General features: G+C 46.2%; 3 protein-coding genes across 3 annotated transcripts; 2 read left to right on the top strand and 1 right to left on the bottom strand.

The window, feature by feature from the left end:
• Positions 1-34,696: 34,696 nt before the first annotated feature.
• LOC118472265 (uncharacterized) lies at positions 34,697-35,470 on the top strand. Its single transcript, XM_035960215.1, has one exon. It carries the CDS (start codon positions 34,736-34,738, stop codon positions 35,198-35,200), a length of 465 nt encoding a protein of 154 aa, XP_035816108.1. The 5' UTR covers positions 34,697-34,735; the 3' UTR covers positions 35,201-35,470.
• Positions 35,471-51,088: 15,618 nt separating this feature from the next.
• Positions 51,089-69,140, top strand: LOC118472264 (uncharacterized). The gene is made up of 6 exons (XM_035960214.1): positions 51,089-51,560; positions 67,859-67,996; positions 68,083-68,217; positions 68,320-68,484; positions 68,571-68,719; positions 68,858-69,140. The coding sequence occupies exons 1-6, from the start codon at positions 51,449-51,451 to the stop codon at positions 69,137-69,139; spliced, it is 981 nt and encodes a 326-aa protein (XP_035816107.1). The 5' UTR covers positions 51,089-51,448; the 3' UTR covers position 69,140.
• Positions 64,510-66,385, bottom strand: LOC118472263 (uncharacterized). Its single transcript, XM_035960213.1, has one exon. The coding sequence runs from the start codon at positions 66,166-66,168 to the stop codon at positions 65,140-65,142; it is 1,029 nt and encodes a 342-aa protein (XP_035816106.1). The 5' UTR covers positions 66,169-66,385; the 3' UTR covers positions 64,510-65,139.
• Positions 69,141-72,089: the final 2,949 nt, after the last annotated feature.

Genomic DNA, 72,089 nt, shown 5'->3' with positions numbered 1-72,089 from the left:
CAAATATCTAGGGATCCAAAATCAAAGCAATTTCTAACGGCAATAATGTCCAACAGTTTGATGACTTACTCACACAAGGATGCGCATATACATTGTATAGAGTGGCATTCTGTCTAAACCGGGAGGAACTTCAATTTCGCAATATTGGTCATGGGCTAGAGTTGGGATTGATAACACATACTATTGTGGATCCATTCACGAATCCAATCCAATTTCCTCCATTTCCAAAGTATCTTATGCCATTTCATGAGGTTTACCAACAACCGCATAAGACGTTAGGTAATAACCCTTCTTTCCATATAGTTTATATATATATCACTAACGCCTGAAGTCTAAATGATTCAAAGGTAACTAATCATATGTGAATTGTTCAGATGTTATTGGCATAGTTCTTCATTTGGAACCATTAAAGCATATCAGTGGAAGACCGTATAGAGAAGCTGTACTAATGGATTCTAGGTGGCACTAATTTTCATATATACATTCTTTTTTAAAAGCATTATGCATTTGTTAGGTCTTATTCAGACGATTAAGGTTTTTAATAGGTGGGATCTAATCATCGTGGGGGTATGGACTGACCTCTTGCAAAGAAATGCTCTACGATGGTCGTTAGCTAGAGTTGACAAGAACATAATTATTGGAACTTTGCTATGTTGTAACCATAATCACAGTAATTTCTTCTGTGCCTAACATCTTTCAATATATTCTTAATTCTTACTCTTATTAATAATTATATACTATTATAACAATAGGGTGCTTGGAAACCTCGGACCACAGCACTATTCATTTCAACCCGGATCATCACACTATATACCGCTTGAAGAGTGAGTGGTTCTTATAATATATTTATAGATTTATAGATTATAGATATAGATACAATTAGAATGACAATAATTTAAAATAATCATGTTCTTACAAATCATGTTCTAAATTGCAGCAATTTGTTGTTCGTTGATTGACAATCCAAGGAGTCGTTTCATCGACAAATTTCTAGAGAACAGACGGGCACATTTGGCGACTGTGACATCGAATTGAGACATGTGTTCTAGCTTGTTATAGTAGAATACTTTGTTAGTCATGTATCAGATGAAACTTATTAATAATGATTTTTGTTCTGTTTTTATTGGTCGTGTGTTTGATCTCAATGTTAACCGCTTTGTATAGAACTATGTGACCTCTCTATTATCTAATAAATAAGTTCATCATCATTAGTTTGTTTGTCAGTGTTCTTATTAGTAACTACTTCCTTTACAGTGGGGCGTTTTCTGGTTTCCTGTTATATGAGCCTCTTATCCTTGCGCCATGTTTCTTTTTTCTTGTACGTGCATGAGAAATGTGTATCATTATATTAAAATGAGGTATTGGAACACGTCCAAACACAGCAAACATGCTCTATCTTATTGTAACGCCCCGAATTTTGCAGTTGAATTTTTTTCTTTTCTTTACTCGCCAAAATTCGGGCGTTACCTTTCTTTTTCTTTTTCCCTCGCTAAACCTTGACCTTTTCCAAAGTTCTAGCGGGATTCGGTTTGGAATTCCCGTATGTATAAAAACCCTAAATACTTTATGTTGTTTGATGCACCATGCCGAACCTTGCATTTCTTTTGATTGCTTTGAAAGTGCAAATGCATTCATGTAGAAAGATCGGATTTCGAAAATGTTTTCTTTCTCTTTTCTTTCTCTTTTCTCTCTCTCTTTCTCTCTCCTTTTTTTCTCTCTCTCCCGCGCCGTGGGCCGACCCCGGCCGGCCCAGCCGCCCCCTGGCGCCCCCCTCTTGGGCCTAGTAGGCCCAGCCGCCCCCCCCCCTCTTTCCCTTATCCCCTAACCCTCTCCCTCTCCCCCCTCATTTTCTCCCTCCCCACCCAAGCCGCCGCCCCCTACCCGCCCCCTGCCCTAGCCGCCGCCCCTGCCTAGGCCGCCGCCCCTCCCCGTCGCCGTTCGGCCGCCCCGCTCGGCCGCCCCGTCCCCGTCGCCGGTGAGCTTCCCCCTCCCCCTCTCCTCCCTCCCCCATCCCCTCCCCCCCTTTCCCCATGGCCGGTTCGGCCGCCTCCCTGCCCGCCGGTTCGGCCGCCCCCCTGCCCCGCCGGTTCGGCCGCCCCGCCCCCCGGCTCGGCCGCCCCCTGCGCCGCCCCCCGCCCCCCCGGTTCGGCCGCCCCTGCGCCCAGCGGCTCGGCCGCCCCGCCCCCTGCTCGGCCGCCCCCCTGCGCCGCCCGCGCCCGCGCCCCGCCTAGGGCCGGTTCAACCGCCCTAGGGCCGGTTCAACCGCCCCCCCCCTCTGTTTTTTTTTATTTTTTTTTATTTTATTTTATTTACTTTCTGTGATCATAATTACTGTATTTTAAGTAGGCTAATCACTGTTCATGCTATGGGAAAATAGGAAGTTTAATTTAAAATTCCGTTATGTTGTTGACGCACGTAGTTGATTGTTTACCCTGTGCAATGTTGATCAACTAAAAGTGATTAGGTTTCCATTAGTGTATATGTAGCAGAATTCTTTTGTTAAAAACCAATTGTGTCATTAGTGCATAAGATTTAACCCCCCCCTGCGAGACCTTTCCCGTTTCTTTCTAACCATAACAAATGCGTTATCGAATGTCATACTTGATGCATATTCGCTTTATTTGTTATCTTGTATGGTGTACTGTTCTTTTGTATTAAATATGTGGATGTATGTATGTATGTTTGCGCTCGCATAGAGAACGATCCGGTCGAAGAGCCCGAGGAATTCGCAGGAGAAGCCCCTGAGCAGCAGTCGTTTGGTGGAGGCAAGTGTCCTTTGACCTATCTATGTCCTATTCATTCTTTAATTCACCTCCCGCATTACACATTTATACCTAAGGATTGACTAGCTTTTGTTATCCATGTCCTTGTTTACCTATTTGGGTCGGATTATTACTACTTAGTCTGATGCTATTGCTCAACTCTAATCAATGAACATGATGTGATTATCTATGATACGCTGTTTTCCCGCTCTTCTTTATGATTATACTTGTGGTTTTCAAGGGGACTCGAGCGGTTTCTCGAGTGCCTCTCCGTAAGGACCTGTTCTATGGATGACCGCCCGGGAAAACAGTGCAACCATGAGGGTGGAATGGGGTGCCCTTAGCTGAATAATTAGAGGATCCGGGGTGTAGTTCACTTAGCCGTCGTGCCGTCAATGGGGCTCGGTGTATGCGGCTCGCTCTGCCAAGTTTGGGTTCGCCCCTTGGGGAGGAGTGCGGTGCATTTAGGAAACCTAACGGGTGGCTACAGCCCCGGGGAATCTTTGTAAAGGCTTCGTAGTGATGCCCTGCTGGATCACCTTGGTAGTGATCAATGGAGAGTCATGATCTCCGGGCAGAATGGGAATCACGGCTTGTGGGTAAAGTGCACAACCTCTGCAGAGTGTTATGAAACTGATATATCAGCCGTGCTCGCGGTTATGAGCGGCCAAGGGAGCTCCAATGATTAGTGGTACTTGATCAGAGATATTGTGGTACAGGTGGTTATGAGACTGTTGAATCCGGTTATGATTATGATGCTGGTAAGTGGTATTCTTTCCGTTTGGAAAGGATACATTGGGTTAATAACTTGGGTTAATGCTAAAACTTGGCTTTCTACTAGTAAGTAATAACCTGACCAACTAAAAGCAACTGCTTGACTTATCCCCACATAAAGCTAGTCCACTACAGCCAAACAGGATACTTGCTGAGTATGTTGATGTGTACTCACCCTTGCTCTACACACCAAACCCCCCCCCCCCCCCAGGTTGTCAGCATTGCAACCACTGCTCAGGCGAAGATGAAGCTGTGGAAGGAGACTTCCAGGAGTTCCAAGATTACGACGAGTTCTAGGTGTGGGTTAGCGGCAACCCCCAGTCGGCTGCCTGTGAAGGCCGCGTTATCTACGTTTCTTTTCCGCACTTTGATTTATTGTAAGAACTATATGGACGTCTCAGACGTATGATGTAATCGACTATTTCCCTTATTAATACTATTTTGAGCACTGTGTGATGATGTCCATATTATGTAACTGCTGTGTACGTGAATAACTGATCCTGGCACGTACATGGTTCGCATTCGGTTTGCCTTTTTAAAACCGGGTGTGACATAAGTGGTATCAAAGCCGTGCTGACTGTAGGACCGCTAACCTAGAGTAGAATGGTCGTTCTAAGGATTATAGACCTCTGTCTCTTCCTTGACTTTGATATCTCTTCAAAAGTTGGTCCTACTGACCAAACCTATGTTCTACTATATATTATACCTTGCTGAAAACCATGTTTTATTCTAATCCTTCATCTATTTATGATTCATTACTTGCTGGTCATATTAATTCTGTTCTCACCCTTTTGCTTGCGATGTCTTTTGTAGATGGCTCGACTTAGACACACTGCACGAAAGTCAGTCATCCCCTTCTTACCCTCCCGCCTTGCTGAGCGTCCGCTTCGCCGTCCCGTGGCCGGACAGTCCAGCCACTTGGAGAGACTACACCACCGCCTGCGTGAGGAGCAGGAACGTCGACGACAGGAGCAGCAGAGCTCTTCCCTCTCGCTCCACCAGGAGATAGAGTCTGTGAGGAGCTGCTCCCCTGTGCTTTCTCTGGAGCCGCCCCCTGCACCACCACTGGGCGCCCCAGCTTCTGGAGTAGCTGCTGGAGGAGACCCAGACAACGGAGGAGGCGACGACAGCTCGAGCCACGACACCGACTTCTCTGCTAATCCTGAGCCGGAAGGATGGGTTGCTCGACCCATCACTCGCGACGCTGCTCGCGGGTGTCACTTCCATGATGCGCTCGACACCCTGCTACGTCGGGCATTTGACCGGCATACTTGGTCCGTCGAGTATCGCTGTGTGGTCTACCAGCATAGTCGCGGGGTCTACCCGGACCGCTGGGAGGCGACTTGCTTGGTGCGCTGCCCGGAGGACAGTCTCCAGGGTGCAGAGGCCTGTTCAGAGCACTATTCTATCTCTGAGCGGGACTCAGCTGAGGCAGCCATGCAAGATGCTGCACGGCGTGCGCTTTCGCACTACTGCTCGGTTTTCGGTGGGGCAGCTGACGGTCTTGACCTGAAGTATTACCCCCGCCGTTCATCTGGCAGCACAGGAGGCGTGATTGTCTCACCTGTCGGTGAGGGCAATCCTAGGTTGAGCAGCACAGTCAACCTAGCCGCCGTGCTAAACACGGAGCTGGACCATGCATTAGACGAGCTGAGTAGGGCTCGTGCTGAGATCGCCCTGCTGCGGGCTGAGCGCGCGGAACGTCGTTTTCTGGATGGTGGTTCCCCCGCTCCCGTTGGGACTCAGCACCCGTACCGCTCACCTCAGCGTGGACACCAGTCTTATGGCAATCCCGCCTGCAAGACCAAGATCAACCTAGAACCATAGATCGTTAGAGTTGGATCTTGTAATTAATACGAAATAAATATATACATAGAAGCTTCAGTCTTAGCGTTAGTCTCGGTCTTAGTTAGTTTTAGTTAGACAGGGTAGTTTGCTATATCCTGTGCATCTATGTTTGTCATGATGAACTATGTTTGGTTTGGATCTTTGTAATGATTGTCACCAGAGTGTGGGTATCCCCTGCATTTTGGTTTACATACTATGTCAATAAAGTTAGTTATATAGTTGGGAAACCCATTATTCTCCTTTCCTCTTTATCTGAGAAGCTGTGTGGTCTGTGTTGGAGATCAGTGAAGATGCTCATCTGTTCAGTGCTGTTGGAGAATTCTATACTCTTTTCTTATGCTGCAAGCTTTGCCAGATCAGTTCTGATGTGTGGTTGCGTTCTGCAGATGTCAGAGAACAGGCGTAGAGGAGGAAGGCGTGCTCAGCAGGAGCGAGCCGCTCCGCAGGATGAGGTGCCCCAGCAGCAGCACCTGCCGCCCCCGCCCCCGATGTCCATCGAGCAGATGTTTCTGATGCAGACTCAGGCAGTTCAAGCCATCGGTCAGACTCTGGCCGCCATTCAGCAGCAGCAGCAGCAGCAACAGCAGCAGGCTCCACCCCAGCCTCAGATGCCTCAGATGCCTAGAGATAAGCGTGCTGAATTCATGAGAGGTCATCCACCAACGTTCGCTCATTCTTCTGACCCCATGGATGCTGAAGATTGGCTGCGCACTGTGGAGCGGGAGTTGCATACCGCTCAGTGCGATGACAGGGAGAAAGTTCTGTATGGTCCCCGTCTGTTGAGAGGAGCAGCCCAGTCATGGTGGGAGTCTTACCTCGCCACCCATGCCAACCCCGACACCATCACCTGGGAAGAATTCAGAAGTAGCTTTCGTCAGTACCATGTTCCTGCAGGTCTGATGACAGTGAAGAAGGAGGAGTTCCTGGCCCTTAAGCAAGGGCCATTGTCTGTCAGTGAGTACCGGGACAAGTTTCTGCAATTGTCTCGCTATGCTCCTGAAGATGTCAACACCGACGCCAAGCGACAGTACCGTTTCCTGAGAGGCTTGGTTGACCCTCTGCAGTATCAGCTGATGAATCACACCTTCCCGACATTCCAGCACCTGATTGACAGAGCAATCATGACAGAAAGGAAGCGCAAGGAGATGGAAGATCGTAAGCGCAAGATCAGTGGACCGCAGTCTGGAAGCAGCAGTCGCCCTCGCTTTTCAGGCAATCAACCTCAGCAGTTCAGGCAGAACCAGCGTCCACCTCAGCAGCATCAGCAGCGTCAGCAGTATCAGCAGTTTCAAAGGCAGTATCCTCAGAATCAGTACCAGAACCGTCAGAGCAATCAGTCAGGAGGTCAGTTTCAAAGGCAGAATCAGCAAACACCTCGTCTTCCTGCCCCAGCAAATCAGCAGAACAGTCAGGCAGCACCAGCTCAGGTTGGAAACAGGGCATGTTTCCACTGTGGAGAGCAAGGCCATTGGGTGATGCAATGTCCGAAGAAGGCAGCCCAGCAGCAGTCAGGCCCCAATGCCCCAGCAAAGCAGAATGTGCCTCAGCCTGGAGCAGGCAATCGCTCTCAGCAGCGCTATAATCATGGAAGATTGAATCACTTGGAAGCTGAAGCAGTTCAGGAGACCCCCGGCATGACAGTAGGTATGTTCCCAGTCGATTCCCATATTGCAGAAGTGTTATTTGATACTGGAGCAACACATTCTTTCATTACTGCATCATGGGTAGAAGCACATAATCTTCCAACTACTACCATGTTAACCCCCATTCAAATTGACTCAGCCGGTGGTAGAATTCGAGCCGATAGCATTTGTTTGAATATAAGTGTGAAAATAAGGGGGATAGCGTTTCCCGCCAACCTTATAGTAATGGGTACTCAGGGAATAGATGTCATCCTAGGGATGAATTGGCTAGATAAGTATCAGGCAGTTATCAGTTGTGATAAAAGGACAATCAAGTTAGTGTCCCCACTAGGAGAGGAAGTGGTGACCGAGTTAGTCCCGCCTGAGCCAAAGAAAGGAAGTTGTTATCAGATGACTGTCGATAGCAGTGAAGCAGACCCGATTGAGAGTATCAAGGTTGTGTCCGAATTCCCAGATGTGTTTCCAAAGGATTTACCGGGTATGCCACCAGAGCGGAAAGTTGAATTTGCCATAGAGCTTCTTCCTGGAACCGCCCCTATCTTCAAGAGAGCTTACAGAATATCTGGACCAGAGTTGGATGAGCTTAAGAAGCAGATTGATGAGCTGTCAGAAAAAGGTTACATCCGGCCAAGCACCTCGCCTTGGGCCGCCCCTGTCCTATTTGTGGAGAAGAAAGATGGCACCAAGAGGATGTGTATCGATTATCGAGCTTTGAATGAGGTCACGATCAAGAACAAGTATCCCTTGCCCAGAATAGAAGATCTGTTCGACCAGTTGAGAGGAGCCAGTGTGTTCTCCAAGATCGATCTGAGGTCAGGTTATCATCAGCTCAGGATCCGACCTTCGGACATTCCGAAGACGGCATTCATTACCAAGTATGGTTTATATGAGTTCACAGTGATGTCTTTTGGTTTGACCAATGCGCCAGCGTTCTTTATGAACTTGATGAACAGTGTATTCATGGATTATCTTGATAAGTTCGTGGTGGTATTCATTGATGACATTCTGATTTATTCTCAAAGCGAAGAAGAGCATGCAGATCATTTGAGGATGGTGTTGCAGAGATTGCGAGAGCACCAGTTGTATGCAAAGTTGAGCAAGTGTGAGTTTTGGATCAGTGAAGTCCTGTTCTTGGGTCACATAATCAACAAAGAAGGATTGGCTGTGGATCCGAAGAAAGTGGCAGACATTCTGAACTGGAAAGCGCCAACAGATGCTAGAGGAATCAAGAGCTTCATTGGAATGGCCGGATATTATCGGCGATTCATTGAAGGGTTTTCGAAGATTGCGAAGCCAATGACAGCGTTGCTAGGCAACAAGGTTGAGTTCAAGTGGACCCAGAAATGCCAAGAGGCCTTTGAAGCGCTGAAAGAGAAGTTGACAACAGCGCCTGTCCTAGTCTTGCCTGATGTGCACAAGCCCTTCTCGGTGTATTGTGATGCTTGTTACACAGGTTTGGGATGTGTGTTGATGCAAGAGGGAAGAGTTGTGGCTTACTCGTCCCGACAGCTGAAGGTTCATGAGAAGAATTACCCAATCCATGATCTAGAGTTGGCAGCAGTGGTTCACGCACTGAAGACATGGAGGCACTATTTGTATGGACAGAAATGCGATGTTTACACAGACCACAAGAGTCTGAAGTACATATTCACTCAGTCAGAATTGAACATGAGGCAACGAAGATGGTTAGAATTGATCAAAGACTATGAGTTGGAGATTCATTACCATCCAGGCAAAGCAAACGTAGTGGCAGATGCTTTGAGCAGAAAGAGTCAAGTCAATCTGATGGTTGCTCGTCCGATGCCTTATGAGTTGGCCAAGGAGTTTGACAGGTTGAGTCTCGGATTTCTGAACAATTCTCGAGGAGTCACAGTTGAATTGGAACCTACCTTGGAGCGCGAAATCAAAGACGCGCAGAAGAATGATGAGAAGATCAGTGAGATTCGGCGATTGATTCTAGAAGGCAAAGGCAAAGATTTTCGAGAAGATGCAGAAGGTGTGGTATGGTTCAAAGACCGCTTGTGTGTTCCCAATGTCCAGTCTATTCGGGAGTTGATTCTTAAGGAAGCTCATGAGACAGCTTATTCGATTCACCCTGGCAGTGAGAAGATGTATCAGGATCTGAAGAAGAAATTCTGGTGGTACGGAATGAAAAGAGAAATCGCAGAGCATGTGGCTATGTGCGATAGTTGTCGAAGAATTAAGGCAGAACACCAGAGACCAGCTGGATTGTTGCAACCGTTGCAGATCCCTCAGTGGAAATGGGATGAAATTGGTATGGATTTCATAGTCGGATTGCCTCGCACTCGAGCCGGCTACGATTCCATTTGGGTAGTAGTGGACCGCTTGACCAAGTCAGCCCACTTCATACCTGTCAAGACCAGCTACAACAGTGCAGTATTGGCAGAATTGTATATGTCTCGGATCGTTTGTCTTCATGGTGTGCCAAAGAAGATAGTGTCAGACAGAGGAACGCAGTTCACCTCTCATTTCTGGCAGCAGTTGCATGAAGCCTTGGGCACGCATCTGAATTTCAGTTCAGCTTATCACCCGCAGACAGATGGTCAGACTGAAAGAACCAATCAAATTCTTGAAGATATGTTGAGAGCCTGTGCGTTGCAAGATCAGTCCGGATGGGACAAGCGATTGCCTTATGCAGAGTTTTCCTATAACAACAGTTACCAGGCCAGTTTGAAGATGTCACCGTTTCAAGCGCTGTATGGAAGGAGTTGCAGAACTCCGTTGCAATGGGATCAGCCTGGGGAAAAGCAAGTGTTTGGGCCAGACATTTTGCTCGAAGCCGAAGAGAACGTCAAGATGGTTCGAGAGAATCTGAAGATAGCGCAATCAAGGCAGCGAAGCTATGCAGACACAAGAAGAAGAGAGCTGAGTTTCGAAGTCGGAGACTTTGTTTATCTGAAAGTGTCACCGATCAGAGGAGTCAGAAGATTCGGAGTGAAAGGCAAGCTGGCACCCCGCTACATTGGTCCGTATCAGGTTCTTGCAAGACGTGGAGAAGTGGCCTATCAGCTCAGCCTGCCAGAGAATTTGTCTGCTGTGCATGATGTCTTTCATGTGTCTCAATTGAAGAAGTGTTTGCGTGTGCCAGAAGAGCAGTTGCCAGTGGAAGGTCTGGAAGTCCAGGAGGACTTGACCTACGTTGAGAAGCCAGCTCAGATCCTTGAGGTTGCAGATAGAGTCACCCGAAGGAAGACCGTCAGAATGTGCAAAGTCAGATGGAGTCACCACTCTGAGGAAGAAGCAACCTGGGAGCGTGAAGATGATCTGATGGCCAAGTACCCGGAGCTCTTTGCTAGCCAGCCCTGAATCTCGAGGGCGAGATTCTTTTAAGGGGGATAGGTTTGTAACGCCCCGAATTTTGCAGTTGAATTTTTTTCTTTTCTTTACTCGCCAAAATTCGGGCGTTACCTTTCTTTTTCTTTTTCCCTCGCTAAACCTTGACCTTTTCCAAAGTTCTAGCGGGATTCGGTTTGGAATTCCCGTATGTATAAAAACCCTAAATACTTTATGTTGTTTGATGCACCATGCCGAACCTTGCATTTCTTTTGATTGCTTTGAAAGTGCAAATGCATTCATGTAGAAAGATCGGATTTCGAAAATGTTTTCTTTCTCTTTTCTTTCTCTTTTCTCTCTCTCTTTCTCTCTCCTTTTTTTCTCTCTCTCCCGCGCCGTGGGCCGACCCCGGCCGGCCCAGCCGCCCCCTGGCGCCCCCCTCTTGGGCCTAGTAGGCCCAGCCGCCCCCCCCCTCTTTCCCTTATCCCCTAACCCTCTCCCTCTCCCCCCTCATTTTCTCCCTCCCCACCCAAGCCGCCGCCCCCTACCCGCCCCCTGCCCTAGCCGCCGCCCCTGCCTAGGCCGCCGCCCCTCCCCGTCGCCGTTCGGCCGCCCCGCTCGGCCGCCCCGTCCCCGTCGCCGGTGAGCTTCCCCCTCCCCCTCTCCTCCCTCCCCCATCCCCTCCCCCCTTTCCCCATGGCCGGTTCGGCCGCCTCCCTGCCCGCCGGTTCGGCCGCCCCCCTGCCCCGCCGGTTCGGCCGCCCCGCCCCCCGGCTCGGCCGCCCCCTGCGCCGCCCCCCGCCCCCCCGGTTCGGCCGCCCCTGCGCCCAGCGGCTCGGCCGCCCCGCCCCCTGCTCGGCCGCCCCCCTGCGCCGCCCGCGCCCGCGCCCCGCCTAGGGCCGGTTCAACCGCCCTAGGGCCGGTTCAACCGCCCCCCCCCTCTGTTTTTTTTTATTTTTTTTTATTTTATTTTATTTACTTTCTGTGATCATAATTACTGTATTTTAAGTAGGCTAATCACTGTTCATGCTATGGGAAAATAGGAAGTTTAATTTAAAATTCCGTTATGTTGTTGACGCACGTAGTTGATTGTTTACCCTGTGCAATGTTGATCAACTAAAAGTGATTAGGTTTCCATTAGTGTATATGTAGCAGAATTCTTTTGTTAAAAACCAATTGTGTCATTAGTGCATAAGATTTAACCCCCCCCTGCGAGACCTTTCCCGTTTCTTTCTAACCATAACAAATGCGTTATCGAATGTCATACTTGATGCATATTCGCTTTATTTGTTATCTTGTATGGTGTACTGTTCTTTTGTATTAAATATGTGGATGTATGTATGTATGTTTGCGCTCGCATAGAGAACGATCCGGTCGAAGAGCCCGAGGAATTCGCAGGAGAAGCCCCTGAGCAGCAGTCGTTTGGTGGAGGCAAGTGTCCTTTGACCTATCTATGTCCTATTCATTCTTTAATTCACCTCCCGCATTACACATTTATACCTAAGGATTGACTAGCTTTTGTTATCCATGTCCTTGTTTACCTATTTGGGTCGGATTATTACTACTTAGTCTGATGCTATTGCTCAACTCTAATCAATGAACATGATGTGATTATCTATGATACGCTGTTTTCCCGCTCTTCTTTATGATTATACTTGTGGTTTTCAAGGGGACTCGAGCGGTTTCTCGAGTGCCTCTCCGTAAGGACCTGTTCTATGGATGACCGCCCGGGAAAACAGTGCAACCATGAGGGTGGAATGGGGTGCCCTTAGCTGAATAATTAGAGGATCCGGGGTGTAGTTCACTTAGCCGTCGTGCCGTCAATGGGGCTCGGTGTATGCGGCTCGCTCTGCCAAGTTTGGGTTCGCCCCTTGGGGAGGAGTGCGGTGCATTTAGGAAACCTAACGGGTGGCTACAGCCCCGGGGAATCTTTGTAAAGGCTTCGTAGTGATGCCCTGCTGGATCACCTTGGTAGTGATCAATGGAGAGTCATGATCTCCGGGCAGAATGGGAATCACGGCTTGTGGGTAAAGTGCACAACCTCTGCAGAGTGTTATGAAACTGATATATCAGCCGTGCTCGCGGTTATGAGCGGCCAAGGGAGCTCCAATGATTAGTGGTACTTGATCAGAGATATTGTGGTACAGGTGGTTATGAGACTGTTGAATCCGGTTATGATTATGATGCTGGTAAGTGGTATTCTTTCCGTTTGGAAAGGATACATTGGGTTAATAACTTGGGTTAATGCTAAAACTTGGCTTTCTACTAGTAAGTAATAACCTGACCAACTAAAAGCAACTGCTTGACTTATCCCCACATAAAGCTAGTCCACTACAGCCAAACAGGATACTTGCTGAGTATGTTGATGTGTACTCACCCTTGCTCTACACACCAAACCCCCCCCCCCCAGGTTGTCAGCATTGCAACCACTGCTCAGGCGAAGATGAAGCTGTGGAAGGAGACTTCCAGGAGTTCCAAGATTACGACGAGTTCTAGGTGTGGGTTAGCGGCAACCCCCAGTCGGCTGCCTGTGAAGGCCGCGTTATCTACGTTTCTTTTCCGCACTTTGATTTATTGTAAGAACTATATGGACGTCTCAGACGTATGATGTAATCGACTATTTCCCTTATTAATACTATTTTGAGCACTGTGTGATGATGTCCATATTATGTAACTGCTGTGTACGTGAATAACTGATCCTGGCACGTACATGGTTCGCATTCGGTTTGCCTTTTTAAAACCGGGTGTGACACTTATGGTCCCCAAAAATCGGAATACACGAATGAATCCATCACGACTCGAAGACGTTCACATCCATGGTTAATCTCACCGACCAAATATCCTTAAGCCCACCAGTACCCACCGAGTACCATATTCTGGCCTCCTTCGTACTTGTTATAGTAGATATACTTGAGCGCGCCCTTGCATCAGGTTTCACTTTGTGAATGCCTTCTTTCTTCATAGCTTACTTACGTTTTAGTAGCGTCGTAACTAAGAGCCTTGGGTTCAGGTTGCAATTGGGTGCCACATTGGAAACGTTACGAGCAACATTTTTAGACTTTTTTTGTTGCTATGAAGTAAAGGTCACTGATTTGTTACAAAATTACTCCGGCACCAATATGACGCCACAGTTAGTGGTGGAGCACCCATTATGGCGTAATATGGCGGCCGCCATACCTAAATTCGATGTGTAGTGTGGTGATTATTGTGTAACATGTGTGTGCAACAGGTTCCATATTTGAATCTTCCGTATCACAATACTTCTTCCTCCATTTTTTGTTCTCCACGGCCATAGCTCATTTTTACCTTGCTTTCCGCCACTGGCCACAGTCCTCGATATAGTAGTCGTCGATGAGTGACGCCAACACGAGTGCCTCTTGCTAATGGTGTGTTTTCGGGGTTTCCAAGTAAAAAACATGGATTCATGCTTGGCATTGATTTATGAAAACAATATTACGAAGAATAATGTCACGCATGCAAAAAAGGGAATTTAAGTATAAAACATCATTCAAACAAAATAAAATTGCAAACAAAGGTCTACTACTACACATTGTTCAAGGGTAGCAGGTGGGCTTGGGAGAGATGTAGTAGATGTGTTTCCTATCCAGAATTGCAATAATCTAAGTATGAATATGACTAATCTTTTTCTACACAGGTTTGTTGGTAGACTAAAAGACGTAGGTGGATCCGTTCAACAATAACGATGTTCGACCTCCATTAAGAGAATTGTCTAGCAACACCCTTGAAGGTATATCTACTAATAAAATGCAATATTTGATCTCTCACCAAGGTTTTAAAAAGGAAAATATTAAATGGTTTAGGAGGACATGTTGATGCAAGGCAACGTAAGCGGGAAAGAGAAAGAGGACGATATGCAGCGATGAGTGATGAAAAAAAAGAATGAACTGAAGAAGCATCGTGAGTCACGCAAAAACGAAAACATTGAGTACTCAAAAGGTATGTTACCTATTTCCATGAATCATTCATCAATAAGGGTAACACATATGTGTTGTCGGGTTACTTTATTGATGCAAATGTTAACTAAAACGATGTTCATATTGTGTAGATGAATGTCCAAAGGTACCTGTCAGCGATGGAAGCATAATTGATTTAACTAAATCATGTGATAACACTCAAGGTGAATATGTTTGTTTACCATGTACTGACAATGGAGATTATTGATGGGTAATATATGATGGTTCAGGAGGTCGAACTGATGCGAGATAATGTAAGAGAGAAAGAGAAAGAGCACGATATGCGGCGATGAGTGTTGAAAAAAAACGAATTGAAGAACCGTTGTCAGTCACGCAAAAAAGAGAATGTTGTTCACCGTGAGTATTCAAAAGGTAAATTAAGGCTGCTTGTGCATCACTCATCTTTAAAATAATGCTTTTCTTATGTGTTATCGGGTTACTTTGTGTAGATGATTGTCCAGATGTGGCTATAGGCGACGGAAGCATCATTGATTGTACTATACCGTGTGGTATCACTTTAGGTAATTACTTTTCTTTGTTATGTTAATGAACAACAACGATTAATAATGGAAAATGATATAACTGGTTAGGTTGATGTGATGATGCGAGACAACGTAAGAGGGAAAGAGAAAGAGCACGATATGCCACGATGAGTGCTGAAAAGAAAAATGAATTGAAGAGGCGTCGTCAGTCAAGCAAAAATGAAAATGTTGTGCACCATGAGCGTTCAAAAGGTATGTTAACTATGCTCGTGTGTCACTCATCTTTAAAGTAATGCTTTTCTTATGTGCTCTTGGGTTAGTTTGTAGATTGCAGCATACCTGCACACAAAGAGAATAATAATCATCAAAGCATTGACACTCTAGGTTATTATGTTTCTGTGTTATGTTATTGAAAGACGAAAATTATAACAAATGTGCCCCAATAGTGAGTTGAGCTCTCATCATTAAACCTATAATATATACACCTAAGAGCTTTGTTACTTTCAACTTTAAGGCGCATCAGCTCAGACGGGTCATCAACATGATTCCAATCCAAGTTCAGAAGTTTTAGATGCAAGGGAACGTAAGAGAATTCGAGAACAGATTCGATTTGCAACTCTAACAAGGGAACAAAGGGCATTGTGTAATACTAAACCATGTCAAAATAGTGCAAGGGAAAACTATAGTAGAAGACAACAAGAAATGCTAGCTCAAGACTCGATCGCCATTGAGAATCCGAAGTTTACGCCGGAGCTTGTGTGGAGTTTAGCAGATTCTCAACCTCCTACTGGGTCTCTATCTAGCTCCAAGGATATGGTTATCTCTGAGTTGAGTGCAACACCTTTTGTTTATGCTTCATTGCAGACTAAGTATGTTGACATGGACAAAATGACACAGTCTCGTAGAAGACAACGATATAAGCATCATGTGTCGTCTGGCGAAAGACAGAGCCTGATATCTCGTCAAAACCAGAAATTTCAATCTGCCATTAGAAGAAACTTTGCTACTGCAACTAGGGATCACGAAATGGAAGGCGGTGAGCACAATGAAATTGATCACGCGATTGCTTCAGAGATCGAAAACAACAGTAATTACTAATTCATCCTTAATTGATATGATACTTAACTTATAGTGGCCAATTGATTTAACACAACTTTCCGTCAATAGAAAGTACAAGCCCATGTCCAGTCACTGGTCCACATAGTGCAAAATGACTGAAGGAGCAGACGTTGGGATGCAACAACAGATAACCCCGAATGTCACCACCAATGGTAATTACAAGCTCCTTCCACAATTAGTTCCCTAATTATTCTTAGTGGTTAAAACCATGTGAATCAATAGATGCCGATGAAGGTGTGCTCTTTGTAGAGAATCATGACGAGGATGTACTTTTTGAAGAAGATGATGACGAAGAAGATGGATACCTATTCGCTGGGCAAGGTACTTACATAATGTTTGTAATAGTATATATATAGGATATAGGATTTGAAAGTTTCTAAAGTTATTCGTCTTACCCATTGTTCCTCGAAAACAAATTTAGATTGTGAATCTATTGAGGATATCGAGATTGATGAAACTCAAGATGCATTTACTGTTACCCCAGACGTACCTGACCCATACGATAAGGTGTATAGTAACATACCTGAAGAAACACATTCGTTGGACATTGTTGCTGACCGCGTTTACTGCAAAGCAAAGAAGTTTCAGTATGAACCACCTAGATTTTGTTGTCGTAATGGACAGATTGATCTAGCCCCATTCGAGACACCACCCCAACTTAGGAGGCTGTGGGAGTGCTCAGATGCTGATGCGAGACACTTCCGTGATAACATTCGATTTTTTAACGGCCATTTCTCTTTCACTTCTCTGTACTGTTGCCTTGATAGTATGACTACAAACATGAATTGTGGTATTTACACGTTCCGTGCACATGGCATGATGTACCACAATGTAAGGTCGTTCGGTAGGGAAGCTGGGGCAGAACATAAACACCTTGAACTTTACTTCTACGATGATGATCCTAGCCTCGAGCATAGATATCGTAAATGTCGTCAAGATCAACTTGAGAAAGACAAGGTAGTTATTAAACAGTTGGTTGAAATACTTAAGGGAAACCCATACTCTGAGCACCTTAGGAGTATGGGACACGTTGATAACATTGAAGACTACCATATCGCCTTGAACCTTGACCAAATGCTGAACCATAATTTATATAATGCACCCATCACTTCAGAGGTTGCTGCAGTTTGGATTGAGGGGAGTGAACGACGAGGTCAATTCAGTAATAGTGTTATGTTGCATGGGAAGGATAGGTCAAGCCATAGTATCCATTCCTATCATGGATGTTATGATGCACTATCATATCCAATGTTCTTTCCTAAAGGTGAACTTGGATGGCATGCAAATATTCCTAAGTCCAATGTTTCCATGGACGAAGTAGACGCGTACCGTGAGCAACATAGGATAAGGGATGCAAACGATGACGATACAGGTTAGTTGCTTCTTTGTGATTTTTATATAATCCTTTGTTAAATATGTTTTAGCAACACTAATTAATAAACCTTCTGGCTGCAGAACGACCCAGCCATCTATGTGTGTCTGTACGTGATTATTACTGCTATAGATTCCAAATTCGACCAGGTATATTCAATCCAGTACTTCATGGGAAGCGGCTTTTCCAACAGTTCGCGGTTGACACCTACATCAAGATTGAGAGCTCTCGTTTGGATTTCATACATAAAAACCAAGACAGATTAAGGGCGGATCTATACAAGGGTTTGGTAGATAGCTTGCATGAAGGCGAGAACAGAGTAGACAAAATTGGAAAGCGAACCGTGCTGTCTACATCATTTATCGGTGGTCCTCGTGACATGAGACGCCGGTATATGGATGCTATGGTCCTTGTGCGGAAGTTTGGGAAGCCAGACATATTCCTCACTATGACGTGCAACCCCAATTGGGATGAAATAACCAGAGAGCTTCTCCCTATGTAGTCACCACAGGATCGTTCGGACCTTGTTGTTTGCATATTCCGTGCAAAACTAGAGGAACTGAAGAAGAGATTGACTAAGCACCATATTCTTCGAAAAATCCGGGCTTATGTCTACGTCGTGGAGTTCCAGAAGCGAGGTTTGCCTCATGTCCATTTCCTACTCATCATGCAGAGAAAGTACAAGCTAACTTGCCCCGATCAGTATGATCTCCTTATCTCCGCTGAGATCCCTGACAAGAAGAAGTACCCTGAACTATACAAGATGGTTATCAAGCATATGATGCATGGACCATGCGGGTTGCTAAATCCTAAATGCCCATGCACTAAGGGTCCTGCTTCATGCAAAAACCATTATCCTAGAGCTTTTAGCAATGCAACGTCTCAAGGAAAGGATTCATATCCTATTTATAGGCGTCGTGATGATGGGCGTAAGGAAACGGTTCGAGGTTGTGAATTGGACAACAGATGGGTCGTCCCTTACAACCCTTACCTCCTCCGGCTCTTCAACTGTCACATCAATGTTGAGGCATGCGGGAGCATCAAGGCTATCAAATACTTGTTCAAATACATATACAAAGGCCACGATCGTGCGTCTGTGGCTGTGACAGATGCAAACAAGGTTGATGGTGACGTTGATGAGATCAAGCAGTATAGAGATGCTAGGTGGGTGACCCCTCCAGAAGCCCTTTGGAGGATATTCAGCTTTGATCTAAGTCAAAACTTTCCACCAGTGATGCAACTGTAGCTCCATCTTGAAAACATGCATATGGTGTCATTTCACGAGCGTGCTAAAGTAAATCATATTGTCCAACGTCCAGGTGTCGATAGGTCAATGCTTACGACATATTTTGAGGCAAATAGGCTACACGAGGAGGCTCGGAGCATCCTTTACTGTGATTTTCCTGAGTGGTACACTTTGCAGCAAGGCAAAGTGTGGCAAAGGAGGAAACGAAACACGGGTGGACAGGTTGGTAGAATAGTCTCTGCTCATCCAGCTGAGGGGGAGCGCTTTTATCTTCGACTTCTCTTAAACCATGTGATGGGTGCTACCTCCTATGCGGATCTAAGGATAGTAGATGGTGACACACTACCATCTTTTCGTGAGGCAGCACAAAGGAGTGGACTGCTTGAAGCAGACGACACAATAGATGAGTGTCTCAACGAAGCCGCTATTTACCAAATGCCGTCAGCACTACGAAGGTTGTTTGCAACAATACTGGTATACTGCAAGCCGAACGATGTGGCAGAATTATGGCAGAGACACCTTGATTCAATGTCAGAGGACTATCACCGTAGTACTCAAAGCAAAACCCATGTGCAACAGATGGTCTTGATTGACATTAGAAACATTTTGCAGTCAATGGGTAAAGACATAAAGACATTCCCTCTCCCTACTATCATCGACAAATATGACGATTCACATGGTACTGATAGAGAGATTTACGAGGAGGAAAGTATCGAGCCGACAGCAGAAGACGTTGCTATGAAAGAAACCCTAAATGAGGAGCAGAGGTCTGCCTATGATAAGATCCTATCTGCCGTTGACACCAATAACGGTGGAGTGTTCTTTGTGGATGGGCCTGGTGGGACTGGCAAGACCTATCTGTATAAGGCACTGTTTGCGGCACTACGCAGTCAGGACAAGATTGCAGTTGCCACAGCTACATCTGGTGTTGCGGCTTCCATATTGCCTGGGGGGAGGACTGCCCATTCGCGCTTCAAGATACCACTTACTATTAATGATAGTGTTGTATGTAGCTTCACGAAACAAAGCAGGACAGCAAAGTTGCTACAAAAAGCATCGCTCATTATCTGGGACGAGGCATCGATGACTAAGAGACAAGCAATTGAGGCGCTAGACAATAGCATGCGCAATATAATGGGACGACCTAGGCTGCCCTTTGGTGGGAGGACTGTTGTGTTCGGGGGTGATTTCAGACAAGTACTCCCTGTTGTACGCAAGTGGTCAAGGGCTCAGATAGTTGCTGCCTCTCTACGGAGTTCTTACCTCTGGGAATCCATGTGCCACCTAAAGCTTGTTCAAAACATGAGGGCACAGAGCGACCCATGGTTTGCAGAATATTTGTTGCACGCCGGTGGTGGAACTGAGGAAGCGAACAACGATGGTGATGTTCATCTTCCAAATGAGGTATGTGTGCCATATACTGGTAATGACCGCGACCTTGATAGACTGATAGATGACATTTACCCCAATCTAAATGAAAACATGTCTAACACAAGCTACATCACTTCAAGAGCAATATTGTCTACACGGAATGACTGGGTGGATATGATAAATATGAGGATGATCGATCGTTTCCAAGGGAAGCAGATGATGTACCATAGTTTTGACACTGCGGTGGATGATCCTAATAACTATTACCCATCAGAGTTTCTAAACACGCTGACTCCTAATGGACTACCCCCGCACATTCTGAAGCTCAAAGTTGGATGCCCAATCATGTTGCTTAGGAATATAGACCCTGCTAATGGACTTTGCAATGGCACGAGGTTGGTGGTTCGTGGTTTCCAAAAAACAGTATTGATGCTGAAATTGTCCTTGGCCAACATGCTGGAATGCGAATTTTCTTGCCTCGTATACCCCTGTGCCCCTCTGATGATGAGATGTTCCCTTTCCAGTTTAAAAGGAAGCAGTTTCCGATAAGACTAAGTTTTGCCATGACGGTTAACAAGGCCCAGGGCTAGACGATTCCTAATGTTGGTGTGTACTTGCTGGAACCAGTGTTCTCTCATGGCTAGCTTTATGTTGCTCTATCAAGGGCCACCGCTCGATCGAAAGTGAAGATACTTGCTATTCCAGTCACTAATGAGAAGAAGAAGAAGAAGGGGGTTGAAAGGAACTCAGTGATAAATGGCGCAACATACACAAAGAATATCGTTTATAAGGAGGTCCTTACGCTGTAGCTGACATTGATGAATGCATGTCAATTAACAACTTGTAATGCACTTAATTAGTTTGGTTTTTAGGTGAATATGTATTTTTGCCTTTTATTTATCTATTTTGGCTCCTTTTTAGCTTCCTATTGTTTAGTGGTCATTTGGTTGATACAACAAATAAAGCAGATGAGCATTGAATAGATGTTATTGGTCTCTTTTCATTATGTTTCATGTATTGTTTAGTAAATAGTCTTGGGTCTTTGGACCCAACTAAACTAGATATAGATAACTGCATCTCACTTAAATAGAAGAACACTGTTCAGTATGCAAATCTCGTTTATAAGGAGGTCCTTATGTAATACTCAAAGTTGTATACAAGGAATAATAGAGAGATCTCCTCAACTTTATGTGCCTCATTTGCCTCATAAAAAGAGCATACACAAAATTTAGAGGTTAATTCAAACAAATGATAAAAAATGCATCATGTTGGAGTTTTATATGTTTGTGCATTAAATAAAATAATGATGTTAATAATAATATAATAATTACTAGAAGTGGAATTAAAACCCTAAATTTGAAAATAGGGTTTTGAAAATAAGAAGAGGAATGATACAAAAATATAAATAATATAAATATCCTTAAACTTATTACTTTTAACTGCACAAATATAGTGTAAATGAGGAGCCATAAAGTTTGAATTTAAACTTGAATTCAAATTGGATTTGAAAATAGAGAAAGAGGGAATCAGAAAAAGAAAAAGAAAACCTTACCTGGGCCGACTGCCTCCCTTCTGGCCCAAGGTGCATTTTCCCTCTGCGCGGCCCAAGACCAACCGCTGCACGCGCGCTCGACCGGCTGCTTCGCGGGGCCACTGGCCAGCCTCTCCCTCGCGCCAGTCACCTACATGCGGGGCCACGACGTCAGCTTCGTCCCCGTAACGACTCTACCGAGAACGCCGGCACTCGCATCGGCTCAGCGTGGCGTGGGGGATTGACTGGGACCCGTTTGAACCGCCCTACAAGTACCATGACTCGTCGCTAGTATTCCCTTGACTCGCCCTGTACTCGCTCGTCCGCCCTAGCCGCGTAGCGCAAACCAAAGTCGCTGCCGTGAGGGAGAGTGAGTGTCACGTCGATCCTTCCTCGGCTCCTCGGTGAAGCAGCTCCGTTGTTGCTTGCATGGCCGTCGTCGGGGGACGTTGAAGTCAATTGGAGTACCGCGGGCCGCTACCATCGCCTCGGGTACGACCAATTGCTCGTCGGCACCTAGCTCCGCCGCGGAATCCGCCGCCTCGTGAACCGGCCGCGCCACGACCCGGGTGCAGGTAAGAAACCACCCCGATATTACCCTTATTCCCTAGAACGCGTAGAACCAAGAATCATAGCTCACGGGTTTGATTAGCCAAGGTAATGCGTCGCTGGAGTGGCCGTGCTACCTTCGGGCCGCCGATGGTGAGGTCATGGCGTTTCAGTGCCCTAACTCCGAGTAATGTCGACCCGGACAAACTCAGTAGAGAGCTAGCTACGTATAGGGTCAATTTTCCATTAATTTAGCGTGCAGGATCGCCGATGACCTGGCTCCGGCCATGTCCGCCGTCGTAGCCGGCGGCGTTGCCGCCGTGCTCTGGGTGGGGAGAAGGGGGTAGATTATGGAGCGTCGATCTCATAACGGACGATCGGGATCAATACTCTGTGTACCGATTCGCGCCGCGTAATCTGTGGCGTCGATCCGGTATTGGACAGTTAGGATCTAGTCGCGTGTACGTTGAACCTGGACCCTTGATCACGGATCCGAAGGCCCCGTTTGCGTACCGATTCGGGATAAAACCGATCTAATCCGCACCGTCAGCTTGTGATCCAACGGCCGAGATCTGACTGTACCCCTTCGCGGGTCAACATTGCTAAAGAGCCCCTACGCTTATCAGAAAACAACCCGCCATCCACTCATACTGTGCTCTGTGTCTTAGAAAACTTACACTGAGAACCCTGTGCTTACCAGAAATTGACGCCCAGTTCAGAGCCCGTTTAAAATGTGCAAATGAATTAGTAAATGTATTTTTAATACAAGAATAATTGCTAGAACTTGGAAAATTCATATCTAATTCACTTTAAATCCAAATTGACCCATTTCAATTTCTAAAATTTTATAATAATATTGTCTATCATTTAGTGTCTCTGTTTTGACATAAAAAGGTAAGAAAATTAATTTATCATTTAATCCTAGTTCAAGCACATTAAATCTTAGGAAATTCATAACTTGAAATCTATAGCTCCAAATTTAATGATTCCAGTTCCAAGGATCTCATTTTAATGTGTAGATTTTTACTGTATATTTTATTTACATGTTTGATGTGATGTTAATTTATGCTATACTATGTATATATTGTGTTGATGCGAGTAGACGAGCAAGCCACTGTGGATTCTGAGGTTCAGCAAGTAGAAGTAGCTGAGCAGGAGCTCATCAAAGGCAAGTTGTGCCCTTGATCACTTACTTTTTCCCAGCCATGTTCTTATTAATTATAATGATCTGCATAGGTTAATTTTGATGGGACCCAATAGGTTACCCCAGTTTTGGCTATCTTTATACCTTGTTTTGCCACTGAATATTTTTGGGTAGTACTTGCTATCGCTTATTGTGGTTTTGGGTATGTGGATACACTATTAATTACTACACTTTTATTATCTTTTTATTATTAATGTTCATGTTAAGATCATTATGTTAATGGGAACATGGAGCGACCACCCGGGAAAACAGTGCTACCACAAGGGTATAATGGGACGCCCTTGGCCGATTAACTAGGAAAGCTAGTGGATGTCTTCCTTACCCGAAAGGGGCAAGGGCAGTAGGGGAGTGGTCAGTGTAGGGAGGTCCTTGGGTTGATTTTGCTACGATGGCGGTCAGGCGAGGGATTCCTGCACTGGAGCTTCCTATAAACTGTAGCGGGATTTCTGAAGCTAGTGGAACTTTGTAAAGGCCTCGTAGTGTTACCCAGCCTCGCCTCCTCGGTAGAGGTGTATGGGATTGGCCATCTCTTGGCAGATGGGTAACGTGACTTGTGGGTAAAGATGCGCAACCTCTGCAGAGTGTAAAACTGGTATACTAGCCGTGCTCACAGTCATGAGCAGCTCGGACCCTCACATGATTAATTATGGAACTTAAATTTAATTTGACATTTGCATCGCATTTGGGATTATTTTACTATTACTTTTCTTTATTATTATTAAGGTTTGGTATTTACTTACATTTAGTAATTGCTAATAAAATTTTGACCAACTTATAAAAGCAATGCTCAGCCTCAGCCCTTACTTTGTTGATCAGCCTTACACTTCATATGAACTCTCACCTTTGGTGAGTTCATGCCACATTATTCCCTACGACTTGTTGAGCTATGAACGTATGTGAGCTCACTCTTGCTGTCTCCCACCCCCACAGGAGAAGAACAGGTGGTCGAAGAGGAGCCGCCTAACACTGAGGCATTCGACTTGATCTAGGTGGCGTTTCCCAGTCAGCTTTCTGGCGCCAAGGATAGATTTTAGATCCTGCGATATTTATCTCTTATTTTGTAAGACTTCCGCTATGTAATAAAGTACTCTGATTATATTGTGACATTTATCTCTATACACTCTGTTATTATATATGTTGTCTTCTTTGGCGCATGTATGAGATGCACCCGGCTTTGTTCCTTAAAACCGGGTGTGACAAAAGTGGTATCAGAGGAAATGTTGACTGTAGGACGAAACCTAGATAGAAATGGATAAAACCCTTACCTATTTACCTTATTCTGATTCATTCTATACTTACCTTACTCTGATTCTCTCTATACTTATCTTGATCCTGACTCACCTTCTACTGTTCTACTCTGATGATTCTTACCTTTTCTACTCCAAGACAAGACGGATTTCACACCTTGGAATCCCTACCCCTATGACATTTTTAAGAGATAGGAGGCCTAAAACCCAACCAAAACTATTTTCTATATTTAAAAATGTTGTTTGATTGTTCTGATGATAAATGTCTGATTTGCTTCTTTGATTGATTGAAATATTATATATGGACATCTTAGTATGTTCCACCATAAGGTAATAAATTAGCTATGGTAGGTAAAACATTAATCTGCTTAGCTAATAAATCCCCCAAAGTAACATGATTCGTAATTACCGCCTTGTCTACTACTCTCTCTTACCATATGTATCTAACTCAGATGGTCAATACCAGGAGGGGTGGTGGAATTGATTTGCCTCCTAATCGACACACTCGGTGGATATATAGACAACCTCAGCCACAGCCAGCAGAGATGAATCCTCCTAATCCTCCACCAGGCGGAGTTTACCCACTGATTGCAGCTCAGATGAGAATGATGCAGCAAATGGCGGACACTATGGCAGATATGCGTGCTCAGATGCAGCAGGAACGCCAGGAGATGCGTTAGGAAAGAGAAGAGATACGCCAAGAGTTGCGCCAGGAGAGAGAAGAGATACGCCAGGAGAGAAGGGCGCAACAGCAGCTGCAACAACAATTTCAACAGCAACAGCAACAGCAGCAAGTACCATTGCCTCCTCCACCACCACCAGTTCCACCTCGTGATAAGCACCGGGAATTTATGAGCCATAAGCCATCGACCTTCGCCAGTTCGCCAGATCCACTTGATGCAGATGATTGGTTGAAGTCAATTGAGAAGATGCTCAACATCGCCCAATGCTCAGACTGGGAGAAAGTTCTTTATGCCTCGGGTCGTCTGACAGGTCCTGCTGTTGACTGGTGGGATTCTTATACTGCTGCCCATGATGCTGCTGATACTATTACTTGGGCAGAGTTCAGTACGCAGTTCAAGAACTACCATATTCCAGCTGGATTGATAAAGATCAAGAAGAAGGAGTTTCTATCATTGAAGCAAGGCAACATGTCGGTCAGCGAGTATAGAGACAAATTTATTCAGCTGTCGATATATGCTCCGGAGGAAGTTGTTGAGGATGAAAGAAAGCAGGAGCACTTTATTGAAGGACTTAATGGATCCCTACAGTATGCGCTGGTTGCACACACATTTCCATCATTTCAGAGGCTACTGGATAAGGCTCTTGCTATTGAACACAAGCGTGTTCAACTGGGTGATTTGAAGAGGAAGGCTATCTCACAGGGACACGGTAGCAGCAGTGTTCGTCCCCGCTACGTTTCGCCACAGAGTACACCGACTCGACCAGGAGGACCACGCCCAGTTCAGTATGCTCCACAGGGATCTCCACGGACACCTCCTACTCGTCAGGCTACTCCCACTGGCACCCCGACGAGGTCTACAGGACAGAAGACTGGCCCTACATGCTTCAAGTGCAGTCAGATTGGGCACTATGCTAATGCTTGTCCTATGGGGAATTCTGGTACACCAGCTAAGAACAAGCAACAGGCTCCTGGCAAGGGATATTCTATAGCCAGGGTGAATCAAGTCAGTGTTGATGATACTCCTGATGGTGCTGACATCGTACTCGGTATGTTTTACATTAATGCCATTCCTGCAACCATACTATTTGATTCTGGTGCTACACATTCATTCATGTCTGCTCGATATGCCAACACTAATGAGATACCCCTGCTAAATATGAGAAAACCAATGATAGTAATCACACCTAAAGGGCCTATTGAGGCAAATCAAATGACACGTAGATTGACATTATCAATTATGGGAAGAAAATTTGGAGCTACTGCTATAATATTAGAGGCCAGCAGTATAGATCTGATTCTTGGTATGTCATGGTTAAGGAAGGCAAAGGCCATTATAGCATGTGGTAGAGGAACTATAGAACTCACTAGTCCTAAAGGAGAAACATTTCAAGTTAATATTGTAGTAACCACCTCATCCAAGCGTGCAATGTTCTTTATACCTGAGGAGTTTGTTGGTGACAACATCCGGGTGGTTAGAGATTTTCCGGATGTCTTTCCAGAGGAGTTACCAGGGATGCCATCAGATAGGGAAGTTGAGTTTGTGATTGATCTTTTACCTGGAACTGCCCCTATATCTGAGCGACCATACAGGATGGTTGTAGAAGAACTGAAGGAGCTTAAGAAGTAGTTAACTGAGTTACAGGAGGCGGGGTATATTCGTCCGAGTTCCTCACCTTGGGGAGCACCGGTGTTATTTGTACAGAAGAAGGATGGATCACAGCGGATGTGTGTGGACTATAGATCACTTAATGATGTTACTGTGAAGAACAAGTATCCATTACCCCGTATTGAGGATTTGTTTGATCAGATGAGAGGAGCCAGGGTATTCTCGAAGATTGATCTCCGATCGGGATACCATCAGATGAAGATTAGACCATTAGATATTCCTAAGATGGCTTTCTCAACCCGATATGGATTATATGAGTTTACTGTTATGTCATTTGGATTAACCAATGCACCAGCTTATTTCATGAATTTGATGAATAAGGTGTTTATGGAGTATTTGGACAGATTCGTCGTGGTGTTCATCGACGATATTCTTATTTATTCTAAGAGTGAAAGCGATCATGAAGAACATCTAAGGTTGGTGTTACAGAAGTTACGAGATAATCAACTCTATGTCAAGTTTAGCAAGTGCGAGGTTTGGATTGACAAGGTGCCATTCCTTGGACATATTATTTCCAATGGAGGAATAGCAGTGGATCCTGCTAAAGTGAAGGAGATAATGGAGTGGAGAGTGCCCACTACAGTTACTGAGATTCGGAGTTTCTTGGGACTCGCATGATATTATCGGAGATTTATTGAAGGGTTCTCTAAGATTGCCAAGCCTATGACCTCGCTTTTGGAGAAAGGAAGAGAATTCAAGTGGGATGAGAAATGCCAAGAAAGCTTTGATCAATAGAAGAAGAGATTGATGTCGCCACCAGTGTTGATTATGCCAGACCTACAGAAGGGGTTTGACATTTATTGTGATGCATGTGGCCAAGGATTGGGAATTTGGGATGTGTGCTCATGCAAGAAGGACATGTCATCGCCTATGCGTCTCGTCAGCTACGGAAACATGAATTGAACTACCCCACTCATGACTTAGAGCTGGCAGCAGTTGTGCATGCACTTAAGATTTGGAGACACTACATTATGGGAACTAAGCGCCAAGTATACACGGATCATAAGAACTTGAAGTACATATTCACTCAGAAGGATCTCAACCTTAGGCAACACCGTTGGTTGGAGCTTATTAAGGATTATGATTTGGAGATTCACTATCACCCAGGCAAGGCAAATTTTGTTGCAGATGCCTTGAGTCGGAAGGATCATGTTCACTCCGCTTTCGTTGTCCAGCTACCTGATGAATTAGCAAAAGATTTTGAGAGGCTCAACCTGGGAATTGTTACACATACAGAAGGAGTTACCATTGAATTGGAACCTACCTTGGAGCAAGAAATTCGTAAAGGTTAGGTTGGTGATGCTAAGATTCAGGAGATCAAAGATCTGATAACAGAGGGTAGAGGCCCGGAATTCACAGAGGATGAGCAAGGCATGATATGGTTCAAGAATCGGATTTGTGTTCCTGATATCGATAGTCTTTGGGAAACCATATTGAAGGAGGCACATGATTCAGTTTATTCTATCCACCCTGGGAGCACTAAGATGTATCAGGATTTGAAGCAAAAATATTGGTGGTATGGATTGAAGAGAGATGTGGCTGCACATGTGGCTATGTGCGATGTGTGCCAAAGAGTTAAGGCTGAACACCAGAGGCCAGCCGGACTACTGCATCCACTGAAGATACCTGAGTGGAAATGGGAAGAGATTGGCATGGACTTCATTGTTGGATTACCCCGCACGTCTGCTGGATATGATTCTATATGGGTGATTGTGGACAGGCTAACAAAAGTAGCCCACTTTATTCCAGTAAAGACCACATATTCAGGAGCCAAATTGGCAGAGTTGTACATGGCACGGATTGTCTGCTTACATGGTGTGCCAAAGAAGATTGTGTCAGACCGGGGATCACAGTTTACTTCGCGGTATTGGAAGAAGTTGCACGAGTCCTTGGATACCAGATTGAATTTTAGTTCGGCTTACCATCCACAGACTGATGGGCAGACTGAGAGGACCAACCAAGTGCTAGAGGATATGTTAAGAGCTTGTGCTCTTAAACATGGTGGAGGTTGGGATAAGAGTTTACCTTATGCGCAGTTCTCTTATAATAATAGCTATCAGGCCAGTTTGAAGATGTCACCGTTTGAGGCTTTGTATGGCAGAAAGTGCAGGACTCCACTATATTGGGATCAAACTGGTGAAAGGCAGTTGTTGGGCCTGAGATTATACAAGAAGCAGAAGAACAAGTCCAGCAAATAAGGGAAAATTTGAGAACTGCACAGTCAAGGCAGAAAAGCTATGCTGATACCCGAAGAAGACAGCTAGAGTTTAAAGAAGGTGATTATGTCTATTTGAAGGTGTCACCACTCCAGGGTATGAGGAGATTTAAAGTTAAAGGAAAGTTGTCCCCTCGCTTCATTGGACCTTTCTTGATCTTAAAGCGAGTGGGAGAAGTTGCATATCAACTGGAGTTACCCGATCATCTTTCAGATGTACATGATGTGTTTCATGTGTCTCAGCTAAAGAAGTGTCTCCGTGTTCCTGAGGAACAGTTACCAATGGATGAGCTCAGTGTTTGGAGTGATTTGACTTACATGGAGTATCCTGTCAAGATTTTTGATACATTGACTCGAGTTACGAGAAATAAGGTGATAAAGATGTGCAAAGTGCAGTGGAGTCATCATAGAGAAGATAAAAACTACTTGGGAAAGAGAAGAAGAGCTTCGCATAGATTTTCCCCACCTTTTCCTTACATCTTCTTAAATCTCGAGGACGAGATTATTTTTAAGGGGGGTAGGATTTGTAATACTCAAAGTTGTATACAAGGAATAATAGAGAGATCTCCTCAACTTTATGTGCCTCATTTGCCTCATAAAAAGAGCATACACAAAATTTAGAGGTTAATTCAAACAAATGATAAAAAAATGCATCATGTTGGAGTTTTATATGTTTGTGCATTAAATAAAATAATGATGTTAATAATAATAATAATAATATAATAATTACTAGAAGTGGAATTAAAACCCTACATTTGAAAATAGGGTTTTGAAAATAAGAAGAGGAATGATACAAAAATATAAATAATATAAATATCCTTAAACTTATTACTTTTAACTGCACAAATATAGTGTGAATGAGGAGCCATAAAGTTTGAATTTAAACTTGAATTCAAATTGGATTTGAAAATAGAGAAAGAGGGAATCAGAAAAAGAAAAAGAAAAAGAAAACCTTACCTAGGCCGACTGCCTCCCTTCTGGCCCAAGGTGCATTTTCCCTCTGCGCGGCCCAAGACCAACCGCTGCACGCGCGCTCGACCGGCTGCTTCGCGGGGCCACTGGCCATCCTCTCCCTCGCGCCAGTCACCTACATGCGGGGCCACAGCGTCAGCTTCGTCCCGTAACGACTCTGCCGAGAACGCCGGCACTCGCATCGGCTCAGCGTGGCGTGGGGGATTGACTGGGACCCGTTTGAACCGCCCTACAAGTACCATGACTCGTCGCTAGTATTCCCTTGACTTGCCATGTACTCGCTCGTCTGCCCTAGCCGCGTAGCGCAAACCAAAGTCGCCGTCGTGAGGGAGAGTGAGTGTCACGTCGATCCTTCCTCGGCTCCTCAGTGAAGCAGCTCCGTTGTTGCTTGCATGGCCGTCGTCGGGGGACGTTGAAGTCAATTGGAGTACCGCGGGCCGCTACCATCGCCTCGGGTACGACCAATTGCTCGTCGACACCCAGCTCCGCCGCGGAATCCGCCGCCTCGTGAACCGGTCGCGCCACGACCCGGGTGCAGGTAAGAAACCACCCCGATATTACCCTTATTCCCTAGAACACGTAGAACCAAGAATCATAGCTCACGGGTTTGATTAGCCAAGGTAATGCGTCGCCGGAGTGGTCGTGCTACCTTCGGGCCGTCGATGGTGAGGTCATAGCGTTTCAGTGCCCTAACTCCGAGTAATGTCGACCCAGACGAACTCAGTAGAGAGCTAGCTACGTATAGGGTCAATTTTCCGTTAATTTAGCGTGTAGGATCGTCGACGACCTGGCTCCGGCCATGTCCGCCGTCGTAGCCGGCGGCGTTGCCGCCGTGCTCTGGGTGGGGAGAAGGGGGTAGATTATGGAGCGTCGATCTCATAACGGACGATTGGGATCAATACTCTGTGTACCGATTCGCGCCGCGTAATCTGTGGCGTCGATCCGGTATTGGATAGTTAGGATCTAGTCGCGTGTACGTTGAACCTGGACCCTTGATCATGGATCCAAGGGCCCCGTTTGCGTACCGGTTCGGGATAAAACCGATCTAATCCGCACCGTCAGCTTGTGATCCAATAGCCGAGATCTGACTGTACCCCTTCGCGGGTCAACATTGCTAAAGAGCCCCTGCGCTTATCAGAAAACAACCCGCCATCCACTCATACTGTGCTCTGTGTCTTAGAAAACTTACACTGAGAACCCTGTGCTTACCAGAAATTGACGCCCAGTTCAGAGCCCGTTTAAAATGTGCAAATGAATTAGTAAATGTATTTTTAATACAAGAATAATTGCTAGAACTTGGAAAATTCATATCTAATTCACTTTAAATCCAAATTGACCCATTTCAATTTCTAAAATTTTATAATAATATTGTCTATCATTTAGTGTCTCTGTTTTGACATAAAACGGTAAGAAAATTAATTTATCATTTAATCCTAGTTCAAGCACATTAAATCTTAGGAAATTCATAACTTGAAATCTATAGCTCCAAATTTAATGATTCCGGTTCCAAGGATCTCATTTTAATGTGTAGACTTTTACTGTATATTTTATTTACATGTTTGATGTGATGTTAATTTATGATATACTATGTATATATTGTGTTGATGCGAGTAGACGAGCAAGCCATTGTGGATTCTGAGGTTCAGCAAGTAGAAGTAGCTGAGCAGGAGCTCATCGAAGGCAAGTTGTGCCCTTGATCACTTACTTTTTCCCAGCCATGTTCTTATTAATTATAATGATCTGCATAGGTTAATTTTGATGGGACCCAATATGTTACCCCAGTTTTTGCTATCTTTATACCTTGCTTTGCCACTGAATATTTTTGGATAGTACTTGCTATCGCTTATTGTGGTTTTGGGTATGTGGATACACTATTAATTACTACACTTTTATTATCTTTTTATTATTAATGTTCATGTTAAGATCATTATGCTAATGGGAACATGGAGCGACCACCCGGGAAAACAGTGCTACCACAAGGGTATAATGGGACGTCCTTGGCCGATTAACTAGGAAAGCTAGTGGATGTCTTCCTTACCCGAAAGGGGCAAGGGCAGTAGGGGAGTGGTCAGTGTAGGGAGGTCCTTGGGTTGATTTTGCTACGATGGCGGTCAGGCGAGGGATTCCTGCACTGGAGCTTCCTATAAACTGTAGCGGGATTTCTGAAGCTAGTGGAACTTTGTAAAGGCCTCGTAGTGTTACCCAGCCTCGCCTCCTCGGTAGAGGTGTATGGGATTGGCCATCTCTTGGCAGATGGGTAACGTGACTTGTGGGTAAAGATGCGCAACCTCTGCAGAGTGTAAAACTGGTATACTAGCCGTGCTCACGGTCATGAGCAGCTCGAACCCTCACATGATTAATTATGGAACTTAAATTTAATTTGACATTTGCATCGCATTTGGGATTATTTTACTATTACTTTTCTTTATTATTATTAAGGTTTGGTATTTACTTACATTTAGTAATTGCTAATAAAAATTTGACCAACTTATAAAAGCAATGCTCAGCCTCAGCCCTTACTTTGTTGATGAGCCTTACACTTCATATGAACCCCCACCTTTGGTGAGTTCATGCCACATTATTCCCTACGACTTGTTGAGCTATGAACGTATGTGAGCTCACTCTTGCTGTCTCACACCCCCCACAGGAGAAGAACAGGTGGTCGAAGAGGAGCCGCCTAACACTGAGGCATTCGACTTGATCTAGGTGGCGTTTCCCAGTCAGCTTTCTGGCGCCAAGGATAGATTTTAGATCCTGTGATATTTATCTCTTATTTTGTAAGACTTCCGCTATGTAATAAAGTACTCTGATTATATTGTGACATTTATCTCTATACACTCTGTTATTATATATGTTGTCTTCTTTGGCGCATGTATGAGATGCACCCGGCTTTGTTCCTTAAAACCGGGTGTGACACCTTACCCCCGCACGTTTTGAAGATGTGGAGGGACTTCACGACTCTAGGTTAGTTTTTTACTACTGCTAATTAAGATACTAAAATTGTAATGCTGCTTATGATATACACTAAAGATGCTTAATTCGGTAGGATATCTCTCATTTTTGTAATAATGGAGGGACATCACGACTCCAGGTTAGTTTTTTACTACTGCTAATTAAGATACTAAAATTGTAATGTTGCTTATGATATACACTAGAGATGCTTAATTCGGTAGGATATCTCTCATTTTTGTAATAATGCTAGATTTATTTTTGTAATATGTGTGCCGGTCCCACCGCAAGGGGGTAAGCCAACTTCCAGCTTTTTTTAGGGTCATCATGTTGATATTGCGACTGTTAGTACTTGTACTTTATGCATTTAAGTCGGTTCATTCATGGTAATCCAGGTGGGCTCAAGATACCTTGATCACTCGATAATTGAAAGAAAATACGCTGAAGTTGCTCAGCGCTGCCCAAAGTTGTTGCGAGGATCCCCTTCAGCATGGGAGAGGTTAGAAAATATGTGGATACACAGATATCACCTTTTGTTGAATGATCTAGCATAACACCGATGAGTTGTGAGATTTTGATGGATCTCACCCTACGTGTTAATTGATTCATTTTTTAATCAAAACTTTTATGCGACACATGGGTCTTCCACTTTGCTCATCTCCGCCAACTTCCTATTTTGGTCCCTTATATTCCTACAGAAAATCCTCAGCTGAGTGATACTGCATATGAGGTGTGGTGCTAACTTGTAAGTTCCATTACTAATTTTAACACCTATCTGTTGTAATACTATTCTGATTTTCTTGTGTAGGTTGCCCTTGTTGCTCTAACTATCAATCCTTCTTTCCATGAACTTCTCTTGACTACTATAAAAAATTGGCCACCGACATTATACTCAGCCTCACCGGTCATATCTGCCGTTGAGCCACAGCTAAACTCCTCATCGATGGTTGATTCATTGAAAGAGGTGGGGAGGGACATTATTTAATGATTGTAAAACATATATTTACACTTCATATTCTTTCCCTATTTGGTTGATATCTGCCTTATGTGCCATGTAGTCATTAGCTGAATTATATGTGATCAATGGTCAATACGAAAAGGCACTTTCTCTTTATGCTAAAATAAGTACATCCTAAAGCTGTATTTGTAGGCACATATCAAAATATACATTTTTATTGTCAAATTATTTCTAATTAAACCCATTTGGTTCAGCTCCTGAAGCCAGAAGTATTCGAGTTTATTGAGAAATACAACTTGCATGATGCTATTCATGATAAGGTATCAAAATGGAGGAGTCCAATCTAGCTGCTAATACAAAGTTACATTCTACAGTGGTACGTTTTAGAAAAAGCATTCCATATCCTTGACTTAAACACTTTTTTTAATATTCTTCAGATTATCAATCTTATGATAGTGGACAATAAAAGAACAGTTCACCTACTGATCCAACATTGTGATATCATTCTCCCATATGAAGTTGTGGAGCAGCTGTTGCATACCAGTAAAAAATGTGATTTGGTCGTGATATCATTCTGAATATAAAAATGTGAGTTGGGAAGCGTCTTCACGCGACTGCTCGTGATCTTCTGACATCGTCGACCCAGCTGATCCTGGCGCGCGCCAACAATCAGTAAGTCTAATCAGTACGCATCATCTGATTTGGCTTTTATTTCAGTTCTTCTGATTTGGTCATGATTTATATTCGGAATTTAATTTGGAATTTGTCTAATTATTCAACATGTAATCTCTGGCACCAAGGAGCTTTTGAGAGATATACTTATTTTTTCATCAATAATGTAATAACCTTCTATCCGAAGACTACATTAGAGCACATGGCTGCGGTTGAGCTTCGTGACTTTGCATGCAAAACTGTGAAGCGGAGTGCAAGCTTGTTCTTGAAAAGCCATCGAGAGACCAGAACAGCTGGTGCCCCTGTAATAAAGAAGAATGCTCGATCCCTGCATTTTTCAAGAACAAGCTTGCACTCTGGGGATGCAAGGGCAAGCAAGGTTTCTTCAAGGGATGCTGCTGCCAAGGAAGGGGATGGCAAAAGACCTTGCAGTGATGAGCTGGCTAATCAAAAGACTACAAAGACATATGAGCCAGCCAAGAAGAGGGGTGTGGGTCAGCCTCCAAAGAGTGAGCAGAGGATTGTTGGGGCACAGGAAAATAGCCCCATCAAAGGCAGGAAAAGTAGCGCTGGGGCACAGGTAGATAGCCCCAGCAAAGGCAGGAAGAGGAGTGCAGAAGCACATGATGATAGCTCTAGCAAAGGGGGCAAGAGGAGCCAGCGGTGAAGCTACCATCAGCTCAATGCCGGTGAAACTGTGTACAGCTTAACCATATATCATAGGTTGTTCCCTTCCGGTTTGTTTACTTGACAAAAAAAGTTATTGTCCCAGTTTTCAAACTGATGTAACAGGAAGGGTTAGTTGTTTCTGATGTTGTTTTGTAAGGAGTAAGGACAATTAGAAGGGAACCCTCATTTTTATATTGAGATTATCCGAGTTAAGCTATACATATCTGACCATGTAATGCTTATAGTAGTTTAAGTTGTTATACCATGTAATTTTGGATTTGAAATGGAAAGGAAATAAATAGGAAAATAGAAAAAGAAAAGAAAAGAAAATAATTATATTAAGAAGAAAGGGACCAAAGGTTACAGAAAACCCGAAAGAAACAGCCAGGTTTTAGGCAACTAAGAAGCCTAAAAACCTAGCCTAAAACTACCTATTTACACCACTAGAAACAGAGGGATACACGACCTTAACCCACACATAGCATTCATCTGCTCCGACCCAGGAGCCATAGCAAGCAGGTAGGATATCCCTTTTGCTCCAACCATACTCCACCTCTGTAATTCCTCATCCACCACTGCCGAAACAACATTTAAATTTGGGGACACTCCATCAAACACACTTATTTCGGTGAGTCCAAATTGACCAAGCACAGAGGATGATGACAGAGTTCAACTCTTTTCTAATCTGACCCTCCACTCGGCTATTTACTGTTTCCCACCAGTCATCAAAGGAAAGCCTGCCCACTTGGGGCTTGTTTGGTTATTTTCAATCCATATGGATTGGAGGGGATTGATATGGATTGGAGGGAATTTTGACTTACTGGAGATTGAAACCCCCTCAATCTCCCTCAATCCATATGGATTGGGGTAGAACCGAACAAGCCCTTGAGGGGCCAATGCTTGCAGGCCAAATTTACTAAATGTGTTACAACTGCCTAGCAAATGATCAATTGTTTTAGGTTCAATAGCTGATACGAATCTTGGGGATGGACGCTCTCCCTGTCCTCGCGGCGGCTAGCACCGCACTTGCCGCCGCTGCCGCTCCCCCCGCCGACTCGCCGGAAAACCAACCCCAACCCCTCCATCAACCCATTGATCAGGCCTCCATCCTCCAGATCCACCCTGCCTCGGTGGGGATTCCAGCATTCGACGCGGACGCCCGCATTCCTAGATCTGAGTCCGGAACTTCTTCTTCGACGCGGTCCTGCCTCAAGCCTGCCGCCGGTTCGTCGACAGCTAAGGCCGCCTGCACCAGGAGAGTTAGGTTCGCCGAATCAGCTCTGTCCGCCGACCAATCTCATCGTTCCTGCTTTGACGCGTCTGCTGCTCCAACAAAAATCACTCCGCACGGCCGGGATGGGACTGCTACCCACCGACTTCAATACCCAGGCCTGCGTCCCATCACTCCTCAACGCAGCAAATCCGCTGAATCCGGCACTGAAGATTTGCCCGGCTGGACAACGGTCCATCGGCGACTCCGCAGGAGATTCAATTCGCCTGCGACTTCATTGAAGCCAACAACCGAGCATTCAAGGTTCCGCCATCTGGACAACAAAAATCTTAAGGTAAGTCTGAGAGGTAAATGCTTCCGATGTCTGGCCAGAGGGCACTACGCCATTGATTGCAGGGATCCGTTGAAATGCTTCAACTGCGGCGGCCCTGGACACAGAGCCTGGCAATGTCCCAAGAAGATTAGTGCTGCTGCTTCTACCCCCTCTGCCTTCCCACCACCTCCCTGCTTCGACAACGTCAACTTCCCTCCTCTGCGCCAAGTCAACATGGTGAAGCCTGGCAACCCCATGGAGCGCCCGCAGGAGACTTTCGTTGTTGCCGCGTCCTCTCGGGACATGGACAGCGAGCTGGCGCGGTTGAGCACCCACGTGGCATGGGCCTGGCTCGGCGGCGTTCGACCGGCAACAAGCACTAACACAGTTAGAAGAGCTTTCTGCTCTAGGTTCAGGATGCGCGAAGAAGACATCAAGGTGGTGAGACACTATCCAGAGGACTTCCTCGTCACCTTTGAACACCAGCATCACCGGGACACGGCTGTGGCGCAACGCGACTTCACCTACAACAACATCGACATCCGCGTCAGGCCGTGGCAGCTCCCCGTCCACGGTGACCACAGCGTCTTCGGCTCCCACGTGCGCCTGTGCCTGGAAGGCATCCCTCTGCACGCATGGAACGATGGCATCGCCAAGCGTGCGGTGGCTAAGTCCTGTGTGCTGGACTACGTTGAAGCCCAGTCGCTGCGAATGGAGGATGCTACGACGCTCAATCTGTGGGCGTGGGCGCGAAACCCGTCTGACATACCTAAGGTAACGTGGCTGACCATTGTTGACAGGAACAACACTGCCCACGACGCGACACCGGCGGGGCGTAGCGGCTTAACCTTCAGGGTCATCGTCCATCTTGATATGGTGGAAGACCCCCCTACCAGGGATGGCCATGGGCATCCACGTGCGTATGATTGGCGGCTTGGTGTTGTTGACGGCGAGTGCGAACCACGTGACCGTCACGACCCTCCACCACCTCGCAGCAACCGTCGCAGGGATGAGGATGGTGATAGTGACCGTCGTGGTCGCCGCCCAGGACGCGACGACAGTTGGAGCTCCCGGCTCTTTCGTAGCATCTCGCGGGCTCCCAGGGACCGCGAGCGGGAGCGCTCGGGGTCGCGCCATGGCCTGCGCCATGACTCATCCGGGCGGCGTCACCACCTCGACGGCGATCAGCAGCTTCGTCACCACCTTCACGGCGATCAGCAGCCTCGTCATGCCGGAGGCGCGTCGTTGGTTACGCCACATGTTGGTCGTGACCCGGCGATTGGTCGTGACCCGGCGAGACGTGGACGCAGCCGTGTGCGCCGTTCCACCCGTGTTGCTGTCCGGCGTGGCCGTTCAGCGACCCCCCCCACGGCATCCTGCTCGCCCCAGATTTCCACCAAGCGCCTGCAGTCCCGGCATCCGCAGCTCACGCGGTGGTGGCAACGACGGTTCTCCGCGCCCTGCTGTGAAGGCTGCAGCTCTCCCTAAAGGTCGTTATCGCGTTGGCTGCGTGTACCGAAGGCGACCGCGCTTGGTGCCTAAGGGCCAAGTCGATTCGGTCCCAGGGGCTGCTGCTGGCGACAGCAACCTTGCTGTCTGGGATGGCAGCAGGATGAACTTCGCAGACAACGTAAGTCTCATCCCAGTGCAGCGAGCATTCACAACTATTCTCGATTCCATTCCAACATGCCCTGCTATGCAGCTACTGCCTTTGGTGCAGTCTGTGGAGGACCATGTGCTGTTAGGCTCTCCCTGCAGCACGGTTGCTGCGGGCTACAACGCCGAAGCTGTGACGGACTCCAATGTCGACGCTTCCTCTCGGATGATAGCTGCGGTACATGAACCTTCAACAGATGTTGCAGCGGTGTCAACCACCGCGCAAAGCCATCTACTCAACACCATATTCACCAAGCCCTCGCCTGCCATACTTGAGCGACCAGTGCTACATCCTTCGGAGGGGGTAACAACACCAGCGACCACTCTGTCTACTATTCCTGCAGCACCTGCTAGAAGAATCAAGCAGCAACACGGCTTCAACCTTTCGACGGTACGTCATAGCGCCAGACTTGCCAACGGCCCTCGAACGAATGTCATGCAACGGGCCCAGCGCGTCCTCTGCCGCAAGCTTGGTCTCTTGGCAAAAGATGACGCTGCTGATTTTAATACTGCTTTGCAGGAATTTCAGGATTGGTTCAAGAAGCCACTGACTGTGGAGATGGGGACGGCCCTAGATGCTCTGTTCAATCTTGATATGCCAGACACAGTTCGCCTCGACAAGGCCTTGATGGGAATTGCTGGAGATGCTATAGCTGAGATCCAAGAGGAGGTGGACGCCATGCATGCAGAGGCCAGAGCAGTTGCTGCGGCTTGATTGATGGCTGTTTTAGCTCCATGTTAGATGATGTGGGTCTACTTTTGTTATGTCAATGAGTCTCAGTTCAGTTTCTACTACTTTTGTGAGCACCCTGGACTGTATTGGGTTGCTGTTTTGCTTCAGACCTTTAACAGCCATGCTTGTGTTGGCCCTGGTGGCCCCTTTAAGTTTCACTGTCATTATTGTGCAGTGCTGCAATTTCATCCAGCTGTCGGTAATTAATCGGGGTCCTTTTCTCCTCCATGTCTGACTTTAGCATCCTGTGCTGGAATGTAAGGGGTTTAAATTTGCAAGCGCGCCGAGATGCAGTGCGCGCGATGATCTCCACCACCACTTGCCATCTTGCCTGTTTGCAAGAGACTAAATTATCAACGGTCGACAGGTCCATTGTGACGGCGCTTGGAGGACCAAAGCTTAATAAATTCAGTTTTAAACCTGCGGAAGGAAATAGTGGAACCCGGGGTGGTATTCTTTTGCTTTGGGATAGCGACCTACTCGAATTGTCCAATTTTACTATCGGAGAATTCCACATATCCGCAATTGTCTCTCTTAAGGATCGTCGTGCTTCTTTCTACCTGACAGTCGTCTATGGACCATCTTGTAGAGGCCGCAAGCCTGATTTTCTAAGAGAGATGAGTGCACAGAGGCCTCCTTCACCTTCCCCCTGGTTGGTCCTTGGGGATTTCAACTGCACATACAAAGCAAGCGACAAAAACAATTCTAGAGTCAACCCTCGCCTAATGCTTCTGTTCAGGCAAGCTCTTGACATTTGCGACTTGAAAGAAATTCCTTTGCAAAACAGGAAGTTCACTTGGAGCAATGAGAGACGACATCCCACTCTCGTAAGACTAGACAGATTCTTCTGCAACTCTGAATGGGAGGAGATGTTCGGAATATTTGGTCTGCATGCACTATCATCCTCGGTCTCTGACCACTGCCCGCTGCTCCTATCCAATACTACTATGCCGAGGCATCCACGTTCCTTTAGATTTGAGAATTTTTGGACCAAATTACCAGGTTTCCAGCATATAGTTGAGCAAGCCTGGCTGGCACCGACCCAACATCGTGAGCCTTTTCATAGGCTGTACTACAAACTGCAGTTCACGGCCAAGGCGCTTAAGGATTGGAGCTCCAAGTTAATACCTGATGCTAGACTCTTTATGTATATGGCCCTAGAAGTTATTCTAAGACTGGACATGGCACAAGAAAATAGGGGACTGTCCGACATGGAAGTGAACCTCCGAAATAGATTGAAGATGCGCATCCTTGGCTATGCGGTAATTGAAAGGGCACGAAACAGGCAAAACTCACGCATGCTTTGGCTTAAATTCGGAGATGCCAACACTAAATTTTTCCACCGGAAAGCTGGCTCCAGGAGGCGAAAAAATTTCATTCAACGGTTGCGGACCGGTAATGGGTGGGTCTTCTCTCACAATGAAAAAGCACAAGAGCTACAAAATTTCTTCCATAATGCTTTAAAGCGGCCAACCCCTAGATCTGTCGACCTTAACTGGGACATTATCTCTGACCAGCAGTTTGATCTATCAAGCCTCGACGCGCCGTTCTCCGAGGAGGAAATTAAGAGAAGTATTGATCTTTTACCAGGAGATAAGGCTCCAGGGCCGGACGGCTTCACTGGTGTTTTCCTTAAATCTTGTTGGACCATTGTAAGGCATGATCTCATGGCTGCAGTGAATGCTTTCTATAATAATCGATGCCTCAACCTCCAATTAATCAATTCAGCAAACATCATTCTAATCCCCAAAAAGGAAGGCGCGGAGGTAGCTGGGGACTTCAGACCTATAAGCCTCATCCATTCTTTCATTAAGATTATCACCAAAACCCTGGCTCTTCGTCTGGCACCGAGAATGAATGAGTTAGTTTCACCTTGCCTAAGTGCCTTCATTCAAAAAAGGAGCATTCATGAAAACTTCCTTGCAGTTAGAAGCACTGTTAGACGCTTCCAGCGTATCAATTCGCCCATGCTATTCCTCAAGCTAGACATTGAAAAAGCTTTTGACTCCGTCCGTTGGGATTACTTGATTGCCTTACTCCGCAATTTGGGATTCCCTGTGAGGTGGACTGACTGGATCGCTTCTATCCTCTCCACCTCAACATCAAGAGTGCTCGTTAACGGGGTCCCTAACCCTCCTATTCATCATGAGAGAGGTCTCAGGCAAGGCGATCCTCTCTCCCCTCTTCTGTTCGTCTTGGCGATAGACCCTTTGCAAAAAATTCTAAAGATCGCCGCGGACAGTGGAGCATTGAACAAGTTGGGAAACAACTCGCCCAGCATTAGGATCTCGCTATATGCTGATGATGCAGCTTTGTTTGTTAAGCCGAAAAAAGAGGATATTGAGACAATTGTCAAGTTGCTCACCTCATTTGGCGAGGCCTCTGGTTTGATGACCAATTTTCAGAAGTCCATGATTGTCCCAATCCGTTGCCAGGGGCTACCCCTTGATGACATCCTTAGTTGCTTCCCAGCCAAAAGAGCAACCTTCCCGATCCGGTACCTAGGCCTCCCTCTCACCCCAACTAGACTCAGGAAGGGGCACTTCCAGTTTTTGGTGGACAAAGTATTGAACAAACTGAGTAGCTGGAATGGGAGAAACTTCTCAGTGGCAGGGCGCTTAACTCTGGTGAAAACAGTGCTTACCTCACAACCAATTTACCTATTAACCGCCCTTAATGCTCCCAAGGCAACGATTAGCCTACTAGACTCCAAAAGAAGACAATTCCTTTGGGCTGGTTCTGAACGACTGACGGGCGGAAAGTGCAAAGTCAACTGGAAACGGGTGGCGAGGCCAAAAGCCCTTGGGGGCTTGGGAGTTCTTGATTTGGGCGCTTTTGCGCGTGCCTTGAGCGCGCGATGGCTCTGGCATAATTGCACATCATCACGGAATATTTGGGACAACTTAGAGATTCCTTGCTCTGATGTTGATAGACTGCTTTTTGCGGCATCAACGACCATAGAGATTGGTGATGGTTCTAAAATCTCCTTCTGGGGCAACGCTTGGGTAAGGGGGCAAAGGCCAAAGGACTTGGCGCCTCGTCTCTTTTCTATATCAAGAAATAAGAGGAAATCTTTGGCGGAGGCGGTCACAAACAATGCCTGGATCATGGATCTTGCGCTGTTCGATAGACCGATTACTCCCCACCACATTCATGAGTTCTGCATTCTTTGGTCTGAAGTCCAAAAGATCCAGCTTCACCCAGAGCGTGATGATGCCATCACCTGGAATTTCACTGCGGATCACCGCTACACAGTCAAATCGGCATATCAGGCACAATTTTTGGGCTCTGTTCACACAAATTATGACCTCATCATCTGGAAGAATTGGGCGCCTCCAAAATGCAAGTTTTTCAGCTGGTTAGCAATTCAAAATCGCATTTGGACAGCAGATCGATTAGCCGCCAGGAATTGGCCCCATGAACCAACTTGTGTCCTATGTCATGCTGCCCAGGAATCGGGGCTTCACCTTTTTGTGGAATGTCGTTTCATCAAAAGAATTTGAGAGGAAGTTGCTGTTTGGGTAGCTGTTGAGGGCCTGAAGCCGTCTAACTGGGAGCGACCCCCCTCGCTGGGGCATTGGTGGGAAAAGCTGGCTTTTTTGCCGGGATGCAATAGAAAAGGCATCAGATCACTATTGATCCTTGTAAACTGGGAGATTTGGCGAGAACGAAATGCGAGAATCTTTGATCGCAGATTCTCGAGCTGCCAACAAATCATTGCCAAAATCAAGAGTGAGGCAGCAGCCTGGAATTTGGCAGGGGCCAAGCACCTAGTTACCCCTTAACAACTATTTAGTGGGGTCTGTTTTTTATTTCTGTTTACTTCTCTTCAGGTTGGACCTTTGCCTAGTGCTTCGGTCACTGTATTGACTTAAACCTCTTGTTATTCTTCTTATCAATATATCTTGGCAGACCTCCTGCCTTTTCAAAAAATTGTTTTAGGTTCCTGATCACACAGAGGACAACTCTCAGGGTGCTCCAAATTTCTTTTTGCAAGTCAATCAGTTGTCTAGCATTTCTTATGTGCCACCAACCACATAAAAATGTATGCTTACCAGGTGCCCAACTTTGCCAAATCCTTTCCCCAGGCTAGAAGGGGATGGATCCATTGAACAAGACTTCATAGGCAGACTTGGCTGAGTATATCCCAGAGGGTGAGAATTGCCAAATGTGAATGTCTTCAACATCTGGATGCAAAACAACTTCTGATAAGAGATCCCAAAGTAACAAATATTCCATTAGTACTGCCAATGTAAGAGCACCGTGGATATCAGAAATCCATTGTTGATTAGTGAGGGCATCGTGGACTGTTCTTTTTCTGGCTCTGTTAGAGATTGCTCCAAACATATTTGGTGCTAGATGATCTGTCCTTTGTCCTTTCATCCATCTATCAGTCCAGAAATTGATATTCCTCCCATTACCAATCTCTGATTTCAAAGCAATAGAGAAAGGGAATTAACTACTTTATGTGCTTGGGTGGGGATGAAAGGCTAAGGTTTATTTGGTACTGTTTTCTGTAACCATAATCAGCACATTCTCAAGGCCCACCCCATTTTTTGCAAATGAGATGAACCAAGTCCTCCCAATTGTAGTGGCCGAGTCACATTGGGCTAAGCTATCATGCAATGTCCTCCTTTGACATCATTCCTGCTCTTCCAGAGAAACCCTCTTCTATAGTCAGCGCAATCTCAGTTGGTAGTAACTGGTAAACCTCTGGTGCTCACAGTCACAGTTCTGGTACCACCTACACGTGGAAGACAAAAAATAAAATCCTCATGAAGTCATCATAAAAATTTAAGTTTGTTCTCAATACATGCATTTCTTTTTAGCATACTGGCGCTGCTTTCTTATTTCTACTTGATAGTTATTCATTATCTGCTAATGGAAGTTTTAATATATAAGTTCATTACAACATGCAGACAATTGCAACAGTATGCATGTTCTTGGCGGGAAAAGTTGAAGAAACACCCAGACCTCTGAAGGATGTCATACTTCTTTCATATGAGATCATCCACAAAAAGGATGTTGAATAATTAGACAAATTCCAATCTAAATTACGAATATAAATCATGACCAAATCAGAAGAACTGAAATAAAAGCCAAATCAGATGATGCGTACTGATTAGACTTACTGATTGTTGGCGCGCGCCAGGATCAGCTGAGTCGACGATGTCAGAAGATCACGAGCAGTCGCGTGAAGACGCTTCCCAAAAACCTTATTCGCCCTCTCCCGGTGCAGGATCTAGAAGACGAAGGGTTCCGGAGACCTGCTCTCCTGATCGCAGATGCACCTCTGCGGTCGGGACGAAGGGAACTAAAAGGCGGCTCAGCTATGAAGAGAGGCGAAAGCGAATTGGGATCTGGGGATGATTTGGAGGCTGGCTGCCGGGCTCCTTTTATAGGGTCGAGTCCGCGACCCCCCGTGCTTATCCGCCCACGAAAATCTCGCAATCAGTTGAGATTTTGTAGCGATCGGTTAGGATAAGCGTAACAGCCAAGAAACCAAAAAATCAAACGGCAAAAGGTAGCCGCGCCCCCGCAAGGCGAGGGGCCGGATTTCGGCGGACCATTCACGCGTATGTCGTGCGCCCGCGCCCTTCGCCCCGCCCCGGCCCGGCCCGGCCCGGCCAGGCCAGGCCAGGCGAGGCGAGGCGAGCGAGCGCGCGCGCGCGCGTGTGGCTCTCCACACTCTCTCCTCTCATCCATGACTTGGTGAGTGAGTGTGGCTTCCATATTTAAGCTAGCTCTACTCCACAAGAGCTAGCAATATGGTGCTATTGGTTCCACCTATCCCTTTGCCATCCACTTATATGGGCTTTTGAGATTTTCCTGGGATTTATTTGAATAACTTAATTGGGCCAAGCCCATAAATCCTAACAATCCCCCACCAGATCTCAAATGCCCATCTGCAGTTTTCGCCACTGTTCACTACCGTTTAATATACTAGTTTTTCAGCAGAGACTGTTAAGTTGAACTTCCGCCTAGAACTCCAAGTTACACCAACCCACAACTTGGACAATGGACTATGCCTTGAATTGCAAGTTTTGCGTGAATGGGTTTCACTTGAAGTCATGACCAGTACTTGGCTACCAGTAGTCCCCTTCTCGGGTGGAGCATATACGTCGTACTCCAAGGTCTCTTCATGAGTTTACTAGAGATCACCCAAATCTCATAGACTGCGACGTTAGACAGTCTAACTCATATAGGTGTGTTCTTTCAAAGAATGTTCTGCAGGACAACATCTTCGCTAATACAAGCCAACAGAACACATTAAGGCACAAAGCCAACCTGCCTTACAGCATTTGAGAGTATTGCATCTTTACTTAGAGAGGGTCAAAAGTTACTCTCCTCAGTTCACCAATGGCTTGTTCTTCCCAGGACCTAATTCACGGGATCTCCGATCACATAGACTGGGTTTCCACCATGGCAACTTTATTCGGGTCTCATACCCATCTCTCTCGATGCGATTTCTATCACATTACGTGGTAGTCCCTTGGTAAAAGGATCTGCCAGATTTTTATCTGTTGAAATATAAGTCACACTTATAACTCCGGAGTTTCTCAACTTTCTGACAGACTTCAATCGTCTTTTGACATGTCTTGATGACTTTCCATTATCCTTAGAACTCGTCACTTTAGCAATCACTGTCTGATTGTCACAGTTCATAAGGATAGCTGGTATTGGTTTCTCAACCACCGGCAAGTCCATCAAGAGTTCACGCAACCATTCTGCCTCAACGGTTGCTGTGTCAAGTGCAGCTAGCTCGGCTTCCATGGTTGACCTCGTCAAAATGGTCTGCTTGCATGACCTCCATGATACCGCACCTCCACCAATAGTAAAGACATAACCACTGGTGGCATAAAGCTCGTCTGCATCAGATATCCAGTTCGAATCACTATATCCTTCAAGTACTGCATGCTGACCAGAATAGTGAATTCCATAACTCATTGTACCTTGCAGGTAGCGCATAACCCGCTCAAGTGCATGCCAATGATCAGTCCCGGGGTTTGACATGAACCTACTCAATTTGCTCACAGCAAACGAGATATCGGGCCTTGTTGCACCAGCAAGATACATGAGTGAACCGACAATCTGAGAGTATCTCAATTGGTCTAAACCAATTCTCTTGTTCTTTCGCAGTGTCACACTGGGATCATAAGGTGTTGGAGAAGGTTTGCACTCAGAGAAGCCAAATCGCTTCAAAACCTTTTCAACATAGTGAGATTGCGAGAGAGTAATCCCACCATCTGCCTTAATCAGCTTGATGTTTAGAATCACATCAGCTTCTCCCAAATCTTTCATATCAAAACTCTTTGATAGAAAAGACTTGACTTCATTGATCACATCAATGTTTGTGCCAAATATCAATATATCATCAACATATAAGCACAATATAACTCCTTCGCCCCCACCACAGCGATAATATACACACCTGTCTGCCTCATTAATGGCAAAGCCTGCAGACGTTAGAGTAGTGTCAAACTTCTCATGCCACTGCTTTGGTGCTTGCTTCAGACCATACAAAGATTTCAATAACTTGCACACCTTGCTTGCTTGACCCTTTACTACAAATCCATCAGGCTGTTCCATATAGATTTCCTCGTCCAGCTCTCCATTAAGAAAAGCTGTCTTTACATCCATCTGATGAACAAGGAGACCATACGAGGCAGCCAAAGAAAGTAGTACTCGAATAGTGGTCATTCTAGCAACAGGTGAGTAAGTATCAAAGAAGTCTTCTCCTTCTTTCTGAGTATAGCCTTTAGCCACAAGCCTAGCCTTGTACTTTTCAATTGTACCATCAGGCTTGAGCTTCTTTTTAAACACCCACTTACAACCCACGGGTTTGCATCCATAGGGTCGATCAGTGACTTCCCACGTACCATTTGAAAGAATAGAGTCCATCTCATTATGAACTGCTTCTTTCCAATCATCTGCATCTGGAGATGCAAATGCTTCTGCAATGGTAGTAGGAGTATCGTCCACAAGGTACACAATGAAATCATTACCAAAGGATTTTTCAACCCTTTGTCTCTTGCTCCTTTTAGGAGCATCATTGTCATCCTCCTCTAGGACAATTTCATGTGGCTGTTCAAAACTCTCAATAGGTGTATTATGTTCAGGAATTATCTCAGAAGAGTATCTAGAATTGCTATGAATGTCTTTCATTGGAAATATATGCTCAAAGAAAGTAGCATCACGTGATTCCATAATAGTATCAACATACACATCAGGAACTTCAGATTTAACTACTAAAAATCTATATGCTATGCTACACGAAGCATATCCAAGAAAGACACAATCCACTGTCCTTGGACCAAGCTTGCGCTTTTTATTAATTGGTACATTGACTTTCACCATGCACCCCCAAGTGCGCAAGTATGAAAGTGATGGTTTTCTCCCAACCCACTTCTCATAAGGGGTTTTCTCTTCTTTGCCCATAGGAATTCTATTCAGAACATGACATGAAGTCAGGACTGCCTCCCCCCACCATGCCTTAGATAAACCACAAGTGTCTAACATGGCATTCACCAGGTCAGTCAACGTACGGTTTTTCCTTTCAGCAATCCCGTTTGACTCGGGTGAATAGGGAGGAGTCCTCTCATGAATAATGCCATGTTCTGCACAGAAATCATCAAAGACTTTGGGAAAGAACTCACCACCACGATCTGATCTAAGACGTTTGATCTTTCTCTCTAGTTGGTTTTCAACCTCAGCCTTATAGATTTTAAAGTAGTCTAAAGCCTCATCTTTAGTTTTTAGCAAGTATACATAGCAAAATCTAGACGCATCATCAATCAATGTCATGAAGTATCTCTTACCACCTTTTGTCAACACACCATTCATCTCACAAAGATCAGAATGTATGAGTTCTAGTGGTGCCAGGTGTCTCTCCTCAGCAGCCTTATGAGGCTTTCGAGGTTGCTTCGACTGCACACAACTATGGCACTTAGAACCTTTGACTATGGTGATATTCGGAATTAAACTCATGGTTGCAAGCCGAGACATAGAGCCAAAATTAATATGACACAAACGAGAATGCCAAATACTCGCAAGATCATCAACATTAGCACAAATATGGTTCACAGACTTATTATTGAAATCTAACAAAGAAAAGCGGAACAAGCCTCCGCAATCATAGCCTTTACCAATAAATTGTCCAGACTTGGACACAACTAATTTATTGGACTCTAAAACTACCTTGAACCCATCTCTACATAGAAGGGTTCCGCTAACGAGATTCTTGTGTATAGAAGGGACATGATGCACGTTCTTCAGCTGCACGATCTTTCCCGAAGTAAACTTCAGATCCACCGTGCCAGTGCCATGAACAGAAGCATGTGACCCATTCCCCATTAGCACGGAAGAATCCCGGGCGCCCTGATAAGAAGAGAACAAGTTGATGTCAGAACACACATGAACATTAGCACCAGTATCAAGCCACCAGCTAGGTGATTGAAATACTAAGAAGATGAAAGGTAAATTACCATACCCTTTGTCTTCCTCATTGCTAGCGACCACTGTGTTGACATTGCCCTTTTTGCCACGGCGATCCGCTCGATCGGGACAATCCTTGGCAAAATGACCCGCCTCGCCACATGCGAAACATGTCAATTCAGCCTTGTTCTTCTTCTTCTTGAAGTTGGTAGTTTTGTTGGGCTTGTTAGATTTTGGCTTTCCTTTGCCCTTGTTGTGGTTCTTCTGAACCATGTTGGCGCTGGAGTGGCCCTCGCCTCCTTTAGATCCCGTGTCCTTAGCCCGAGCTTTCTCCTCAACATCCAGAGACGCTATCAGATTTTCAACTGATATCTCCTGTCTCTTATGTTTCAGAGCTGTGGCGAAGTTCCTCCATGTAGAAGGCAACTTTGCAATAATGCATCCGGCCACAAATCGGTCAGGAAGGACTATCTTAAGGTGGTCGAGCTCCTTGGCTATACACTGTATTTCATGAGCTTGCTCTACAATAGAGCGATTATCAACCATCTTATAATCATGAAAGCTCTCCATGATATACAGGTCACTGCCAGCATCTGATGCACCATACTTAGTAGTAAGTGCATCCCACAACTGTTTCCCGTCTGTGTACTGCATATTCGCATCAACCAGACGGTCAACAAGGGCGCTAAGAACGGCTCCCGTGAACATAGTATTGGCATGGTCGTACTCTTTCTCCTGTTCAGGAGTCAGTGGACCCTCAGGTCTGCCTTTACTAACATGGAAGACATTCATAGCAGTAAGCCAGAGCGTGGCCTTGACTTGCCATCTCTTAAAGTGCATACCATTAAACTTTTCTGGCTTCAGCGCGTCGGCAAAAGCAGCCATAGAAAAACTAGGAAATTGTCTACAATAAGGTTTTTGGATTGTTGAATAATTAGACAAATTCCAATCTAAATTCCGAATATAAATCATGACCAAATCAGAAGAACTGAAATAAAAGCCAAATCAGATGATGCGTACTGATTAGACTTACTGATTGTTGGCGCGCGCCAGGATCAGCTGAGTCGACGATGTCAGAAGATCACGAGCAGTCGCGTGAAGACGCTTCCGAAAAACCTTATTCGCCCTCTCCCGGTGCAGGATCTAGAAGACGAAGGGTTCCGGAGACCTGCTCTCCTGATCGCAGATGCACCTCTGCGGTCGGGACGAAGGGAACTAAAAGGCGGCTCAGCTATGAAGAGAGGCGAAAGCGAATTGGGATCTGGGGATGATTTGGAGGCTGGCTGCCGGGCTCCTTTTATAGGGTCGAGTCCGCGACCCCCGTGCTTATCCGCCCACGAAAATCTCGCAATCAGTTGAGATTTTGTAGCGATCGGTTAGGATAAGCGTAACAGCCAAGAAACCAAAAAATCAAACGGCAAAAGGTAGCCGCGCCCCCGCAAGGCGAGGGGCCGGATTTCGGCGGACCATTCACGCGTATGTCGTGCGCCCGCGCCCTTCGCCTCGGCCCGGCCCGGCCCGGCCAGGCGAGGCGAGCGAGCGCGCACGTGTGGCTCTCCACACTCTCTCCTCTCATCCATGACTTGGTGAGTGAGTGTGGCTTCCATATTTAAGCTAGCTCTACTCCACAAGAGCTAGCAATATGGTGCTATTGGTTCCACCTATCCCTTTGCCATCCACTTATATGGGCTTTTGAGATTTTCCTGGGATTTATTTGAATAACTTAATTGGGCCAAGCCCATAAATCCTAACAAAGGATCCTGCTGCAGTTCAACGAATAAAACTGAAGGTGATTTGATTTAGAGCATTTAATATCTTGATATTGCTGTTCTAGGTAATCCGAAGTTCCGAACTTCATGACCTATGATGTTATTATCCTTTTCTCCTATTATTATTCTATTGATGGCTCTTCCTTTTCATTTATCATATAATAGTACCTTTTTAAAAGGCAAGGCTAGGATGACTCTTTTTATGCAATTTTACGTCCTGTTTACTGTGGCACGCAAAAAAACTGAGGTTGTTTGTTTTGTTTCTTCAGGAAGTATATGAACAGCAAAAGGAACTTATTTTACTCGGAGAACGCGTTGTGCTTGTGACACTTGGTTTTGATTTGAATGTGAACCATCCTTACAAGCCCTTGGTTGAAGCAATAAAAATATTCAAGGTTGCTCAAAATGCACTTGCTCAAGTTGCCTGGAATTTTGTCAATGATGGGTATGCTAACATTACTCTTCCTCATTACAAATAGTAATCCACAAACATCCCTATTTACTACGCCTTAAAAGGGGTGTACAGGCTCCGCACTTCACTTTGCCTACAATTTAAACCACACCATATTGCGGGTGGTGCAATCTTCCTCGCTGCGAAGTTTCTCAAAGTCAAGCTTCCATCAGATGGCGAGAAGGTCTGGTGGCAAGAGTTTGATGTAACTCCGTGGCAGCTGGAAGGTTGGTCTCTAGATACAACCGCGCGGCCCATCCTCACGTGTAGCCGCGCAAGCCCGCGTCCGCAAATCAGCTCGCGCCCTGACCACTTGGGACCACCTGACAGCCGACCGCGCGCTCACTGCCTGGTAGGGCTCATCTGTCATCCCTCTCCTCCTCCCCTTCAACTGAAGACCGGTTCCGATGCCTGCATGCTCGGAGCTCGTGGCTGCGAATCCTCCGGACCCGTAACAACTGGGCGGCCTGCCAGGACCCACTAACCCATCTGCGCAGACCCTATCAACCACTGCTGGTGGGACCCAGCCGTCGGTCGTCCACTCGTCAGCGGAGCCTTGGTGATCTTCTTGGACGTGCTTGCTGCTGGTGCGGTAGACGCAGACCCCGCGCCGATCTCGCCTCATAGCAAGCCACATCGAAGTCGCCGCCCTGCGTACATGTTGTCGTGCAATGGAGCGTCACCGCCACGCCTTGCGCCGTTCGCCGTGGTGAAGGTACCCCGCAGATCCGCCGCTCACCGGGGCCCGACACTCTGCGCGACAGCTGCCGGTGAGATTCAGGTTCTTTGTGCTCCTCTCCTTCTCGTGGTTGTGTTCCGTCAAGTAGAGCTTGTGATTACCCAAACCGTAGACCGGAATTCCTCACTGCACCTGCTGCTCCGCCGTGGACCCGCCTGCTCTGTGGACTGAAAACCTCGCCGTCCCACTTTCGGTAAGACATCATCCACCTTGCTCGCAATGATCTCCTCTACACGTAGGACCTTTTGGGAGGGTAATCGGGGCTCGGGTGCACGATTCGCTTTTCCTCCGGCCAGAGCCCGCCGTGAGACCTCACGCCGCCATTCTCGGTCGGCCGGCTTGTGGGGAGAAACCCCTGTGTCGTCCGATTTCTTTCTGATGGCCGAGATTTGCTACAAGTTACCGATTGGGATTATTAGATCGTGGCCGTTAGTCCTGCAATCTATGCATGCGATTAAACCTCAAGTTGTTAGACTCTCATCCGTGGATGGGGGATCAGACGTCTGACGTCGCGTACCGGTTCGGTCCCTTAGATCTGACCGTACATCATAGATCCTATGGTCTAAACGCATCCAAGTCCTTAGCCGCGTGGCATTCTTTGTAAAGAGCCCCTAGGCTTTATCGGATTTAATCCGCCGTCCACTCTATATGCTCACTGAGTCTAGAAAAACATTTATAGCTTGGACCCTGATCTTTCTGGAATTTGGGACACAGTCCAGAAAAAAAAAGAAAATAGGGAAAAGGAGTTTAGAAATTGATTTTTGGTTTAAAAATAATTGCAGAAACCCATTTAATTCATGGAAATTTCATATTAAATCCAAATGAGTTCATTCCAATTTCTATAATTCTATAATATTATTTTTTATCACATAATATCTCTGTTTTGTCATGAAAACAACAATAAAATTGATTTCCTAATTAATCATATATCAAATATGTGGCAGAACCTCCCAAGTTATTGGGCCCACATGCACCTTTCCTTGTCTCAAAGACCTCAGACGGCTATGCATGTGCACCAGATAACTTAACAGGATCCGTCCGATTGCCCAAGGACATCGGATAAACCACTTACAACCAGAATCGCGGGATTACGTAACACAAATCACACACCAATATTTTTGTAGCGGAAATCTTATTACCAAATTTTACAAGTTACAAAAGTTTTACATTATTTTATCGGAGTGATTACAAAAGTATAAGTTTGAAATATATGTTAGCTCAAGTGACCATCCTCAATAAGAAGATAAAGACGGGGTATACTTATATAAGAAGGCCGAGCCCACCGGCACTTAACACCATCAACAGCAGCACAAAACTATAACCTGAAAAACAACAGGGAATAAAACCCTGAGTATGGAATTACTCAGCAAGACTTACCCGACTAAAGAAAAGACTCTCAAGGATATGCTGGATTTGGGAATCAAGGAGAGGCTTTAGCAAGAATCAACTTAGATACTTTTGCAGAAATAGCTTACTAAAGTGAGTCCTTACTTTCAATATTTTAACGCCAGATTAAATATTAATAGACTCTGTTTGCATCTGGTCTAATTTCACCATCTCATCAATACAACATCATTTTTATTCATGAGGTTCACATCCTGACTTAGGTTGTAGGGCAGTGACCAAGTCTTCATGTCCGCGAAGTTACGGCGATCCGAATCGATTATACTCAGCTGAGGATCTCCAATCACACGACAAATGTAGCACTTAACCCTTGCATATGTCAACCCGCCACTGGGGTTCTTAAGACCAGATCAGGTTCACGCCAACCGAGAGCACAGATACACCACCGTCCAGCCTCTTGCCACGAAGGGTACACGCTACTCTCGCCACCGCTCCACGCCCATTCCGTGTTATCTTATTCTGGCCTTAGTCTGCCCGAGGCAAAGCTTACCCATGACGAGGCATGTGACCAGTTAAAGGGTCCTCGGTCAGCAGGCCTACATACGCATCCAATCCTTAATCAACCTGGGTAGAACATCACCTGTTCCTAGCCCAAGTCCCGATTTAAGTACTTCCATCCTTAGGATTGTTTGTGTTCCTTAGGATGAAAAGAGCATCAAAGGGAACTTTGCAGTAAGATCCCACCACGCTCTCAATGAAAATATTCTTGCAGGTAGAAGTCATCTTTCCTCAGGATAACCCCTGAGCTAGGCCTTAATGCAAAAGACAACCTCTATCCACAAGATCTGAGCAGGGCTAAGCATTTTTGTAAATCATAATTTTGATACTTCACCAGAAGTATCTATAAAGGTATGGATTTCAAGGAAGGCAATGCATCCAAGGGTTTCCAAGCAACTCCTATAAACCTAATTAGAGATGTCCAAACGGGCCGCCCGGCCCGGTCCGGCCCGGGCCCGGTGGAGCCCGGCCCGTTTTGGGCCCGGCCCGCCAAGCACGATTAAAAAACCGGGCCGGGCCGACTAAGCACGCGGGCTCAATTTCTTGTCCGAGCCCGGCCCGCAACGGGCCTAAACGGGTCGGGCCGGCCCGTTTAGCACGAAAAAAGCGGGCCGAAAAGCGGGCTATGCGGGCCGAAAAGTACGTTTTAGTGTAAAAAAAGCGGGCTTAACGGGCTTAGAGCTAAACGGGCCGTGCCGGGTGTTGGGGACTTGTTCTCAAATGCTAAGAATTAAGAACAAGGCAACACAAAAGATGTTAAGTGTTAAGATCCCTCGTCCTCCATAACGATATATCCCTTCGGGATATAAAGCATCTCGGACGAAGGTTACGAAGGACATACCTTCGTAAGCATAACAACGAAGAATGAAGCACTCACATAAATCGTAGAATATTGAATAAACATTTAAATATTGTCATAGAATTATCTCTACTTGTATTAATGAATATAAATGACTTTGAATTACAAATGTACCTTCGGTTCTGCAGAAGGCAAAAGTACAAGCGTGATGTGAAAGCAAATGACAGGTTCACGTGAATAGTACAGAGGTACTGTTCATCTATTTATAGGCACAGGTCGCAGCCTGTGACAAATTACAATTATGCCCCTTGCGAAAGTTTATAGCATTGACTCAGACCTATATGTATAAAAAGGTCATTCTATCTCTTTGTCGGTTTAAAACGCCGAAGCTCCATGAAAAGGGACCTTCGGCCATCTCTTGGAGACGACTTCAGCCGAAGCTGCTTCTTCGTGTGAGACCTTCGGCGCACCGAAGCACGACCCCAACAGTAGCCCCTTTCGCGGTGCTAGATCGTTCTTCGTAACGAGCTTGACCCGTGAAAAAAGCCTCTTCAGCTTCGGGAAGCCGAAGGTCCAAAAAACACCTTCCCTGAGCTCGTTGCGGAGAAACGATCCGACTTCCGAGCGCGTGTCGGTCCCACCTTGCAGAGTTACTGTTTGATCCTTGCGGTCCACTGCGCAGCGAGTACAAGTTACGGCGCGCCTGGTGTAACAATTCCGCCGCTTCGCCTTCTTACCTGCAGTACTATATAAACAAGCAGGTAGGTGTGAAGTTACCACAGCATTCATTGCTATTTGCACTGTTTTGCTGCCGAAATTTTCCATCATAGCCGAAGCTTAAATCCCAAAATCGAACGAAGGTCCGTCTCGACGCTTGCTTCGTCAGAAAGAAGAGCTTCGGGAAAAAAGAAAAAAGAAAAAGGTTTCTGACTTCCCCAAACTCAGAATCAAATGGCGAGAGTGCGAACTACTGCCAAAGTTGTTCGTGAGGGAGACGAAGCCGAAAGTTCAGGCACTGTGCCCATCTCCGAAGCGATGCAGCGCTGTGGTCTAGTGACTGCGGAAGAGGGGCCTGGTGCCGAAGCAAACCCGACAACAGCCGAAGAAGAAAACATTGATGGGACTGACTCCGAAGATGACTACGACATTGCTACACCCAGCAAGCCCAGTCACCTGGATTTTGGAAAATCAACTGTTTCAAAAGCTGACCTTGCGAAGATGGTAAAAGCAGGTTTTTTCAATGAAGATCAGAAGAAGCTACTTCGCTTCGGGGGAGAGGAGTCTACCCCGAAGCCAGAGAAGGATGAGATTGTAATTTTCAAAAGCTTTTTAAAAGTTGGGCTGAGATTTCCTCTCCATGGAATTATTGGAGATGTGTTGCAAAAATTTGGCATTTATTTTCACCAATTGACTCCTAACGCCATCGTTAGACTCAATGTTTATATCTGGGCCCTCCGAAGCCAAGCTGTGGAACCGTTTGCCGACAGCTTCTGCCGAGCCCACGAATTACATTACCAAACAAAGGCCAGAACAGACGGACTACACGATAATTTCGGCTGTTACAATTTTGCCTACCGGAAGACAACAAAGTGTCCTGTCATCAGCTACCGAAGCAAATGGCCAGCAGGCTGGAAGTCTGAGTGGTTCTACGTAAAAGTTGACGAAGACAGAGAAAAATTGGTACAAAGCCCTCTGGAATTAATCTTCGGAGAGACGAGGCCACGCTGCCGCATCGGCGATTTAAAGGGTCCGACCTGGGCTGCTCTGGGTGAATTTGAAATTATCTCAAAAAATATTGGCACCAGGGATCTGGTTCAGGAATTCTTGGCATTCAGGGTTTTCCCTACTCTAAAAGAGTGGGAAATGCCGAAGCTGGAGGGAGAGAAGAAGGAGGGGGAGCTAGTTCGTCTGCCTTATCACTTTAAATTCAAGAAGTACTTTAAGAAACCCTGCAAAGAGTGGTTAGACACAGTTGAGACAATGTGCAATGAAATCTTGGGGAATTACTCCAAAAAGGAGGATCAATTAATGACAGCAGCCTTCGGCACCCGACCGAAGCGAAGGCTGAACCGAGTATTCGATGCCCTGGGCCTCGAGTATCCAGACTATGAGCAGTTGAATAAGGGTGCCGAAGGCCACAAAAGAAAAAGAGTGGCTGAAACCGAAACTCTGATCAGAGGTGAAGAAGGACCAGCAAAGAAAAAGAAAATTATCAAGAAAAGAACAATATCCACTCCGAAGCGCCAATCTCCCGAAGAAGAGGGGTCCCCCACACCGCCTTCTACCAGCGACGTGGATGAAATTTTAAAGGTAATGACTGAACCCATGCCCACGAAGCTAAGTCCACTAGGGCTCCAACTGACGAAGCTTTTTCGAAAGGTGGACGAGCCGGATCAGACGAAGGCAAGCAAACCCAAGCGGCAAAGAATCATTGCGGTAACTGAAGTTATCGATAAGACGCCGCCAAGGGCGCCAATCCAAAAATCGGCAGCTGCCGAAGATACAGCAATCGTCGAGGGCGTAGCTTCGGGGGTCGCGGTTACCGAAGCCGCTTCAGCCGAAGATACAAACTTAAAATCCACGATTGAGAATATCAACAAGATTTTGGAAGACATGGCTGCGGAAGAAGCTGGTGCGACTACTGAAAAAACCATGGCCACAGTGCCTGAGAAAGGAAAAGAAATAGCCGAAGACCCTTCGGACGACGAAGCCTACTCTTTCCAGAACTTAGTTGGGCAAAAACTGACGAAGGACGAAATAGAGGAACTTAAAGACTACGCCAAGTCTTGCGGCTACAAGTCAGGTGCCCTCCTATTTGGGGGCATTGATGACGAACAACTGGGCTGCATCCGGGACTCAGCTGGAGCTAAGGTCATCGGTACTCTATCAAAGAGTATCGGTTTTCCGAAGCTAGAGACAGACATCAGCCGCTATCGACGACAACATATCGTCGGCAGCTTATTTTATTCAAATTTCAAGGTAAACATCCTTCTCCCTAACTTCTATTGTTTTTTAATAATGGCAATATTCTTTAACGAAGGTTGTTTTTTTTTTTTTTGTAGAGCATGCTTCTAAGCAAAGCTTTGAGGATGCAGCAAGATCTAGAAGATAAGAAGCACGAAGCTATAATTGAAAATTTAGAGAACAAAATAAAGGAGCAATCAGATGCTTTTGAGAAAAAGAACTTTGAGCTCCAGGCAGCCGAAGGCTTACTGGCGGAAGCTGAAGCAAAAATATCAGAACTAAACTCGAAGCTTCTCCGCCAGTCCGAGCAGTTCGAACGAGAAAAACAAGATCTCAATGAAAAACTTGAAGCCGAAGCTCAGCAGAATTCAGATTTGAGAAAACTACTGACAAATCTTCAAGAAAAATGCCTGGAATTTAGCAACAAGTGCATTCAACGATTAAGAAAGATTTTTTACTTGGTTGGAGCTAGCAGCGAAAAATTTACCCCCTCAGCTGAAGATCTACCGAAAACCTTTGAACACATTGAGGGGGAGATTGACGAGCTCGACGAAGTCATAGCTGGGCATGGTGACTTCTGTGCCTGGGTGGCTTCTCGAGGGACCGCTGCTGCATTTCTGAAGGCCGGCTGCGAACACGGAAAAATTGTCAACAGGCCCAACTTCACCTTATCTCCATCAATCCTGGATGATATGCCTGACCTCGCCCGAAGCATCTCCAATAGATTTATAAAAATGATATGGACAAAAGGCGGGCGGGAGAAAGCTGGAGACGAAGCACGAAGTCATCTTGAACCAGTAAGAAATGATACTTCGGAGTTACCTTTTTCTTTGCTCTTGATTTTTACTCATAAACTCTTAATTTATGTAGGATGACGAAGGTGAAGATGATGCCTAAATTATGTCGTCGAAGCTGAAACTTAATGAAGATCAGTAGAAGTGTACTGTAGAAAAACTCAGGATATTTTTGTAACAATTCTTGTAAACACAACTAGACTATCTTCAAGGAACTTTGTACATACCTTGTAATATATTCTTACCCTTTGCTTGAGGCGCTTTGTTGTGGACGAAATCAGTATTTTGAGCCGAAGGCGAAAAAACACCTTCCCTTCTTTTCGTACACAACGAAGCCTAAAAGGTCGCTTCCTCTTTTTGCCGAAGCTTTGCTTTTTTGTACATGACAAAGCATAAAAGACTACTTTTCCTTTCTGCCGAAGCTTTTCTGTACAAAACATTAAAAACTACTTCTCTTTTCTGCCGAAGCTTTCCTTTACAAAACATAAAAAACTACTTTCTCTTTTCTGCCGAAGCTTTCCTTTACAAAACATAAAAAACTACTTTCTCTTTTCTGCCGAAGCTTTCCTTTACAAAACATAAAAAACTACTTTCTCTTTTCTGCCGAAGCTTTCCTTTACAAAACATAAAAAACTACTTTCTCTTTTCTGCCGAAGCTTTCCTTTACAAAACATAAAAAACTACTTTCTCTTTTACACAACAATTCATAAAAATTCAGTTCTCCCTTATACTGAAACTTTTCTTTGTGCCAAAGCAACGGAACTTTTCACTTTTGCACACAACATAGCGTAACAAGTCATAAAAAGGCACTTCTCCGAAGCTTTTTTGCCGAAGCAGCCACTTGGGAACACAAATGCTATGAATGAATGCTTATGCATGTGAATGTTATGATGTAATGTAATGCACGAATGAATGTCCGAAGCATATGTCCGAAGCCATATTGTCAGCCATTACTTGGAAACAACCACACATTAGCTCTGCATTCCCTTAGGAACGACTTTGGAGCTTCTTCGCCTCTTACTTAGGCAATATCAGCGTTGACTTTTCGCTGTAAGCTCTGCATCCCCTTAGGGACGTCTTTGGAGCTTCTTCGTCTTTTACTTAGACGGTATAAGCTCTGCATTCCCTTGGGAACGTCTTTGGAGCTTCTTCGCCTTTTACTTTCGGCGGAATCAGCGTTGACTTTTCGCTGTAAGCTCTGCATCCCCTTAGGGACGTCTTCGGAGCTTTTTCTCTTTTTCAGTTTCGGCACTCGATGGTGCGCTCTCAGCTTTTACATGTACATCTTTGGGGGATTTTGCTCTTATAAAACTGAAAAGAAAAATTACATGTGATGGCCCCATTAAAAACCTTTCTCCCCCTTTAGAAAGGAAAAGGGTGCCATGAAAAAGAAAAGAAAAGTCAAAATTACATCGAGTTATACATAAAACCGCCGAAGCTCATCCGCATTCCAAGATCTTGGAATTTCATTGCCATCCATGTCCTTCAGTCTGTACGAACCAGGCCTTGACGAAGATGCTACTAAGAAAGGCCCTTCCCATTTCAGTTGCAATTTGCCCACTGTATCCGGATTGGCCACTCTCCGAAGCACCAAGTGTCCTGGCTCAATATTTTTTAGCCGGACCTTTCTATCTCGCCATTTAACTGTTTCAGCCTGGTACTTATTGATATTCTCCACGGCCTGGAGCCTGATCCCTTCTAAGGCATCTTTTTCCACGAGACAAGTATCTTCGGGACCTGATTCTGCCGAAGCTACCACTCTTATTGATCCAGCTTTGGCCTCTTCCGGGGTTATTGCTTCGTCACCAAATAACAACTTAAATGGGGTAAAGCCTGTAGATCTTGATGCTGTTGTGTTATGGCTCCATACCACTTTGGTAAGCTGATCTGGCCACTTTCCCCTTGGTTGATTGAAGATTAGCTTCATTATTCCTGTCATTATGATGCCGTTGGCCCTTTCAACAAGCCCATTTGACTCCGGGTGCCTGACTGACGCAAAGTGGATCTTCGTGCCAATTTGATCACAAAAATTTCTGAATTCTTCGGAGTCAAATTGTGTTCCATTATCTACAGTTATAGCCTTCGGCACTCCGAAGCGACAGACAATATTCTGCCAGAAAAATTTTTGGACAGTAGCCGAAGTTATTGTAGCTAATGGCTTCGCCTCAATCCACTTGGAAAAATATTCCACAGCAACTACAACATATTTCAGATTGCCCTGAGCCGGTGGTAATGGGCCCAGCAGATCGAGGCCCCACCTTTGCAATGGCCAGATGGGTTGTATTAGCTGTGTCAAAGACGAAGGTTGCTTTTGATCTCTTGCACATTTCTGACAACCTTCGCACTTTTGAACTAACTCAGCTGCATCCGAAGCTGCCTTCGGCCAATAAAATCCTTGACGGAACACTTTTCCAAGTAACGGCCTGGATCCGATGTGGGATCCACAAAGGCCTGCATGTATCTCCTTCATCAACTCTATACCTTCGGCTCTAGACAAGCACTTGAGCAATGGGGCACAAACTCCATGCTTGTATAACTCCCCTTCTATAATGATATACGGTCGAGCTCTTGCCTCTATTCTTTTATTATAAGCTTCGTCATCTGATAGGAAGTTGCCCTGAAGGTAAGAAATTATTTCAGTTCTCCAATCTTCACTGTACACAGGAGAAATAGTAAGAACTGCTCTTTCAAGTAACTCCACTGAAGGTGCCTTTATTGTTTCGAAGAATACATCTGAAGGTAGCGGCAGCCCCTGTGCTGCAGACCTGGCTAACAAATCAGCATGTTCATTTTGCCCTCGAGGGATATTCTTAACAGAAAATCCTTCGAAGGAAGCTTCGATCCTTCGGACTGTGTCTAGGTATTTTTCAAGCTTCGGGTCTTTAGCCTTGCAACTTTTGTCAATATGACCCGAAACAATCTGAGAATCAGTTTTAAGGATCGCCCTCCTGATCCCCATCGCCTTTAGTTTCCGAAGGCCTAGGAGCAAGGCTTCGTACTCAGCAATATTATTTGTGCAGCTGAAGTCCAGTCTTGCTGCATAGCAAGTTTTAACCTTGGACGGTGAAACCAAAACAGCAGCTGCTCCTGCTCCGAAGGTTCCCCAGGAGCCATCACAAAACACTGTCCATGCTTCGGCATCTTTAATTGCTTCTTCGCCCTGAGCCCCTGGCGTCCAGTCGGCAATAAAATCTGCCAATGCTTGAGACTGGATCGAGGATCTGTGCACATAATCAATGTAAAATTCATTAAACTCCGCAGCCCATTTTCCAATTCGGCCAGTAGCTTCTTTATTTCTCATGATATCTTTCAACGGCTGTGAAGAAGGAACAATAATATTATATGCCTGAAAATAATGCCGAAGCTTCCTAGATGCCATTAGAACGGCATACAACACCTTCTCCAGTTCTGTATAATTTTTCTTTGAGACACTAAGGACCTCAGATACAAAATATACTGGGACCTGCTTCTTGATTTGTCCATCAAACTTCTCCTGCACAAGCGCCGCACTTACTGCTGAGTGCGAAGCTGCCACATACAACAACAGAGGAGCCCCTGGCATTGGTGGAGTTAATGTTGTTAGATCTATCAGGTATTGCTTGAGTTCTTCGAAAGCTTTTTGTTGAGCTGGGCCCCATTGAAAGACTTCAGCTGATTTTAACACCTCGAAGAAGGGTAGATTTCTTTCCGCTGATCTGGATATAAATCTGTTAAGAGATGCCAGTCTTCCTGTCAATCTTTGGGCCCCCTTTCTTGTGGTTGGTGGCTCCATTCGAAGTATAGCTTCGATTTTGTTTGGATTAGCTTCAATTCCCTTTGTTGAAACCAAGCATCCAAGGAACTTACCCTTCTTTACTCCGAAGACACATTTTTCTGGATTCAGCTTCAGACCAGCTTGTCTGAAGCTGGCGAAGGTCTCCTGCAGATCAGCAATATGGTCTTCTTGCTTCGTGCTTTTTACAATAATGTCATCAACATAGGTCAACACATTTCTGCCTATCTGAGATTGGAGAACCTTCGCAGTCATCCTGCTGAAACTCCCTCCTGCATTCTTAAGCCCCTCAGGCATCCGAAGATAGCAATATGTACCACTTGGGGTTATAAAACTAGTCTTCGGCTCATCCTCCTTTTTCATCCAGATTTGATGATAGCCTGAGTAACAATCCAGGAGACTCATGAGTTCCGAAGAAGCTGCTGCATCAACTAAAGAGTCTATCCTTGGCAACGGGAACTCGTCCTTCGGACAAGCCTTGTTGAGATCTGTGAAATCAATACACATTCTCCACTTTCCATTGGCCTTCTTCACCATAACAGTGTTAGCTAGCCATTCTGGATACTTCACTTCTCTGATAACTCCTGCACTTAGGAGTCTTTTTACTTCGTTGCGAGCCCCTTCGGCCTTGTCATCAGACATTTTCCGAAGCCTCTGCTTGCGGGGTCTGAAGGATGGGTCAATATTGAGCGAATGTTCAATAACATCCCGATTCACTCCACAAAGATCATTGGCTGACCATGCAAAAACATCTTTATTGTTGAATAAAAACCTTATCAAGGTTTTCTCTTGATCTTCAGATAATTGCGAGCCCAATAGCACCTTCTGCTCTGCTATATCCTCACACAGCAGCATGGGCTTCGGCTGATCAGCCGAAGCTGCCTTTTCCCTCCTGAACTTGTACTGTTCACAAGCTTCAACTCCATCTATATTATGGATTGCCTTGGAATCAGTCCAGCTTCCCTCGGCCCTTCTGGCAGCTTCCTGACTCCCATGAATAGCAATAGGCCCTTGGTCCGAAGGTATCTTCATGCAAAGATAAGCTGGGTGAAGAATTGCTTCAAAAGCATTTAGGGTACCACGACCAATGATGGCGTTGTAGGGGTATTCCATGTCAACAATATCAAACACAATTTGCTCAGTCCTTGTGTTATTAACAAATCCGAAGGTTACCGGCATGGTAATCTTCCCGAGTGCCACAATCTGCCGCCCTCCGAAGCCACAAAGAGGGTGCGTAGCATCATGAATCTTGTCTTCAGGCTCTTACATCTGTCTGAAGGCTTTGGCAAATATAATGTCAGCTGCACTGCCTGTGTCAACTAGGACATTGTGAACCAGAAACCCTTTGATCACACAGGAAATGACCATAGCATCATTGTGAGGATAGTCCTTGAGCTGAAGATCTTCCTGAGAGAAGGTAATCGGAATATGAGACCATTTTGACTTAATGAAGGGTCCCTGCACTCCAACATGCTGTACTCTTCTCTGAGCCTCCTTCTTCTGCTTTTTGTTAGCTGGCTCTGAGCAAGAACCGCCTGTTATCGGGAGCACCAGCTTCGAAGCCGAAGCAGCTCCAGCTTGGGTGTTGAACGAAGCCATCAGCTCAGAAAGGTGGAAGTGAGTTGACCGGAGGTGGGCGCCAATGTTGGGGACTTGTTCTCAAATGCTAAGAATTAAGAACAAGGCAACACAAAAGATGTTAAGTGTTAAGATCCCTCGTCCTCCATAACGATATATCCCTTCGGGATATAAAGCATCTCGGACGAAGGTTACGAAGGACATACCTTCGTAAGCATAACAACGAAGAATGAAGCACTCACATAAATCGTAGAATATTGAATAAACATTTAAATATTGTCATAGAATTATCTCTACTTGTATTAATGAATATAAATGACTTTGAATTACAAATGTACCTTCGGTTCTGCAGAAGGCAAAAGTACAAGCGTGATGTGAAAGCAAATGACAGGTTCACGTGAATAGTACAGAGGTACTGTTCATCTATTTATAGGCACAGGTCGCAGCCTGTGACAAATTACAATTATGCCCCTTGCGAAAGTTTATAGCATTGACTCAGACCTATATGTATAAAAAGGTCATTCTATCTCTTTGTCGGTTTAAAACGCCGAAGCTCCATGAAAAGGGACCTTCGGCCATCTCTTGGAGACGACTTCAGCCGAAGCTGCTTCTTCGTGTGAGACCTTCGGCGCACCGAAGCACGACCCCAACACCGGGCTAGCCCACCGTGCCTAATTTCCTGTCCGAGCCCGGCCCGCTTATTCGTGCCGGGCCGGCCCGGGCCCGCATATAACCGGGCCGTGCCGGGCTCGGACCGGGCCCAAAAAGCGGGCTTCGTGCCGGGCTCGCGGGCCTCGTGCTTATTGGACATCTCTAAACCTAATGCACATTCACTAGACTTAAAGTGTATAAAAATAATTTAAAAACACAAGGAAAGGGTTGCATGCACCGGGGCTTGCCTGAATAACACTAGGTTAGTGTTGTTAGACGATGTCCACTTGACGATCATCCTTGTCTTCGCATTGTTCCGATTATCCATCTTCAGGTTAATCACCTTGCGAATTAGTCCACACTTGGGGTCGACTTGACTCATCTTCCGCTTCACGCGATTATTTATCGTACCTCATGAGATGCATGATGCACATGTATGAGCACGAGTATAACGAGTATAATATAAATAATCTACCTAAAAAGGATGAAACACTTAAAACCAAACATTAAGCATCATGGATATCACAATAGGGCATCGACTACATCCATTAACCAAATTGACATATTACACTAGAAAATATATTTTTATTCCTAGCTTTTTATTAACTCTTTAAACTATGTATCTTAATTACTTGATTACCGATTTATCTAAATCGATCATCTAGACCTAGTTAACGGGAATACGAATCAACTTACCCTGACTAATTCGACGCGATAGTCACAAGCACGACTACGGGTTCCGGTTGATGTAATTGAGGGGCCTTCTTTTCTTCGGTAATCAATTGCTGCAGATCTTTTCCTCGACTGAATAATTTTGACGAACCGAACTTGAGTCGCGCAGGATGTCCGAGCTTTTATTGCGCACTTGGTGAATACCACGCTGCTGGCTTTGTCTTCACCCGATTCTTGCGATTTCTTGCTGACACGCGGAACGACGACGACACAGGAGGGTGACGTATATAGAGCTACACACGCGACGCGACGACGAACGACGCTAACTGGCGGAATCGACGACGCGATTGGGAATTAAAGTCGAGCGAGCCGAGAGGGCGCGCTGGCGAGCAGAAAACAGGACGCGCGGCGAGGCTGAGCGTCTGTAAGAAAAACGTGATGGCCAGAGAACTCAGCACGGGCGCGATGATTTGGCAGATCAAGAAAACATGACGACAAGAGGCAAGATTTGCAGATGCCTCGACGGGACTGGCCAGACACAAAGACACACAAAGACGACGACGTGGGGCGAGTAGCGCACACGCACGTCGCAACAAAACGATGACTGTTCAGCGCTTGATATTTCTTGGAGCAGAGCAAGAACGCTGGGAGTTCGCAGCGGTGCTCCACAACGGCCATCACCGGCGTCGAGCAAGAGGCGATTTAGTGAGGTTGACCTCAAACAACGCGACGACGAGCTGGAATACCAGGGTGACCGCGGCGTGGGAGGAACGGCGAACTCACAATGGGAGGGACTTCGAGCTGTGGCCGGCGGGCAGGAAGCGGGACGCGGCAAAGGAAGAGCGCCGGCGCGCGGCCATGGCTGAACAGAGAAACGCGCGGGCCGCGAGGAGCAGGGACTGGCCGCCAGCAGAGCGCAGAAGGCGAGCAGGGAGCTCCGGCAGAGGACCGCGCACGCAGGGGCTTGACGACGGACGGTGGCCATGGGCGAGACGCGCGATCGGAGCATAGGAGCGCGTGCCAGGAAGAACCGAGCGGGCGCTGGGCACGGCCACCGGCGGGAAAGGCCGCCGCGCAGAGAAGGAAGACGAGCGCGCGGCCAGCCAGGCGAACAGGAGATCTGGGAACCGCGACCGAGGGAGATGGAGAGGAGGAGACGAGCTCGGTTGGCTGGGTTTGGGGCTCGGCAGGGGAGCCGCCATGGGAGGAGGCAAAAGGGCGAGCAGGGGCGCGCGCGTGCCGTGGTGTCCAGTCGCGACGTCCGCTCGGTGGTCGGCCTCGGTGAAGAAGAGAGGAGACGTGAGGGAGCGACGCGGCAGAGGAATCCACATCCGACCAGCAGGCGCCATGGCTGGGAGCTTCTGCAAGCTGGAGGGAGCAGAGGAGGCGCCGAGCTGAAGAAGCACGAGGAGGAAGAAGACCACGGCGCGCAGCAGCGGAGCGCGCGACGCAGAGACCCGAAGGGCGCGCAGGCATGGAGGAGCGCGCGGCTTAGAGGAGCCACCATGGAGAGAACCTTGGCTGGCTGGGACTGGGATGAGCCGGCCGGACCCGAGGGAGATAAGGGAGAGAGGAGCACGAGGGAGACAACGCACTGGAGAAGACAACCTGAGCACGACGATGCAAAATATCAGAAGAGCGGCAGCCAAAAAAATCAGAGGGAGGGCGGCTACTGGATAGAAACGAAAAGATTTATTTTTAAATATTTCCAGATATTTCTATTTTTAAAAGGAAAGCGTAGATATTTTTAAATTCCGATTTTTAGCGCTGTGCACAGGCCGACACGTTACACGAATACATATGATATGCTTCGGATTTAGCGAACCAATCTAATCGCTAATTACTTATATCCGAAGATTCGAATCCGGGCAAGAAACGATGGCCCGAACAAGACTGATTTCGCCTTCGGTAATTTGCTCTGTGGAATTCAACTAAAATTAGCCGAAAATAAATCCGCTATTGTATACGCGATTTCGTCGTCAAAACAGCGTGCGGACGGAGAAATTGGATTCTAACCTCGCGCACGATTTCACTCAAACGACGCACGATTCGGATTATTTTGCACAGAGTATTTTAGCTGTCGAGTTCAAATTAATCTGTCCGAAATAAAAAGGCGTAAAAGGAGGTCGAGCTTCTGAATTCGGATTCGCGCGGCGATGAATTTTAATTAATCATCGGACGCACCGATTTTCAGAACGACGATGTCTCGAACATCACGAAAATTTTGGAAGAGCCCAAACAGATGAAAATAAAAACGACGTCGCACTCGCGACAGACGAAACAGATGCGATATAAAAATCGAGCTAGACGAAGATGATTAAAACTTAGTGTCTGTTTTATCCACTGATATCACGTGCTTAAATCCGTACTTGTTGTCGAGCGGAATATAAACACCAGGGGTGTTACAAAATACATAGAAACTTTGGAAATTCGTAACTTCCCCATTTTAATTCCAAATTGAATCGTTCCTGTTGCGTTAGTCTCGTATGAATATTTAATACGTAATAACAACATTGATTATACCATGTTTCATACTTTTATAATTAGATATTTATTTATCCTATGTTAATTGGGTTAATCTATGTCTATTGGATTAATTTATTTAATAGTATTCTAACTTTATGGTTATATAATTTAAATCAAATAATGACTTAGATTAAAGTTGAGATAATTATTTATAGAATAATCTCTTATATGATCTATACTAACCAATTTATAATATAGTTTAATATTTAAGTCACGTAGAGCTTTTACAGATCATAACTCCTTAACCATGACTCCCATCTTAGTAGTTCTCGATCCCGCGATCTCGTAGCAACGCGTATATTATTATTATTCAGTTTGTACTTATGTTTGGTGTGATGTTAATTTTGTCTATACCATGTTTGCTTGTATTGCTACGACTAGCAGTGCGGTCACGAGGATCCGAAGAATCACCCTGGTAACTGGAATCTCAAGTGTCAGGCAAGTTGTGCCCTTGATCACTTTTGTTACCTAAAATTGCGAAATAGAACCCGCAGTCCACGCAGTAGCACTCTGAGTCTTAGAGTTTTTCGCGCAGAGGCCCCTGCTGATTTTCTGATCTATGAACAACAATCCATGAAATACGATGTCTGACCATTAGTCTTGTACTTTATATACCTAAAATACTTTTGTCAATAAAATTATGTTTGACACTTTCAATCTGATGGGTACAGACCAAATCACAATGGATATAGAGGTGGAGGAAGGAAATGTCGATGTTGGCAATACTGCTGAACCATCGTATGAGGTTGTGGCTAGCGGTGGTTGTTCAGCACAATTGTCAACTAATGACACTGATGAACATGAACTGGGTAAGTGCTATTATCAATTACAAAAAAACTAAGTCTGTAATAATAAATATTTGTTTGACACTTAATTTTTCTCTTGTGCGCCATAGATATAGAGAGCGAGGATAGTAAGGTCAGTGTTGGTAATGCTGCAAAACAATCACACGATGTTGTGGGAGTAGGCATTGACTGTATTTTCAATCCTATTAAAGTGTCAACTGAAGCCGATCTTGGACCACAACCGGGTAGGCTCTCTTATCTACACTCCTAAATGTAAATATTGTCTTATGAGTACTCCTAAAAATGCTTTTGTCAAGAGACTTATGTTTCATTCACTCCTCATACAGATGTGATACACCTGACATCTTTGGATGTTCCAAATGAAACAAGTCAAATAAGTTTTGATGTGAATATGGTAGAGCAGAACAAACAAGATGCTTTGGACACACTTATTAGAATATCACAACATAAAAAACCAAAGAAATTGAATGTAGCTCGAGTTGTCTCTGAAGGTAATTTTTTGTTCTTGCCTTATTGTATCTTATTGGTTTTCGCATATATCATTTGCTTATTAAGTATAATATTTTTCATTGTATAGATTATAAGTGCACCCCAGAAGATGTTCAGCTTATTGAATACATTAAAACATTACTGGGGAAACAAGTTGTGGTGAACATCGACAACGCATGGTTAAACAAAAATGATATGGAATGTCTTTTTCATGGTGACATTCAATTGTCTGGTGAAGTAAGTACATCTGTATGTACATATTATATACAGTAATAAAGTATATATATTTATAATTATCCTATTATACAGTATGGTATACATATTTAAAGCTAGCATGTATATTTGATCTGCTAATTGTATTCTTTTGGTGTACAGGTCCTCAGTGCATATATACACTATATGAGGGATGAAGAGCATTTACTTCAAAGAGAAGGTGGAAAGGTCTTCTTAGAGAACATATTTATTTCCAGTCCACTTAAGCATGATGGCGACCCTAAGGTGCTCTTAAATTGTAAGGAAGACACAATTGAAAAAAGGGTGGACAACTATTTACAGTCTGACATGGTTGACCTAAAACTCAGCTCATTTTTAATATATGTAATATGTAATATATTGGTGCATAATACTTACAAATTAATGTTAATGTATGTTCTATGAAGGTGTTCATTCCAATGATGTCGGGGACCATAATTAGGGGTACCCTCAAGACTCCTAATCTCAGCTGGTAACCCCCATCAGCACAAAGCTGCAAAGGCCTGATGGGTACAATTGAGTCAAGGCTCGGTCCACTCAAGGGACACGATCTCGCCTCGCCCGAGCCCAGCCTCGGGCAAGGGCAGCCGACCCCGGAGGGTTCACGTCTCGCCCGAGGACCCCCTCAAGCAACGGACACACCTTCGGCTCGCCCGAGGCCCAGTCTTCGCCAAGAAGCAACCTTGGCCAAGTCGCCACGCCGACCGACCGTATCGCAGGAGCATTTAATGCAAAGGTGGCCTGACACCTTATCCTGACGCGTGCCCTTCAGTCGACAGAGCCGAAGTGACCGCAGTCACTTCGCCGCTCCACTGACCGGTCTGACAAGAGGACAGCGCCGCCTGCGCCGCTCTGACTGTTGTGCCACTCGACAGAGTGAGGCTGACAGCAGCCAAGTCCGGCCTCAGGCGCCATAGGAAACTCCGCATCGCCCGAAGGGCTCGGACTCGGGCTCGGCCCCGGAAGACGACGAACTCTGCTTCGCCCGACCCCAGGGCTTGGACTCGGGCTCAGCCCCGGAAGACGACGAACTCCGCTTCGCCCGACCCCAGGGCTCGGACTCGGGCTCAGCCCCGGAAGACGACGAACTCCGCATCGCCCGACCCTAGGGCTCGGACTCAGCCCTGGCCTCAGCCGACGGTCTCCGCCTCGCCCGACCCAGGGGCTCGAACTCGACCTCGGCCTCGGAAGACAGACTCGACCTCGACCTCGAAGGAGCCTCCACCTCGCCCAACCCAGGGCTCGGACCGACCACGTCACAGGAGGCGCCATCATTACCCTACCCCAAGCTAACTCATGCTACAGGGAACAAGACCGGCGTCCCATCTGGCTCGCCCTGGTAAACAAGTAATGATGGCGCCCCGCATGCTCTATGACGACGGCGGCTCTCAGCCCCCTTACGGAAGCAAGGAGATGTCAGCAAGGACTCGACAGCCCCGACAGCTGTCCTTCCGCCAGGCTCCAGCGCTCCTTCGACGGCCACGACACCACACGAACCGGGTGCCAAAACCTCTCCAGTTGCCACGATGGCATGTACTTAGGGCACTAGCTCTTCTCTGCTAGACACGTTAGCACACTGCTACACCTCCCATTGTACACCTGGATCCTCTCCTTATGCCTATAAAAGGAAGGTCCAGGGCCCTCTTACAGGGGGTTGGCCGCGCGGGGAAGGACGGGACGGCGCTCGCGTAAGCCTCTCGCTCCCTCCCGCGTGGACGCTTGTAACCCCCTACTGCAAGCGCACCCGACCTGGGCGCGGGACAAACACGAAGGCCGCGGGTTTCCCCTTTTACGCCTGTCTCCCTCCGGTTTTTCCACCCTTCGCGCTCCGTCTCGCGCCGACCCATCTGAGCTGGGGCACGCGGCGACAATTTACTCGTCGGTCCAGGGACCCCCCGGGTTCGAAACGCCGACAGTTGGCGCGCCAGGTAGGGGCCTGCTGCGTGTTGACGAACAGCTTCCCGTCAAGCTCCAGATGGGCAGTCTCCAGCAACCTTTCCAGCCCGGGACGGTGCTCCGTTTCCGGAGTCTTGAGTTCATGTCCCTCGACGGCAGCTACAATATGATACTCCTTCCCCCGTCGCGCGACAGCGACAATGGCGGCCGACAACCCGCCCGCCGGCGGCGGAATCGACGACGTCTTCCCCACATGGTGGAAGAACAACATTCGGGCTTGTCCCGTCCCCTCCCCCGCCGACGGAGGAGGAGGCGGGGCAACCAAGGCCAAGCAGGAGGCGGCACCTCGTCGGCTGTCGAGCGAGTCGACGGCGCCGGCGCCCCAACGGGGGGCACGTCGGGCATCAACCTCGCGTCTGAGACGAAGACGAGCGCCGTCTCCCCGCGACACGCCAACTCCAAGCAAACGGATGACGCCAGCACGCTCGCAAAGGACTTGCTGGGCGTCACCCTCGTACCTGAGACGACGGTGCAGTCTGTCCCTGACGTGACTTCGTCATCGCCCGTCGACCAAGAGGTACCGATCGATTCCCATCTCGTGCCTTTTGGATTCAGCCTCGACCCACCAAGCGACTTCGCTTTGGTGGACGCTCTCATAGAGGCGAGTCCAAACCCTCTGGGGTATCATATGCGGTCACCCTGGGAACGGCTGACGGCCGTCTCAACCTATGGGCCCTCGGGTTCCGAGGAAGATGACGAGCCCGACTTCTGTTGGGATTTCTCCGGACTTGGTAACCCCAGTGCCATGCGGGACTTCATGACCGCATGCGACTACTGCCTTTCCGACTATTCCGACGGTAGCCACAGCCTCGGCGACGAGGACTGCGGCCCAAGTCGTGAATGTTTCCACGTCGATCTAGGGGGTCCCGACGAAGGCAACCATCTTGGTATACCGGAGAACGGTGATCCCCCTAGGCCTGTGCCTCGCGTTGACATCCTTCGGGAGCTAGCTGTGGTCCCTGTCCCGACGGGGGGTCATGACCCACAGCTCGAGCAAATCCGCGAGATGCAGGCCAGGCTCGACGAGGGAGCAGGAACACTTGAGCCGTTCCGCCGAGACATCGGGCAGGAATGGGCGGGCCAACCTCCAGCCGGAGAAGCGCATCATCTACCCCAGGGCACCCAGCACCGCATCGCCGACGATGCTAGGGCAAGGCCACCACCGGCCTCCAGTGGGGTCGGCTAGAACCTGGCTGCAGCGGCAATACTTCTCCGCGCGATGCCAGAGCCATCTACCATCGAGGGGCGGCGTATCCAGGGAGAGCTCAAGAATCTCCTGGAGGATACCGCGGTCCGACGGGCCGAAAGCTCTGCCTCCCGAAGGTAGGGGTACCCCTCGGAACATCGCGCCGCGACTTCCCGATTCATGCGGGAAGCCTCGGTCCACACCGGGCGCACG

This window comes from Zea mays, chromosome 6, assembly GCF_902167145.1.
Source record: "Zea mays cultivar B73 chromosome 6, Zm-B73-REFERENCE-NAM-5.0, whole genome shotgun sequence".
Classification (NCBI taxonomy): Eukaryota; Viridiplantae; Streptophyta; class Magnoliopsida; order Poales; family Poaceae; genus Zea; species Zea mays.
This window is presented reverse-complemented; position numbering and strand designations above follow the sequence as displayed.

Bases quoted from the DNA above. Each gene is read 5' to 3' on its own strand.
- LOC118472265 (XM_035960215.1), top strand. From the start codon at position 34,736: ATGGCTGCGGTTGAGCTTCGTGACTTTGCATGCAAAACTGTGAAGCGG.
- LOC118472264 (XM_035960214.1), top strand. From the start codon at position 51,449: ATGTTGTCGTGCAATGGAGCGTCACCGCCACGCCTTGCGCCGTTCGCC. The intron at 68,485-68,570 runs GTAATTTTTTGT...TTCATTGTATAG, and splicing joins AGCTCGAGTTGTCTCTGAAG to ATTATAAGTGCACCCCAGAA. The intron at 68,720-68,857 runs GTAAGTACATCT...TTTGGTGTACAG, and splicing joins ACATTCAATTGTCTGGTGAA to GTCCTCAGTGCATATATACA.
- LOC118472263 (XM_035960213.1), bottom strand. From the start codon at position 66,168: ATGGTGGCTCCTCTAAGCCGCGCGCTCCTCCATGCCTGCGCGCCCTTC.